Source organism: Oreochromis niloticus, linkage group LG17 (assembly GCF_001858045.2).
Source record: "Oreochromis niloticus isolate F11D_XX linkage group LG17, O_niloticus_UMD_NMBU, whole genome shotgun sequence".
In the NCBI taxonomy this organism is placed as follows: Eukaryota; Metazoa; Chordata; class Actinopteri; order Cichliformes; family Cichlidae; genus Oreochromis; species Oreochromis niloticus.
This window is the reverse complement of record NC_031981.2, coordinates 34,496,898-34,568,986: the sequence shown is the minus strand read 5'-3', so window position 1 is coordinate 34,568,986 and position 72,089 is coordinate 34,496,898. Positions and strand designations below refer to the sequence as shown.

Genomic DNA, 72,089 nt, shown 5'->3' with positions numbered 1-72,089 from the left:
CCTACCTGCACATGTGCCACAAAGGTAAGCTGAAAGCAGGTGTGCTCCAGTTTCATCCCACCGATTGAAGTTAAAGAGAGGCGGGCTGGCAACCTTCTAAACATGAATGTGTTATAATTAAAGCTAGAATATTTAACCTTTATGACCTATTCTGGGTTTAGTAGAACTTTACATATACCTGCGTCTCACTGGAGTCACTGCACCTGATCACCCCTGAGCTAATCACCTCTCAGGCAGCCTTCCATTTTCTTATGCAAGTCCATCGCACACTGCCAAGTGAACAGCTCTCAGTACATTACATTTAGTCTCACCAGTCTCCCACTAAGCCCCCTTCCTGAGACCAGCCCAGATCACTAACACTATTGCTCCCCACCTGCTCCTCCACCCCTCAAGACAATACTTATTAACTTTTCATTTTCCCTCACATTAAACTGGGATTTTCTTGTTCTTCAACCTTACTCACCCCATCCCTACTGCGAGTGTTCTTGGAACGGTTAACCTCCAAGGAGGATCCTTATTACAATATAGACGGGTAGCCTTTTTTCTTATTTGTTATCTTTTCCAAGAAGGAGATCTGACGATCGGTCAAGTTTTATTAAGAAAATAAAGGTCACTGGGTTTTTCATCCTTGGGTTCTTGGTGCGAACAAAAGTTAATGGAGGGATTGGCGGGTTTCAAAAAGTGAGGGGATACCAGGTTATTTCCACTAAGAGAGAAGGGTGCAGCATAAGCTGGGATGGAGGCACTGCAGGAGACAACCTGGAAAGAATTTATGTGCATTTGTTCCCATGGAGCCCCAACAATCTGTAGAATTTTGGCCTTTTTCAGTAGAGATTTTTAATAAAGTAAACTTCATCCTAGATTGCTTTTTCTATAAGTGCTTTTACACATTCGTGTGTGTGAGTGTGCATCTTTTTTTGGTCGATGTTAGGTGCCTTTAGACGTTGATGACACAAAACAGGCCAGTGGCCATCAGACTGAAAGACAAACAAATCACTGAAGAGGAAGTGAGTTATCTTTTGGAAACCTTGTCATGTCGAACAGAGGCATAGTTGATCCTGATCGGACGTGAGGTCTCTGACGGGATCAGGGTCCCTACGTAAACATCCCTTAGCTAAACACGACCTCCTAACACAGTGGGAAAACCTATAAAGTCCAACAACCATTGCGGGAGCCTCTTCACAGTTTGTACTGAGCTCTTGGACATTTGCTTTTAATGCTGCATTCAAGTTTAATTTTACTGACAGGTTCCCAAGCCAAACCAATCCAATCCAATCCAATCCCACTGTTGGCTTAAATATTGCAGAGTGTCACAAGGCATTTAGGGTTGTGCTTTACACATCATATCTGCTTAAAAATGTGGTGAGGGGTTTTTAATATGCCAAATGTTTGACTCCTGCACAAGACACTAAAACTGATGTGGTTTTATCAATAAATTTCCTGCCAAATCCAAAGAAACAGCAAAATCTTGCTCTGTCTTTAGTAAATTCTCACCACTGTTTGGCTCTGGAAACCACTTTAGGCGGGAAATAAAACTTGGCTCCTTTAAATGTCAAAGTATGTGATTACTCAGATGGATACCTGGAAATGTTCTCGGTATGATAGATGATTAATGAGGACAAGGAACTAATACACTGCTTAAACTGGCTTGAGCTCCAAAAACTCAACTCAAAAATCATTTCAAATGCTCAAATAGCCTAAGATAGCAGTAGTGATTGGTGATGCTGTTGTTGCTGCACTACTGACTACTCTCTGCACTCTTTTTCAGGGCAACAATGAATAAAACGTGACAAGAAATCACAATCAGCTAATGGTGTAATTGCATCGTTAGAAAAATACATCAAAAATTAGTTTAAAGTCCAAAATCAGAACCAATTCCCTCTTTGCATAGGCTGCCTAGCTGGTAGCCACACTGAACATCAAGGTAAGGCGCCAAGTTCATTCACAGAGATGAACTCAATCCAGCCCTGTACATGGGTTATTAAATTCATCTTCCCATTGCCCGCTTGTACCGGAGCATCTCTTGATTCGGGAGCATTACCTTAGTAATCCTCTTAGTGGTGGGAAAGTGGTTTAGCGGATGCATTCTTTATGACAGGCGCACAAATGGGGGGATCACGTTAGCCTTAGGGGCCCCGGAGGGGAGGGGAGGGCGCTCGTCTCCCTCACCAAAAAAACTTTCCACCCGAGATGGACCTCCGTCAGCCCTGTGAACCCGCTGACTCCCAGCTCGCCTCCGCTGCCCTGCTGTGGGATGTGTGTTTTATACAGTGACAGGCAGGCAATGAAAGACACAGATAAATGGAGGAGAATTGTTTCAAAGGTCATGCTGCAATTTAACCATCAAACATGTTTTTCCTTACAGGTTTCATCCAGTTAAGATTTCGACACCAAAGAAAACAAAAACAAAACAAAACAAAAAAAACAAAAACAAAAGAAAAATGGAGTCATGTCACAAATGACCACAACAGTGACTGCATTCATTTATTCCTACTGTTTTTCTTCCTCATTCCAGCAGGAACAGGAAGATACTGTCTTCAGGTTTTTATGTTCACAGACTAACCGCCACAGACTGAAGAAAAGGACAAAGCTCTTTAGTCAGAAAGGTTAAGCCAGCACAGAAGCGCCTTATAATTCCTTACACTGGGTGTCATATTGGGGAGGAGTCCTCTGGTCCAATAAAAAAGTAGTGTTGTATAGAAGTCTATTGAAAAATAGCCTTTGCCTCACTTACTGAGATTTAAGTAAACCATTGATGATTATGAGCTCAATTTTTAGTTTGAAGTCTTATTGCATGCAACACGAGGCTCATTTTTTAAAGTGGGTCCACATTTGCATCCACAAGGGCGATAAATCAGCGTTTACTCCAAAGCAGGGCTACCTCTTTGACAAGTCGCTACCCACCCATGGAGAGTGCCTCAACTTCTCAGTCAGATCCATAGATGGTGACTTCACGGTGACTACACTTTTTATATCTAATAACTTGTTGTGTTAAAAAGAGAAGCTAACACAATAGTGCAGTTTCTCAGCTGGCTAGTTGAAGATGGGTCTAAAATTCGAGCTAGTTATCTCAGTTTCACCACTCACACAGCTCCAGCTGCGTGGCTTTGTAAGGCAGTACATGCATCTTTGTACTCTTCTGCATGATAGTGTAGCTTTTAAAACATGAATCCAGTCTTAACGTTTCACACTGCCAGCGGGGAGAAAGAGAAATTGGGAAATATAGAGGTTATTCGGTTCGCAGCCCGGGGGAAAGTAAGGACTCTGCTGTGGCACAGGAATTAGCGGCACTGCAGCAACCGGGAGGATTAGAATAGTAGGGTACAGGACTTACTGAAAGCAAACACATATACATTACTGTGCAAAAGTATTGAGACACCTATTATTTAAGTAAACATTTTGCTTCCAAGGAGACAGACTTTCTAGTAACTTTAAAAAAACAGTGATATTGAACAATAGGCTCTGCAAGCATTCTGGAGGTCTTTCAAAGGTTTTCTTTGGTCACTGGCTGCTTTTTCACTTATTTTCAGTCCAGTCTTTGTACTTGAACATTTAAAAGCAATGTCTTTTTGTTTGTTAAGCTTTTTGACACTGACCTAACTGAAAGTCATGTCCTTAAGAAATAGGAAAAATCCAGCAAAAACTTGACACTGTACCTGAGAGATGTATCTGACTCTTTGGTTGATACATCTTCTAATGGTTTCAGTAGAGGGGTGACCGTCAGAAGCTATTCTTAGGGAAGGGAAATTACAAAATTACATAAAAACAGGACTAAAAATCAGTGGCAACAGGGCAACGGAGGAGATCAGGAGAGATACAACAGTGACACGGTAAAGACTTGGTCATGGTTTGGTGCTGCCTTTCAGCCAGTGGAGTTGCAGTTTAGAGCCATCAGGTTTTGATCCACCGTACAATACCATCTGCAATATGTTTCTTTTGTTTCAGTACAACAGTGACCCTAAATACGCTGCCAATGTATGTCAGGGATCGGCCTGTCAGGTGGCTGGAACGCAACATTATTGAAGCACGATGGCATCATCCTGACTGAGAACGAACAAAAGGGAACCAACATCTAAAGAAGAGCTTTAAATGTCCTTCCTGAAGACTACTTTAAGAAATGACAAGAAAGCATGCCTGCAAGAGTTCAGGATGTGTTGAAGAATAAAAGTAGTCATACCAAATACTGATTTTAAAGCTCATTATCATTATACAAACTGTTTTTACCTTATTTACTGTATTTGAATGAATGCTTGCCCACATATCTATAAATTGCTCCTCCTTGGAAATTATGAAGAAATAAGGGGTGGGTCAAGAGTTTAGCAACGTTTTGTATTATTTGTCAGACATGAGGTACAATGACAGACTTGTGACTGTCACTGTCCGATTTTAGCCTACAGCTGATATTTTAGGGTAGGGTGTAAGCCACATCTCTGCCAGCAATGTTTCACAGGTACACTCATTACAGTACTTGAGTACATTAATAAGGATAGAGCAAAAACCTAAACGTTGAAAATCATTTATTGAAAAAATCTTTATCCACTTTTGAGATAAGATAACTTTTATTGTCATTGCACAGTCATACCTAGTACAATAGTACAACAAAATTAGAAACTGTCACACGTTGGCACTACGCACAATGCAACACAACACAACACAACAAAAACACAGTAACTTAACTTAAAGTGGGTTTTTTTAAGTACAAGAAAGGTATGAGCAAAGAAATGACTTAATAAATAAAGAATGAGTGTATGTTTATTGCACGTTGTTGTTATTATTGTTGTTGTTATTATTATTATTGCCCCTGTCAAAAAGTTCAGGGAGGTAGCCAATCAGGTCAGATGTTAGCATTGATTAGGGCTGTTGCCCTCTTGTAAAAGCTGTCCTTGCACCTGTTTGTCCGTGACCTCAGCAGCCTGAATCTTCTGCCAAATGGCGGCAGCTTAAACACCCGGTGTCCTGGGTGTGTGCAGCCCCGTATGACGCTGTGTGCCCTCTTGAGACAGCGAGTGCTGTACAGCTCCTTCAGGGAGGGAAGATGATGTCCAGTGATTTTTTGGGCCGTATTAATGACCCTCTGAAGTGCCTTTTTGAGTGCCATGGAGATCTGACCAAAATAACATCTCTGATGGACAGAGTCTCCCACCCCATGCATGTAAATGTTGCTGAACTGCAGAGCTCCTTCAGTGAGAGATTGCTGCATCCTAGATGCATGAAGGAGTGTTTCCGCAGGTCCTTCCTCCCTGCAGCTGTCAGACTGTACAATCAGAACTGCTCCCAACAATCATAGATGTTTACATCTGCGCTGTTACTGCAATAAGTTAATCAACCGATTCGCACTACAACCTGGTTTGCCTCTTATCTGTAGTTATTTATATTTAATTTAATAACTGTACAGTACTCTGTTTATAGTAACCATTGTCCATTGTAAATATGTAAGAAAAAATTGTATATGTTTCTGTTCTGTGTCCTGTGTACTGTTTGTTTGTATATGTGTCTTTCTGGCTGCTGTTACAACCAAATTTCCCCTTGTGGGACAATTAAAGGATTATTCTATTCTATTCTATTCTATTCTATGTCAGCACACTTTCACTGGAGCAATGGTAGAAGACGATCAGCAGCTTCTTCTTCAGGTCCATTTTTCTGAGGATTCTCAGAAAACGGAGACCTTGTTGGGCCTCCCTTACAAACGCCGAGGTGTTTGAGCTGCAGTGGAGGTCTGTGTGTATGTGCACACCCAGGAACTTGAAACCTCGACACCCTTTCCACGCGCTCCCTGTTGATGTTGACGGGCTGCAGCTCAGACTTCCTCCTTCTGAAGTCGAGTACAAGCTTTTTTGTCTTGGTGGTACTGAAGTCCAAGCTGTTGTCTGCACACCAATCCGACAGCCTCTTAGCCTCAGCTCTGTGTGCCGTCTCATCACCCCCAGACATGAGCCCCACCACGGTAGTAACATCTGCAAACTTAATGACTGCGTTGTCTCGGTGGGTACTGACACAGTCATGTGTGTAGTACTTTTGCAGTGATCTGACTGTTGTTGTTACTTAGAGATTTTGTGAAAGTGCAGTTTCCTTTTGTCTGAATTTGAGATCAGGTTTTCAAGAGTGCTAAAAAAGCTTGCTGAGAGCGTCTTGTTTCCTCTGTGGTTTGTGAGCCTCAGCTCAAACCAACACAGGAAACTAAAGAAATGCCTTCATCGTGACAGCTTCCTGTTTGAACTGAGGTTAACGGCACACTGTCAGCATCCTGATGCTGGGAAGAGGTGTCTTCTTAAAAACGTCCCTATAATTAACCACAAGTAATGGGATTTTCATTCTGATAGTAAGTTGTGTTACTTAACTTCCACAGGCACGATGATGCAGTTTCACATATTTATTCTGAGCAGCTGTTACAGCATATTGCGAAAGTTTCACAGTGAAGCTCAAGAGGGCTTTCAGTTTTAAATATTGACAGAGCAGTGGGACTGTGCTAACACAATATAGCAAACCAATCAAACAGAGAGAGTTAAAAGGAAAGACCTGCAAAGTAAGAATAAAGGGCTGCTGCAGTCTGCAGTTTAAGTAAAATAAAAAGGCCCCAGACACTATTTGAGGAATCGTCTATCTTACTTGGAAAAAACCTACAACAGCAGCAACTTTCTAAGAACAGGAAGTTATTTCAAGAAAGGTTCTTGTCACAAGAATATAAAAAGAAATAGATGTCTAATCCTTGTCCCTCATCCCTCCCTCACTTTTGCAATAAGTACCACATCCTTAAACATCTACTGCTATGATGAAATATTGCTGAAGAAAGGTCTGGAGAGTTCACGATGAAGCCGTGGAACACTTGAAGAAGTAGAAACAATTTATTTTTGAACCATTGTCTGAGACAGATAAAGATAAAGATAAAGATAAGTTTGGAACAATGACATGACTCTGACAGAGTTGCTTTATATTAAAATATTAAATATATTTAAAGAAACACTCCCTAAAACAGCTAAGGCCTAAGGATAGGCTATGAAGATATAATTCAATGTAACCATAAAACAACTGAATCCATAGAATAAAGTCTAGCACTCATGTATGCCCAGATAGAAAGCTAAAACCAAGCTAGCATAACGTAGCGAAGAAAAAACAAGCAGCTAAAACTGCTGGGCTGGTTTCTGTCCAAATATAGCACAACTAAAATTCACCAATTAAACCTTTACAACTGACTTCTTTAATAAGTTGCACTAACCTTAGCCAGTAAATTAAATGCTAAAAGGTAAAACTAGCATATTTTAGCTATGGGTAAGTCTTAGCTAGCAGCTCAACACCTTGTGTCGCTGCAAGGTTGCCAGTTGATTTTCTGTTCCTTTCTAAAAATTAATTTCCTTTTTATTTAATTCATTTAGTTAGTATTTATTCATTCATGCCAGTTTTTGTATAGAACCAAGCTTTTGTAGTTTTTGTATAGAACCTCTTGCCAAGGTTAAGCTAACCCCCTTTTGGCTCTGTATGGTTAATGTATCTCTTTTTTTATTTGCATTTTGGTGTCACTAAAGTTTAAGCAAACATGAATTGTGCTTTCATTTGAAAACATCATTAATGTTGCAACATACAACAGCGCTATGCCACAAATACCACTTTGGCAAATGGTGTTTATGGCACAAGCACTATTGTTTTAGTCTCATTATTAAAGCCATTTTTGGAAATTAGTAACTGCAGATCTTCACAGTTTGTTGTGCATGTGTGTTACTATGAGTGCAGCTATTTGGCAGAGCAGTGTGACACTACAACTTGCTGACTGATTTCAAGTGTGCATGCTAACCTGCTCTTTTATCTCAAGGCCTGTTGTGTGGACTAGCTGCAGATGTCCTGGTTTAACCAGACACTGGAATTATGTAATGTTTTCCCAAGCAAATATGAAAAGGAGCAGCACTTCAACAGTGAACACAATCATGCACAGCCCATGTTTCTGTGATGTCACAAGAGTTCAGGCATCATTTCTCTTGTTATCTGACCCTGATCCAGCCTGGTGTAAATACACTTTTATCCCGAATAAATGTACATTATACCTTTTGAATACAGAGAGATAATGTGACGAAAGCAAGGGTGAAAAGACCTTTTAAATGAACTGTTACTGTGCCTCACTGAATCAATATGAAGTGTTATTTCTTGCGTGCTATTTATGGATAGAATTGTTAAAATGAGTATGTGTTGTCTTCACTCAGCCTGCGTATCCATGACCCTTGTCAATTTGACCCACGACTTCTTTTTTAATGAAGCCAAAACACACACACACACCTCCCCACAAGTTAAAGGCCAGGACAATGACATGTGATGCAGTACCGAACACAGTGTGATAGTAAACAGAGACAGCAACTTGTCTCTAAGATAACCGCATCTGACTGTCTTGCACAATTGTCAAAATTATTAAATGTTGCTTCTGTAAGTTCTCTCCTCGATTTTCTCTGTGCTTGTCATTTTTTTTCATCCTTCAGTCAGTTACACCAGAGGCCTGCATGTCTATGCGCCTGCTTGTGCTTCACAGAAGCAGTTTTATTTGTAGCTGCCAGATTTAATTTACTCATTGAACCCTTTGACATTTGAAGGATTTGATACATTTCTCTCATAAGTAGTTAGCTACAGCTGTTATTTAGTAGAAAAAACTTGCACAATCCTGATATCAATGAATACATTTGTGTGTGCTAATATTTAGTATTAAATAATTTTTTTACCTGTATTATTTTCAAAAGTGAAATTGTGTGAAATATAATAAATATAGGATAAAATATATGCATAAGCAAAAATAAATAAATAAAATAAAACCGATTTCATATATGAACAGCACTTAGATTACATATAATATATAAATATTAAAATGTTATATAATTATAAGGCTGCAAAATGCAAAGCAGGAAACGACAAAAGTTGTTACTGTGTCGCAAAAAAGAAACCGAAGCGTGGAGTTAATTTAGTTTTGTCCTTCATGCTTGAGTTTACCTGTTGTGCTGTGATTTTCATATTATTACCAAATCATGTGACTTAACAACAGAAATTCCTAAAGTGATCTTCACGCAGACCGTTACCAAACGCTGTGTCCCCTTCTCTGTCCAACCATGACTGGGTTACCACGTGTCTGCCCTGCAGTGATGTTGCAATGGAAAAAAAGGAAGTCGAAAAAAAGACAAACCAAACTGCTCAAACACCTGCTGCAAATCTCACAGGACATTCATGTGTATGTGTTGTCTGCCCTGTCATCATAACACTACACACAATCAGTACAAAGCTCCTTGCAGCTTGATTTGGTTGTGACTGGAAATTTTAACTTTCAAGGTTTGTAAGTGCAGGAGTGGGGCAAAGTCTGGGCCCCGATGATCTGAGTCTCCAAGGGGACTGAGAAAATAAAGCTGGGCTTCCAGGTGCAGAGAAGCTCTGCAGTGTTTTGGTATGGTTATGTAACGCATGGGAGTGCCAGCTTATCACATCTAAATATTCAGCCCTCTGATTTGTGTGTTGGTTAATTTATCACATGTTTTGAAGTCAAAGGAGGAAACTTTTGTTGCAGCCTGTTGGTCTTAAAGGTGACAGAAAGCATTCATTTTCTCTTCTTGCCATTAGAGACGTTAAGTTGTGGTGAAAAAATCTGACTGTTACAAATCTGTTACAAAGCCTCATTAAACAGAAAAGGTCTGAGAAACAATGACTTTAAACCCTTAAACCTGTCTTTTTAACTATGTTGGCTAGAGCATTTAATGACTGGCTTTCTTTCAGCTCTTTTTGTATTATCCTTCAAATCACAAGTGCCTCTCGCCTGCATCAGGGTGGAGTTCAGGTGGTATTTTCCCATTGTCGTTTGAAAAAAGGGCCTGGACTCTGATGAAAGCATGAAATGTTTGTTCAGGGAAAGATTAATAGGGATCCTCTGGTTTTCCCTCTTTCTGGTTTATAATTGTTTGCATTGCTACTGTATAGACTGGATTTTCTCTGATATCGTTTGGCCGTTGTCATGATTTTTGACAAATAAAAAAACAAACAAAAAAACAAAAAACAAAAGTCAGGTATTTCTCTATGACTGTCTGCAAGTCTTAGAGTCCAACAAAACCTTCCATGGAGAAATCTACCTTTGTCCTATAGGGCTTTGTATAGCGAGTTAATCCTGAACACAAACTGATTAAAGCACCATGGCCTTGAACTTGCTGGCCTGAAAAGATTGGCTTGTAATCCTACTTCTCAGTGTGAATTATGTTTTTATTTCTGTTCTTTATTTGCTCCAGAAATTTTGCCTGGTTTGCAGCTGAAAGCATAGCTAAGACTGTCATCCATGCCAACATGCAGTAGGGGAAATAAATAATTATTTGACCCTCTGCTGAATTGGTAGTTTCAACCAAAAATCCAGAAAAAACACATTACATTATAACTTTTTTAGATGTCATTGAGTAAAATAAGTATGTGATTTTCTGCAATTCAGGCAAAAATTGGCTGTGAGCCCACAGATTACAGTCAATCAATGGTGCTGATCTCAACTCATTATGTGTATAAAACACATCTATCCACAGAATCAGTTTCTTCTATTCCAACCTCTCCCCCACCATGAGCACAACCAAAGAGCTGTCAGAATATGTAAGGGGAGAGATTTTAGACCTTCACAAGGCTGGAATGGACTACAAGACCATCAGCAAGAAGTTTGGTGAGAAGGTGAAAAACCACTGGTGTCATTTTTTATAGAAATGGAAGAAATATAAAATGATCATCAGTAACCCTGGTGCTCCATGCAAGGTCTTGTCTCAAGGGGTAAGGATTATCAATAGAAAGGTGGTGGATCAGCTTAAAACTACACGGGAAAAGCTTGTTAATGATCTGAAGGCAACTGGGACCACAATCACCAAGAACACCACACCATAATGGATTGAAAACTGTCATTGCCCGCATGACACCCCTGTTCAAGCCCTGGCTTAAATTTGAGAGTGAACGTATAAATGACTCAGAGAAGTGGTCAGATGAAACCAAAATCAACCCGCCATGTTTGGAGGAAGAGAATTTCAAGTATGAGCCAGTGGACACCATCTCCACAGTCGAGCACAGAGGTGGAAACATTATGCTTCGGTCTGTTTTTCTGCTAAGGGTAGAGGATGACTTCACTGCACCGAGGAGCCATAAAATTCTGTATGCTGAATAACGGCTGTGGACGGATGTTGTAGCATGTCAGCGACCCAAAACTTATTGTAAGGCAACAAAGGACTGGCTTAAAAATTCATGGAGTGGCCCAGCCGGTCGACAGACCTCAATCCTATAGAAAATCTGTGGAGGGAGCTGAAGCTTTGAATTGCTAAGAGGGAGCCAAGAAACCTAAAGGATTTAGACTTTCTGCAAAGAGGGCCAAAGTCCCTCCTGAGACGTGTGCAAACCTGGTGACTGGGTGAACGACATGAAACATCTTACCAGTGTGGTTGTCGACAAGGGTTTCGCACTCGTTCAAATTCATGTTTTGCATGAATAAATTTATAACTTTTATCTGGTTGATATTCTGTTTATCTTCATTAAAATGTAGCTGCCATAAAATTTGAGATGTTGTTTGTCGTTCTTTGTAAGTAAGCAAACTTACAAATTCAAGTTTCCCACTGTATCCATTTAGTGGAATACAATTGAAAATATGAGATGGATGTTCCCTCAATAGTGGGTCAGTACTATTATTAAGCAACATTTTATCACAATATTTTCCTGGTTGCAGAATTAGTGTTTCTTTAATTCTGCATTATATTTACAATTATTATTATTTAACGGGTTGTCAGTGCTTGTGATTAGTAATTCAATGCCAGCACCACCCGTTTTATGAGAACACACTCATAACTAGTATCCTGGTTGGACTTGCCAACTATCGCTCAACCATTAGCATTATTGCATCATCTGGGTTAATGAAAGCAGACAATAGAAAAAATAGCCTTGCTATGCCAAACTTACTTGTGGTACAGGATCAGAGGCTTTGCTGCTGTTCTCATACTTCTCAGTGTACAGACAGTGATCCCAAAGCAGCGGCAGTCACATGCAGCTGCAGCAGTAAAGCTGTCTGCTCTGCGTCTTTTTTTTTTTTTTAATGTAATCCTAAATCATACTGAAACTGAAATTTTCAAAGAAGACATAAGTTTTGACTAAACTCCAAAGTGCCTTCTATTATCTTTCTCTTTGTTACTTTTGACTCACACTACCGAAAGTAATGCTTTGAGCATTTGTTCAATTTACATACATTAGCAATAATATGACAGTCAAATTTCATCTGCATTTGAATGTGTCACAAGCGTCTGCACTTCATCACTTGATAAGAATCCTGTTTTATGAGAACAGTAAGTCTGCATGAAGGGCACAGTTTGTTAAACTGCGCTGTGCGCGCCCAGACTGACTTCCTGGTAAGAATGGTGCAAATACTCAGAGGCTCATAGGTTTAAGCATTCCTTTTCATGCATAACGGCATTTACAGAATAAGTCAGATTCAAGACAGCGGCATTTTAATGAAAGATTTACTTTAAGCCAGATATTTTAACCCTGCTGAGTACGATTTCATTTCATAAGTGACTGCTCAATATGGTCAGTACTTCCTGCAACGTGGAGTAAACACCTCATTCAGCTAACGTGGCATCTTTCACAATAAAAGTGATCACACAGACTACTCACAGGAAGCAGTCAGAGTTACGACGTCTGCTTGCCAGGAAAGAAATTCCATGTGGAAAACTTATTTTTGATTTTGTTTTTGTTAAACAAGTTGTTGCTAGGTTATGTTAGCCAGACAGAGGGTCAGGTCTTCTGTGATTGGTCGTTTTCCTCTCTAGTAGCTGATTAGAAAATGTATGTGGTAACTAAATGAGTCAGTTAATACTGTTTTTTAAATCACTTTGCAGTCAGTGTTTGACGTTCTTTGACTAGCCTGTGTTTATTTGGATAGATGGGATAGATGTTTACCCCAAGCCCACCCATTTCTCTTTCAATCAATTACTAACAGTAAAAAAGGGCAAATGTTGAATATTTGTAAAATAAAGGTCACGGCGTATCCATCTACCTTTCCTTCATCTGCCTTTGAAGACATCTTTGAGCCAAAGATTGGGGTTTTTATGTACAAACAAATATTGTTTCGCTTTCACAAGTCGAAAGATCATGAGATTGTACAATGCAATTTTTCTGCGCTTGACTATGGTGATATCGTTAAATGAATATTTTTACATCCACCTTGAAGCCTCTTGATTCTGTGTATAACAGCACATGACGATTTATCACAGGCGATTCTCTTCTTGCTCATCATCATCATTACTAATTTTATTGGAAAAATGAGGTGGTATTCTCTAATGTGTTCACTAGTAAAAGACAGCAACTTTGTATAGTGTTCATTTCTGCAAAGACTGCCTGCTTACATCTGGTCCTTGATTGATTTTAAACACAGTAGTTACAATGTCAGATCACAGGACACTTTAACATTCGCTGCAGCTCTTGTTCACACTGAACTTGACAAAAGTGGATGTAAATACTTTGCTTCCATACGCAATATGGACCTATACAATGGAATGTGGTTGTCCGGCTCCATTTCTTTTGTATAGGTCTGTCGTGACAAAGAGATCTTAATCTCACTAAGACTACCTGTTTTAAAAAGAGAGAGTGCTGAAAGATATTTTACCTGCAAACATGGTGACCGGGTGAACTACATGAAACATCTTTCCAGTGTGTGTGCCAACAAGGGTTTCAATTCAATCCAATTCAATTTTATTTATATAGCGACAAATCACAACAACAGTCGCCTCAAGGCGCTTAAGACTCAAGACTGCGGTTTCGCAGTCGTTCAAATTCATGTTTTTTATGAATAAATTTTTGTACTGTCAGCGTTAACCTCGTTAAAATGACGTTAACGCCATAACCGCATTAACGTCGCAAATCTCCGTTAGCGAGTTAGTGCAGATCGCCCCGTGCATGGGGCTGCGCAGCGTCAATGCGTTAGCGTGGTTAGCTCGTTAGCGTGGTTAGCTCGTTAATGTGTTAGCGACGTCCAGATAAAAGGTCTTTTATCTAACGTGTTTTTTTTCTGGATTTTTGGTTGACATTCTGTTATTATTTAGAGATTGTTTATTTCTTTGTAAATGAACAAACTTACAAATTCAACAGAAGTTCCCCACTGTATCAATTTAGTGCAATAAAATTAAAAATATGAGATGGATTTATCTTAATAGTGGGTCAGTACTATTATGTCAGATCACAGGGCACTTTAACATTCGCTGTAACTTTTGTTCACACTGAACTTTAAACTTTAAATACTTTGCTACTTACTTATAAAAAGGAATGTGGTTGTCCATCTCCATATCTTTTGTATAGGTTTGTCTTGACAAAGAGATCTTAATCTCAGTAGGACTACCTGTTTTACAAAGAAAGATTGACAAAAGATATTTTTACCTAAAGTTATATTTATTTTATGTAGTAGGTAAAAACAAATAGCTAACAACAAACCACTAAGTGGAGACTTGCCAATTTACAATCTGCATGAAGTGTACTATATTTTTGGCAAGTCGTTTCTAGATGCTTTTAAACAAGAAATATGCGCAGATTTATAAAAATTTTCACCACACAAAACATGATACTTCATACTACAGGGGCTAATAAAGTAAGACAGTGCTGGAGCCATCAAGTAGTTTATTGGAAAGTTGTAGTTTGGCAAAGGTTTGCTACAAATTACATTTGTAGTGTATAATACATCCCCCCAACCCTAACTCTACTGTGGTGGAGGACAAATAAAATATGTTGTCAGTGAACATGTTTATCACTGATGTGTTTGCAAGTTACTATATATTTTCTTTAACATACCACATGAAAAATTAATCTGGCCTCCTTTCATATATGTGATAAAAATGTGGTTATACAGAGGTGTTGCCTTTAAATGTGCATTTCAAGAGACTGAGACCATATCTTTCTGTGTTTTTAAGTGTAGTAGTGTAGTTGCTGTATTTTTTAGCAAAATAACATATATGTTTGTGTGTGTGTGTGTGTGTGTGTGTGCATTCCTCTTTAAAGACACCAGGATAGCTTCAATAGTTTGAGCCAGTCTAACTAGTATTTCTAATTAGTGACAGATTTTACTTTTCATATGTTTTACAAAAAATTTAAATGTGTACTTTTATTCATTTCCATGGTATACTGAGTGATGCAGCCTCATCCAGCTTATTAGTTAAGTTTGAAGCAGGCTTTTAGAAGAAGCTCAGCTTTTTTGAGCCACCTTACGACACACCGCTCAGCAAACTTCCCTCAAAATTCTGACAAATTGTAAGTACCACAGGAAAACTTATTATTCTGCTCAGATCAGAATAATAAGAAAAAATATTTGAATAACACACTTTTTTAAAAGTAAATACTTTTACTTTTAACTACATTTCATGAACCAACAGTGGAGCTAATATCTGGGGTCCATTATTTACAACCTTCAGTCACTAACATAATAGAGGATGAACATTTACCAGTGACTGCTGAAATAACAGCAAATAACAGGCCAACAAATGTCGTAATGGAACACTTCCTGCCCTTACAAGTTCACAAGAAATGCCAGATTGCTCCATTATTAGTCATTTTATTGCTTTAAGGATCTTTAATGTCTGTTTTAAACTAACTTATTAACTCATAAACTAGTTAGTCAGGTGGTGGGCAACTCAGTTGATACAGAAATAAAGTATTGTGCAAAAAACTTAGGTTGTTTATATTTTGCTTCAAGGAGCCAGATTTGGCTCCTGGCAAGTGTGGCAAGTGTGCTTCTGCTAAATAGGTCTGTGTTCAGCAGCACAGACCTGTCAATATGTGTCCTCTTCACTGAAGCCTGATCAGAAATGGTCTCAGGGGAAGGGTGGCTGTCAAGAAGCCATTCATAAGGAAGGGAAACAGGGAGAAAAGACTTAGGTATGAATGGTGTGAATCCACATGGGATTTATTGGATTCATGGAGTGATGCATCCAAATTTAAAACATTAAAGCACTGAACCTGACAGAGAATAGAACAAAAGGCAACCAACACACTACGGGAAGAAGAATGCACATGTTCCAATACATTGTTGCAGCCATTTACCATTTTGCTGAAAAATAAATAAATAAAAACATCAGTTACTCAATAAAAAGTACTGGCTCAGCACTTTTTCTTTTTTCACTCTGCTGCTAACCGCTTTAACTGCTATGTTGTTGCTGCAGTGTAATGCAAGCTCCAATTTCTAATATCTAAAAGGTCAGAATGACATAAGCAGTGGTAGTTAAAAGATGAAGTAGCCTGTGATCAATTATATAAGCACACACCTTAGCACACACACTTTGCAGGTGATGAGGCATGATGACATAGCAAAAATCCACCTTAGGTAAAATGCACAACAGACTCTAATAGAATAAATGCAGTTTGTGGGGTTCGTAGTTTTTGAGAGTCTTCAACTATTAAAAACTAAAGTTATAAGGAAATGTATGTATGTTGTGTTGCATAGACACCAACAACAAAATACTGAATTTAGCATGCTAACTGGCTAATTAGCTGCAAAAAGTTCTCATATCTGCTGGTGAGTTCGTCATTAGACATCAAAATGATAAATTTGACTGGCAAAATAAACACGAGCACAAAGCTTTCACTTTGACATCCAGTGTTTCAGTCCCAGTACTCACTTATCCTTTCCCTCTGTCACAGCCGTCATCACGTGAAAATTGTGCCAAGTCATGCCATGCATACGTGGATTAAATTGCCTGAAGGAAATACAGCACCTGAACAAGAACATCCAAAATCACATGGTGGGTGAGAATAAAATAAACCGCAGCTCAAGCTGAACAAACACAACTCCAGAACACTGTATGATTGTCTCTGCATTTTTTTTTTTTTAAATTTAGTCTTACTTTTATTTTTCCCCCTCTTGCTCTTTATAAAGTGCCATCAGAGGGTCAGTCCCATTGTGGATTTACATTGTGAATTCCATACTGACCCTGTCTGAGCCTCTTGAACCTGCTTGAATAACAACCTGCATATTTCCTTCTGGCTGTGACATGAAAATAACACAACTAGGCCTTTTTTACATGACAACTTCAAAGAGATTGTTTTCACATCAAAAGGGTTTAATATTACGTTCATGGATGCCTGCAAGAGCTTCACAAGACCTTGGTAATACGCTCGGCAGTTGAAGCTTCACGGGATTCTTGGCCACAGGTTAACACATTTATGAAATATTTATTATTCTAAGCCAAACTGAGCGAGAAAACATTTGATATACCCTAAGAGTTATGAGGATATAGAGATACAGAGGCGAACAGAAACACTGCTGCCTTCTGTTGGCCGATAGCACAGACAAGTGTTGACACTGACTCTGGTTCAGATACTATTACCACGTGTGTGCTCGCTGTAACTTTGCCCAGAATGAATGGATATTGCCACATTATAAGAAGAAAGCCCCTGTCTCTTTATGAACCAGAGTGAGCTAAATTGTACCTGTGATTATCAGTATTATCATCTGTTTAAATGTGACCTTTTGTGTGAAATTAGTGAACGTGTAGCTCTGTCCAAAACTCATATTCCATTTCCCAATGTTAAAAAATACATACCTATTTCATCTGGCAATTAATAGAAGCCACATACATATATTTACAGGCTAATGTTAAGAACCTTGTCATTTCCTAAAATAGTTTTGGAGTTGAAGAAATACTAAAAAAACCCTGACCTTTGAACCGTACGATGTGTACAAAGAGAGATTGTTACCAGCACTGCATGCTTTGTCATTGTTTGGCTGTCAGTGTGGAATGCAAAGTTTCTAACAAACACAGTGAGTCACAAATATTTTTACAGTTGGAAATATTCCTGTGGAAATATCCACAGGAAATACTTACAGGACTGATATGATTAACAGAATTCAAACAGTGTTTGAAGTCTGTTTTATGATGTGGCTATTAAGATAAACTCATATATAGATGAGGAGTAATCAGTGTAGGTTGTTTGGATAGTTCAGCTTTGAATCATCATCATCACAAGGTTGTGTTGCAACAAATACATGCTGATCATGGATCCTTCATTTGTTTGTCATTTCTATTTAATAGAGTTATGAAATGCTGCATTAACACAAGTAAATTTAGCAATAGTTGATTTCATAGTTCGCCTAGAGTTTAAGAAAATATACAAAAGTCCAGGAGATCAAAACATAGACTGCAAGAAGAAGTTAAAAATCAAAGAAATCAACAAATTAAAACATAAAACTTGGCAGTGGTACCGAAAAGTTTGTATTCCTGCATGTCTCCACACCTGCTGGCAACTGAGCTGCCAGTATTTAAGACCAGCGCTCACCACTACTCTTTCCCAAGTCTTCAGCTGCAGTTAGTGTAGGACGTCACAGCTATTAAAAGGAGAAGATTGTTTCATAGTAGCATTTACTCTCCTTGTGCTTTCTACCCTCACATCTGTACTCGGCATCTCTTTGCGTCCCAGCTCACATCGGCTTCACTCACCTGCCTGCCCTCCTGTCACACTAATCTTAGGATCATCCTCACCTGGAAACCACACTGGCTCACCTGGACCACTTGCCCCTCCTTTGCCATTTCTCCAGCTGCCCAAGTGAGACGAAATCTGTTCATGATTCCCATCCACCACTTCACAGACGGAGCCACTAAACCTTGTCTCCTCTCATTCTAGTGTTCAGATCCTCCTGTTTGCTTTACCTGATCCAAGACCTTGTACCTACTCCCCTCGTCACAGCTCACAAGTGCCTCTAGTAAATCTAGTATTCCATATAATTTAGTGTCACTTATGATAGTTATTGTTGTTAGGGCCTCATGGCATTCCTCATAGTTCACAGTCAAGTTGCCTTTGTTAATGTGTGTATGCATGTACGGATGCAAATATGTATATATACATATATGTATGTATGTGCGTGTATGTTTGCAGGTGTATGTATAACTTGTACATATCTTTCTTGTGTAAATGTAAATTTGTCTGTTATTGTGTAAATACTTACGCTATTGTGTACTTCACACACATGGAGAGATGCCAAACTGCCTTTCACTGTTCTTGTAACAGTGACAATAAAAAGCTATTCTATTCTATTCTATTCTATTCTAATTTTGTACTCTTAAATAAAAGTTCTGTAAATTATGTTCACCAGGGCCTCTGTGTGTGATCTGCACACTGTGATCTGCAGGTCTATTTGTCTGATTCAGCCTTGGCCGTGACAATTCTGTAATTTTAAAGATTTATTTCTTACAATTTAAGCCAAAAGATTCTTGCTTATCGATTAAACTACTGCAGCATTTCCTTATTATGTAGACAAACTGAGATATACTGTTAAAATCGCACCTCTTTTTCTTGGACTGAGGTATTGCAAGGATCAATATATCTTAAAATGAAAGTGAGCTTTATGTGGATGACAGTGTAAAATGAGTTTGATATCCCAGGTTTAGAATTGATAGATGGACTGACTCTGGATTTTTGTTAAAATGAAGAAAACTACAAAGCTAGAAAGTGTTTTATGGTGGCCAAACAACAAGGATCACAGACAGTTATAATTATAGACAGCAAGAACTTCAAAAAAAGGATATACTTATGATGGTCTATAGCAGCAGAGAAGACTAAAACTGGACAACAGAAGTTTAGGAAAATGTTGCCTGATGAGTCCCAAATTCTGCTACAACATTCAGAATTTCTCACAAACAACCTCAAATAATGGATCCCTCGTGCCTTGTATCGGCAGTCCAGGCTGCTGCTGGTGGTGTAATGGTGTAGAGCAGGGCTTTCAAACAAAAGGACTGGGAAAGACTCCAATCCAGTGCACCAGATTGCTTTGGAACAAGTGAAAGAAAGCATATGTTTTGGACTTTTGAACTGTATTTTCAGTGGTTTTATAGCCTTTTCTGCTGATAAACACCTCCCCCACAAACATTCATACTACACTAAAGTCATCCATCTAATGTAGAAATTTCAGTTTTTCACAATGGGTCCACTGTGAAAAAAGGAAACAATTGAAGCTTTTGAGTAAGTTCAATAAGGAAGATCCATAATCACTCTTCTGCCTGCTTTCCTGGGTGTTAGGCTGCTTTCTATTCTTTACATAACTACCACTTTCCCACGCTATCAATTTCAATACTACTCCAGTCCAATCACCTTCTCACCCACCTTCTTTGAGCCAATCAGCCTCTGCTTTGCATGGTTTAAATCTGTGCACTCCGTCATTCTCCCTTTTAGACTCTCATTCGCCTCATTCATCCACCTTAGGCACCTCAGTCAGAGCTCCGTCCAAGCCTCAGTTTCCATCTTTACTACCACCAGCGTCTAAACTCTGAGAGGGTCCTGTCCTAAATCCTATCACTGCTGGGATTCTGTTCTGCCATGATAGGTCATCAGAGTCTAATTGGAAAATATGTTCATTTCTATATCTTATTAAATCACGTTTAATTCTTCGAGTGATCTCTCGTTCCCGAACTACCAAACTCTCTACAATGAAATGCCTAGCATAGGTACCGTATTTTTTGGACTATAAGGCGCACTTAAAATTCTTTAAATTGCACCTTATGTATGAATTCTGGGTGTGCTTACTGACCTTGAACCGATTTTATGTGGTACACGGCGCTCGAAAATCTGTCAAAAAATATTTTAGTACAACTTTGGTAAGGTACGAAGGAATAGAAGAGCTAGAGAAGCTAGAGAATTCAACATTAATGAATCAATGATACAGAAGTGGAGGAAGCAAGAAGAATGAGTTGAGTAAAGTTTGATTAATCAGACTGTTTTGTTTAGCTTAATGTGCCTTATAATCTGGTGCACCTTATGTATGAAAACAAACCCCTTCATCAACAGTGCGCCTTATAATCAGTGTGCCTTATGGTCCAAAAAGTAGGGTACTTTCTCTGGTCCAGCCCACTCGAGATCAATGTAGGCTGTATGTGTGATGTCACATCCCTGGCGTAGAGGATATTTATTGCACACTTTGAGTCCCCTCAAAGTGAGAAGATCATTCAAACTCAGCAGCCTACCTTTATATTGTTGCTGACTGTATCCATGCACTTTATGGTCACGGATTACCCATCTTCTTATGGCTGCTTCCAGCAGGATCATCTGCCACATCAAAAAAACAACTAATCAACTTAAAATGGTTTCTTAAACATGACAGTGGGCTCACTGTACTACTCAAATGGCCTCCACAGTTGGGATGAATGAGTTCACATCATTCCTGTTGCAGACCCCTTATGCTGATAGTGGTAGGTCATCTGCTAGTTATTATTATTGTAGTATTATTGTAGGTTCTTTACCTAACCTGACTGTTGTTTAGGTGCTATTTAAATAAAACTGAATTAAACTGAACACTTCATGTACATGATATGCCAATTAAACAATACTGATCTTAATGACAAACATTGAGCAACAGCTGGAGTGGATGGCACTGTGCTCCGTGTGAACACACTGAGGAACAGAATATACCCAGAATTGAACTGAACCAACATATAATAGACTGAGGTTGATTCGCACAGACATACGAAACTGCAGAAATGGAGCTCAGTGTTTGCACACGTAGCAAACGTTCATTTTCTTGGAAAGGGTGTGCTGTACTCTCACTGTCCCGACTGTTAGTAAAGCAGATTTATTTTCCATCACAGCAGGTGAAGAACAGAGCTAATGAAACACATGAGTGAAGGCCGTTGGCTAGACCGGCTCCCAGGCAGCTGAGTCTGTAGCAGTATTTTACCTCGTTGTGTGTTTAGGTTAAGTACACACTTTATTCAGTTTGATTTTCAGAAATGTCTAACTGTGCTTGTAAACAATTTCTATCTCTTTCATTTCTCAGGAACAAAGACTTTCATTTCTTTTCAGACATGCGGGGCTAGTATAACCTCCCAGGCAGATTTAACACACCTAGGTTCTGCTCCACCACACCTACAGGGTCACGAAGAGGTCACGATCAATACCACCCTCTTTGCATGCGTAGTGTACTGCATGTCTGTGGTTGGAGGTGGTTATTTCTCACACCTAAACGTAGTTTATGTCACAGGGTTGCCATCTTTGCCACTGTAGGCGTGTCATGCAGCACCTTACAGTCAGACATAAAATCATCCATCTCTGACCTCAGAGACTGAGCCGGCGTAACCCCTGTTCCCTGAGCACATCCTTTAAGTGATTAAAAATAAATAGTGTTTGTGTGTGTGTGGTTTTCCATGTTGTTGTGGCTATGGAAAATGTTTATATGTTGTGTGTGTTGTGCTGATGCTGCTCTCAGATGAGCCATCAGCATATGGTGGGGACCCCGAGCTTGATTACGTCCTCTGATTCTAGTTTTAATGCATTTAAGGTCATTTAGTAAAGTCGATCAGTGGTGATGACATTCACTGACATGTCCTCGATGCACTCAATCAATGAGAGTGGGGCCTTTTCCCGACTCTGCTCAGCTCTTCTAAAATTGAATTTGTATTTCATAAAAGTCTGTTAACCACATCTAGACAGATGCTTGTTCAGAGTGGATACTGGCATCCATTCTGAGGCCACCAAAAGCATCCTTGGTCACACACACATATATATACGTATTGTTGTCATTTTCTCAATGTTATTTCCTTATAGTGCTCAGTATTAATTTAAGTGACCTCTGAATTAAATCTCTGCTTTTACTAATTACCAGCTGTAATAGAACAGATGTTTGTACTGCAAGTCTGTCTATCTATGGAAAATTTTTTTTTTATCAAGACATTAACATCAAAGCTATGCAAGCTGCAGTCATGAAACTTGACACTGAAATGAGAACTCTTTATAAGGTCAGTGTGTTCCGAGAACTCATACAACTGCAACATGTCCCCACACGTCTTCGAGCTCCTGTTAAAGTTTCTCACTTACAAAGAAATGGACAGTCTCTTTTTAGGGTAGTTTCATTTTGATAAAGTAAGACAGAATATCAACCAAATATCAAGCATTAACACATTAAATAAGTTATAAACCGATTTGCATGTTGTTGAGTGAAAGAAATATTTTATCCCAAAACAAAACATGACTTGGAAAAACCTTGTTGGCAAGCATTTCTTGTAGTTGGTCACCAGGTTTGCACACATCTCAGGGCAGAATTTGCATGGTTTAGGTTTGGGTCGATTATTAAAGAATAGTGAAGCAGTAGCAAATAAGGAACAGTACTTTTGCATGAGATGCCCATCCCGAGTATGAAGCAAATGTTATGTAAACCTGGACATACACAGATAGAAACTAACTTAACTGGTTATATAATTCTTGTTTTCATATGGAATTTTGAAAAGAATTGCACATATAGTGATAGACCTACAAATAAACTATGTTATAAGTCTGCAGTCCCTATGCCAGGGTTTTTCCTGGCTCAACAGGCTTCTGGTTGGTGGCTTCTGATTCTCATAGTGAAAGCAATAAGTCCATGTGATCTTATTTGACAGATCTTTAATGCATTCTCCTGTGTATATATATTTTTTCACAAAGAAGTTATAAACTAATTTTTCCCAAGCAAAGGGTCCATTAGAACTTGGTGGAGAACCTCTTTTTGGCAAGTATGTCTTATAGTTGGTCTCAAGGTTTGCACACATCTCGAAAGGAAATTTAGCCCAATCTCAAAATCCTTTAGGTTTCCTAGCTGCCGTCTTCAGACTGGCTAGGCCACATTATTACCTTAATATGCTCCTTAAATAGCCACTCCTTTATTGCCTAAGCAGTATTTTTTGGGTCATTGCCATGCTGGAAGACCGATCTATGACACGTCTTCAGTGTTCTGGCTGAAGGAAGGAGGTACTCGTCCAAGATTTTATGGTATACGGGCCTGTTCATTGGCCCCTCAATGCAGTGAAGTTGCCCTGTACTCTTAGCAGAAAAAGAGCCCAAAGCATAATGTTTTCACCTCCGTGTTTGACTGTGGAGATGGGATTCTTTGTGTAATAGAAATCGAGTGGATGCCAAAGAGCTTAATTTTGGTTTGATCTGACTACAGCACTTTTCTGAATGAATTATAGGTTCACCAGCAAACTTAAGATGGGCCTGTACATGCGGCTTCTTGAACATGGGGACCATGCGGGCACTGCAAGTTTTCTGTCTATTACAGCGCAGTGTGTTACCAATGGTGTTCTTGGAGAGCGTGGTCCCAGCTGTCTTCATATCAATAACAAGCCCCTCTCGTCTAGCTTTGGGCTGATCCACCACTTTTCTATTGATAATCCTTACCCCATGAGACAAGGCATTGCATGGCGCTCCAGACCGAGGTCGACTGATGGTCATTTTATATTTCTTAGATTTCCATAAAATCTCCCCAACAGTCATCATCTTCTGACCATGCTTATTGCTGATGGTCTTGTGGAGGCCTAGAATCTTGTCCCTTACATCCTTCAGAAACTCTTTGATCTTGCCCATTGTGATGGAGAGGTTGAAATAAAAGAAACTGATTCTGTGAATAGTTGTGTTGTATGTTTAGGTTTTTTCTGGTCTTTTGGTTGATATTCCTTCATAGAACTGTCATAAAAAGAGACTGTTCATTTCCTTGTGAGCAGATTCAGTGGGAGATCAAAGACGTATGGAGACATGTTGCAGTTTAAAATGAGTTCTCTGCACACACTGACCGTAATAGATGAGTAATTAGAATGACTCATGTGTCAGACACACCCAGGGGCATGTCCAGAAAGGTGGCATCGGCTCCCCCTGAAATATGATCAGTGTATCATTATAAGCTGCATATAAACCTGAAAATCATGGCATATGTTTTGTACACTTTTTTTTAAGTTGATTTCATGCTGTGCAGTATATGTAAATGAATACTATAGCTTCCATGTACTGCATGTTTGTGTAGCATAGTATAAGGCGTTCTTGGTTATGATAGAAGATAGTAGTATTATTGTTTCTTTAGTTTAAATTTTAGCAGTTTTATTACAAGTAGGTTTCATACACAGGATGAGGAGTCTCCAGACTTCTAGACCTAGATTTGGCCTCTTCAAGGATTATACTACAGACACAAATGTCCAGAATTAGTTTCTGGGCTCACCCTTAAGGCATGTTGGGGGTTTTCAAATATCTGGAAGAATCTTAATGTCAACAGAGCCAAACGGAAGCTCCAAAATGAAATGCTTCTCAGATTCGTCGTGGAGGTTTTCTTGGTAAATCTTTACAAAAAACTTAGCTGTAGACCCAGCTGGGCTAAGACCTTAGTATTGTGATCCTCCAGGAGAATCAGAAGGATGTGGCTAGAAAGAAAACTACTGTGACAACTTTGCCACATGACTCAGATTAGCTGTTGTGGGGATTTTATGCCTCCACATTGGCGACAGCTATAGCCAGGAGGCATTATGTTCTCAGTTGTCGGTCCTTTTGTTCAGTTGTTAACAAAATATCTCAGGAACATCCTGAGGGAATTTCCTCAAATTTGTCACAAACTTTGACTTGAACCGATTGATTTAATGAACTGATTATCTTTTTGGTTCTCAAGTGACAATGTGACCTCACAAAATAGATTGTGAAGGCGATGATCATGCATTTTGAATTATATAATTGCATAGTAATTCAATTATAAAACATTCCAATAGTTTATGCAGCTTCTTTAAAGAAAACCTGAAATACAATAACTTTTCCTTATACTGGAAATACACTACTCCTGCCAAGAGCATGACAGTATTGCACACAGAACAAAAACACTAGTGGTTTGGTGCGGTGTGGTGTGTGGAGTGGTGAGATTAGATGCTAATGCAAGAGAAATGTATAAAGTTGTCAAAAAGTTCTGAAGGCCCAGTACAAATTCTATCAAATAAAGCTAGCATGTCACAAAAAATCTGGAGTGGTTTGGGGTTTATTGTTGCAAATAAGGAACAGTAGTTTTGCATGAGGTACCCATCCCTGGTATGAATCAAGTATTGTGTAAATCTGGACATACATAGATGTAAATTGTAACTTAATTGGTTATAATTCTAGTTTTTATACTGGAATTGTTAAAGGTGTTGCACATTTGTAGTTTTACACCTACAAATGATCCTATAACTTTCCAGTTACCCTCTGCCAGGGTTTTTCCTGGCTCAGAATGCACTTCCTGGGGGGTGGCTATACTTTCATAGTAAAAGCATTGAGAATATGTTACCTCATTAACCAAAATCAGTGCGTTTTCCTGTCATTTTTATATGTTGTGTATATGTCTTTTTTCAGCACATTCAACCACAATTAACATTACTTTTTAACTTCAGTCATGCAAAATTTTTCAGAAGGCGCCAAGAACGACTACGTGCTGAAAAGCGCTGCCTGAGTTATAGCCTGTTTCAGCAGATTGTTTTTGTTTAATGTTATCTAATACTTTAATATTCTCTCAACATTCTCATGAGTGTTATCATGGTTTTAGCCAGCCAGGCACTTTTCAACATAAAAACCCCAAACAAACCAACAAACATAAAAACCCCCATCATGCTACCTGGCTAGCATCAAAAGACTGAGAAAATTAGCTTCTTGCCACAGCTAATTACCTACTAGATGACTCATTTAGCAGCTACTTCCACAAAATATTTGGACACAAAACAGAAACCAAGTAGTCTAGTTCACATATAACACATTTGCGATCAGGCCTAGTACGCCTGTAGTAGTTTGCTAACACACCCAACATACCAGATAAATCACTTTGTGGTTTAGCCTTTATTAGCCGCATTAGGAGAATTTGACGATCAGAAATATACTAAGAATTCTTATTAGATCATGGCGGGAGCTTTTGATCATGGCCAGGTACTTTCTCAGGTCACAAATCTCGATAATGTGACTTCAGTCCTCAGCAGTTTAGTGGTGCTGTGCTGAGCCTCTTTCCCACACAGATAGTAGGTTATTAACGGTGAGTGTATTCCAGGAATTTACAGAACGGTACAGCTAATCCTCATAAAAAGAAGATAGTGGGTGGTTTGGGAGGGGGGCAGGAAGCGAAGAGGGTTTTGGAAAGGGGGGACTATTAGTTCCAAAGTTAAAGAGTTAAGAGGAGGAAGAGAAAAGAATATAGTGAAGAAGAAACGTCTGGTGGAGAATGGTGAATCAGAAAAGAGGAAAAAAGAAGAGAAGAGAACAGCAACAGGAATCACAAGAAGCAGGTCTGTTTTAATTATTTACATGGGAGTGGCACACCTTGATCCAGTTTTATTTGCTCCTTTTTTCAATTACACTTGTGTCTAATTATATTTCAAGCTTTACATTCTTCAGAAACAATAAATAGCAACAGTAAGCTACGGCTTATTGACTGGCTACACAGTTCTAAACTGTATAAATCAAGTTATTCATAAAAAGCTCCATTAACAATGGATTTGGGTGTGTAGAGGGAGTCATTTGTTGTATATCCTGTGTTTACTCAACATATCTAGAAGATAAATGTGTTATTCAGTTCATTACTCATGCATCCTATCCTTTCCCTTTGCCACTGCAGCAAGCTGGACTTCTGGGAAATGGGAGCATTTGAAAGACATTCTTACTATTTTTGTAGTCATTTGGATGCTAATCTATGAATGCACACACTTCATTATTTATGTATGAAGAGAACAAAAATGTTTTAACAGGTATATGAGGCAAAGGAGCAGCACAATGAGGTGAAGGGAGGATACAACAGATTGTCAATCAGAGGTCAAAGCTCACATGTGTGGCATAACCAGATTTACAACTTCCATGTGGTGGAATCTGCATCCTCTTGTAATGGTGCCATGCTCACACATAAAATCTCTGTTGCACAACATATTTTTTTTAAAATAATGAGCCATTTTTAATGGCATCGATGAAAAACTGAAGCATGGGCCACCAGGTCCTTTCATAATTAATGTCTGTTAATGAGTTCTTAATGATTGTTAAAATAATGGTGTAAAAATATTATGGTAAGTACATTACAGTTATTTATAATGAGCTTATAAATGTCAGAAATTGACTTTGTGTTATGTCTTTTGCAAAGTGAAAGAATCTTTATTTTCAGAATAATCTTTGTTTTAGTGAAAGTCAAAATGACACTTAAGTTACAGAAATTTTTAGCATCAAGTCGAAAGTAGAAAGAAAAGCAGCAGTGAGAGTATTCATACAGAAACATATGACACTGGTCAGCACTCTTGCCTCACAGCAACAAGATTCCTGGTTTAAATATCAGCTGTGGCCTTTTCTGTGTGGAGACTGCTGTGCCTCTGTGGGTTTCCTTTGTCCACAATTCAGCAGCATGCATGTTAGGATAATTAGAGATTCTAAAGTGGACACAGTGTGTGATAGATGGTAAAGTGCTTTATCAATGTTTGGCTTGTACTCTAAAAGCCTACATTAAATTAGGATTATTGATTTGTTGATGTGTATAGCCATTTTTAATGCTCCAGCTGGAGCATTAAAGCTGAGTTTAATTATAAACTGTTGAGTAGTTTTTTTTTTTTTAAGTAGTTCTATATTTATTGGCACAGGAAAATGTGCAGTATAAGTGGATTTTTTTAAAACTCTGCTAAACATTTTTAAAATGAATTGCATGGACTGTAAAGTATTTTTTTTAATCCAAACCATAGTGGAATAGATAAAAAGATGTAAAAGTGTACAAGAGTCGGTACATTCAGTCACTCAAAACCATTATTACCATCATTACCGTTTTGTTGGTCGTTTTGTTGGTCACTCCAGTGTTGTGGCAGAGCACATGCCACCCAATGCCCCCCTGTGGACACACCTCTGCTGGACATGACTATGATACATGATATATATGATATATGAGAAAAACTCTTTGGAGAAAGAAAAAAATGGAAAGATTACAACATTCCTCATTTTGACTCTTGGGACATTACAAGCAGGTGTTACATGTCAGCAGCAGATGCTAGGTACCCAGGAAATTGAAGATTTATTTCTATAGGCCTAATACCATCTAATTGTTATGACAGAAATATGGTTCTGGTCACTACCTTCTCAGACAGAAATTAGAAACCCCCCAGCATGTTATATAAAACCTGGAGCGACAAAAGGGATTTTTCCCATATCCACATTTACTAACATTTTATAATATACTGCATTTCTATTATTACCACTTGTTAGTTTGCTTTGGTTTTCTTTAAAGAACTATGATTTTAAAAGTTAAAAAAAATGATAAAAACCACGTTTTTATTTCACATTTTTATTGTTCATCATAATGAAACAGCATCACCGATACAAAAAAAAAAGAAAAAAAATCCCCTTTGTTTAGGTAAAATTACAAATCTGAATGTTCAACCTGATCCATAGGAACACTGTGAACAGCAGAAACATTAAGCCAGTGCTTCTACACGGCTGAGGGTCCATAGAAAAATAAGGCAGGTGGTTTTTCTACACCTTCTTTCGAAACACATTCTGGGGACTTGTCTGTTTTACAAATCCATGAGAAGACTTGTCATTTAAGACCAGCACGGCTTATAACAGCATTGTACAGCTTGGCTCGATCACACAGAAAAAGAAAAGAGATATGATACGAGTCTATCCGAAAGTGAGAAGAAAAGTTCAGCCAGACTGAATACCTGAGATACTAAAGTGGGTTGAAAGAGCTTTCTGATAAAAAACTGCTGTCTCTTCTCTTTATTGGATGAGCCGCTTGAAAAGACAAAACTCATCCTGAGGAACTGAGAAAAACTCTTACATTAGTAACAGACCCAGAGGAGAGAGTGAGGCAGATTTTCAAACACCTATTATTGGATATTGATACTGTACGGGTACTGCACAGGTCAGGTGACCCTTTAGTCGAGAAGCTTGGTGACTCAGGCTGTAAAAATATTCAAGTAATGCCTTGCAAATAAAACCTGACCGAAAACTGGGCTTTTTAAAGATGTCTATGACACCAATGACATGTGTCACAAGCCACTGACATACATCCAGCAACTGTGTATGATTGTCCTGGTAAAGCTTTAAGCTGGTGAACGTGGAAGGTTCTTATTCATAAAGGTATACACTTACAGTACATGTTAGTTTAAGTGTCTACATTGCATTGCACAGTGCAATAGCAAAATAACCACTTGGTCTTGTAACAGATGACTAACGTGTCTCGTAAGAAACTTCCTGTAGTGTGGTCATAAAATGTGGTCTTCCTGATTTTGTTGAGTGTTAAATTACATGTTTAATATCGACACAGCTTAATCGTGGCTTTAACATTCAACCCAGTGATGGTCAGCTAGTGACATAAACCCTGTTGCCTTATTTCTGAGACTCCTGGGAAAACCGTGTTGGGAAGTAGGCTGTTGAGTTAATGCATTGTGACGACAGGTTAATGTTAAAACATGAAAACGGATATATAGCGGACAACTTTTCTACAAATATACAAGCTTCAAATATAGGACCAAAAAAACAGAACAAACTACTGTCTGACAGCAAGAGAAGAAAAGGTCTAATACATACTTAGAAACTAAAACAAACACGGATCGCAGAAGAAGTCAAGTAGAATTCATCCATCAACCCGCTCACAAGCAATGAGTGTCAGTGTACCATAAAATAAAGATTATTTACAGAGCATATACAATTGTTCAAAAAGACCATGTTTGTAGGCCAAAAACATGCACATAATATACTATTTCATTTGAAATATCTATTTGTTTTTATGTACGTAGATCCGCAAAGGATCTATAAATGCTGTCCACTTTGGCTGCGTGTGACTCGCAATGGCACGGGAGAAGCGGTGAAACGGAACAAGTCTGAGGTTGTGATGCCACCATTCGCTGTTACGTTTAAGGCACCTGTTTCAAAAGCCAATTACATACAATACCAAGAATTCAGAAGGCACAATAAAATAATGAATATGATTACCGGCTGTATATTATTTTTTTAAATTAAAAAACCTGTCAAGAATTATATATAAAAAAATATATTGCTAGGGGATATCCAGATGTTTAGCTTTAGATGTTGAGGTAAAACATCTGGAGTTGCAACTTGGGATCTTGCTATTCACCCTTCAAAACATACTTAAAAATGGCTGACACCATTAGCATGGTCATCTAGGTATTGAAGCAAACTCTGTTAGTTATTATTTACCGCGCCCTTACTTCTAAAAATTACTGCTCTTTGATATTTCATGTGTGAAGGGAGCATTTTCACTTAATTGTCAAGACTTACACGCGAAGATTGATAACAATCTCGTTTATATGTCAAGTAAAAACAAAGGAACCTGGAGACTTGTTAGCCCTCGCTAGCATATTGACTGACTAGCTAGCATGGTTTGGCGTAAAGTTCAAATCTGCCTAACACAGCCTCTAAAGTTTAATAACTGAAATATTATATTTCCTTAAATTAATTTCTATATATCCGTAAATGTTTAAGCATTACGTCATACTTTTATGGAGCATTTCAATCCCTACACTAACGGCCTGACAGTGAAAGGTTAGCTTCCTATTTAATGTGCATACGTGAGATTGTTATCAATCTTCGCATCTAAGTCGTAACTTTTACAAAGTGTCAAACAGTTACTTAAAACTGAATAGCATATAATTATGCAAAAAAAAAACAAAGGACGTACATTCGAATAACATTCTGCAGAGGGCAAAGTTCTTCTTGAGCATAATATGGCACGAGTGAAAATAATTGTGTAATATTTAGATCAACCTATTTATATGTATCTTTTTTAGCTGACTTCTTTTTAAAATTGTCTAAAATGCATACTTATTTTTTCCCCATATAATTATTTATTAAAAAAAACAATTCAATGTTTATCTCATGAGTTCTATTGTAAGTGCCTTAATAATGATTCCAGCAGGTATATGTATACTGCTAATTGGAAATGATCATCCAGCTAAATGGGAGACAGCCTTAAGAGGCCAAGTAAGATATTATATACAACAACCATTTTGTCAGTAGATACACTTAATTATGTACATTCGTATCTTGCATATTTAGATCCATCTGTGAACAGTAATACTGAAAGCACCCACTTAATGTGTGCACAGCTGAAATGAAAACGACCGGCAAGGAAGATCCTTGAGTTTTTGGAGCTGTGAATATCTAGCATAACTCTACTAAAGAAAATTGTTTGTGCGTGCCAACTTTGGCAAAGCTTCTGATTGTTAATACGTATCACAGCAGCAAATCGATGTTGAATTTCCCAAATAAAAAATGGAATTAAATTGCTCATCAACCGTCATTTTGAGAAGAGATGAAAGCTTAATTGACCGCAGGAATTTTAGGAAATAGTAATAATAATTATAGTAATGGCTCTGTACACAACTACTACTGAACACAATGCTAGATGTGCTCCTTTTTCCATGAATGATGGCACACTCCAAAAGACACCTTAAAGTTCACAGAGGACTGATGGACCTACATCATCGTTCCAGCCCTTCAATAAATATCACAGTTTACAAATCTGCTTCAAGTACAGGCTGCAGAGTATCTGTTCATTGTTGTTTCTTCATAGCTGGAAAAGAATGACCATCAAGATGACGGTGACGATCTAAGGCTGTCTCGGTGGCATGTTGGCATTTTAAACCAGAGACCGTTACCCCTTGTCTGAGTTGTAATTCTTTCATTTGTGTTGTTTCACATCCAAAAAAAGAACAAAATACCAACTAAGCTAAAAGGATCCCCTCCAGTGAGACTTTCTGGGAGGAAATTGAAGATGTCTTAACCCAGTGCTGCACTATGTCTATAGGCTGAGGTTCTATAACAATTTGATGAAATGAAGGAAACCAGTGGGTACGGAAAACAAGTGATTTGCTGTGGGGCAGTCAAGGTGGTGGCTGCACTTCTAAATGGGAAACTGAAGAAGGTAGAAAAGCGTTTTAATGGTGTCCCCCAGAGCCTGGGGGGTTGTGGATCCAGTCAAGAACGATAAGCGTCAAGCTGCCAATCATGAAGATGACTCCCACGACCAGGAAGATGGCCGCCTGAAGAGAGAGAGGGAGACAGAACAAGAAGGGATTCAGCTTGTTGAGATACACAGAAGGGGTCTGTGGAAATTTCTGGGAGATCACATTAATCCGGCCCTCAGTGGATAAATGGAGAAAGCCGATACAGTGAGAAAGCAGCAGAAAGCATTGTGTGTGTTTCTGCATACTTACCCCAATCTTCTGTGGGGAGCGCAACGGCAGCGACTTTACCAGGCGCAGGTAAAAGGCAGCGGGTAGGATGAAGATGAGCATTGTTGCCGCAGAGGCGCCTGCAATTAAACCGAGAGGAAAACTGAATCAGCCAATCAGGTGACAGCAACTGAAACAAACAGCCAGACCAATCACTATGAGGAGGAATTCTTTAAGACTTGAGAGGTGCTAACGAAGTCTCCTATGATGTGACGTAGCACTCGTGCAACTGTCTCAACCAAAGGTAGAAACAATGTTGAGTGATAGCTGTGTTTTTTAGACTTTTTAATAATTAAGGTGCATAACATAAGTTTTTTAAAATACCTTTAATAAAGCATCAAGTCTCATATATTATAGGCCTGCCATTAACTATTTACTTAAGGTGTTATTACTCAGTTACAAAGTAGTACTCTTTGGTTTCATTTAGGGATTACTTTTGCAAAGCTGCTTTTTCTTTTTTCTTTGAACTTTGTTCAAAGTGATCGTCTTTCCTCCAACAGAACATGTGCACAGGCATCTGCTGGCAACTGTTTATTAAAAAGGGGTGAGTAGGAAAGTGGATAAAGTGTTCTTCCTGACAATCTTAAACCTGAGAATCCTCACCAGGTAAGGATTTAACCCGACATTTTAAGCTTCTCTGTACTTCCAGCGGCTTTATCCAATTAAACGATCCCTCATCTGAAGGTGCCAATCAGGCGTGAACCGGCAAACCTCACTGACTCACTCTGGGTTCATGTGTCTTTTTGAAAGGGCAGAAATGTTGCTCTGTTCACACTCAGTGTCAGGACTCACCGATGAAGCCAAAGATGTCCCTGATGGTGGGGACAAAGATGACCAGCATGTTGTTAAAGGCCAGGATGAAGGCGGCAATGAGCAAGTGGCGAGTCCAGCTGAACTCTCGCCCGCTGAACAGTAACGTTGTGATGGACGAACGGATCTAGGAGAAACAGTGACAGAGTGGTGAATGTGGTGAAACAGTGTTTTCAGCTTTCTTGTGAATAGAGAAATAAAAGTTTGTTTGATAAAGACAATTTATTCCAACACTAAAGTCAGTTGCTCTCTTCTCATCTCAGTCAAAGAACCGAATCATTAACAAATATGCACAGCTGCCAGCCTGCGACTGAAGCCGATTCCCCACACTTGGCCAGTGACTGAAGTGTGTCAAGAGTTATGAACTTGTGTGTGTGTGTGTGAATCAGAGAAAACCAGGAGATCCCTGAGCTACAGGCAACCTGTTAAAGCCTGAACTGGGTGAAAGGTCGCAGGTATCAGGTAAAACCTGAGGCCCCTTTAGCCCGTAAGCCTCTGGGAGAGAGGTCACAAAGAACCCTGCTTACAGCGCCCATTCAAAACGGCTGGGGATTATCTCCCGCAGCGCAATGGAACCATGGGATTGCATCAGCCAGTGCAGAGAGGAGGGCGGGCTCAGCACTGGGGGGAGGCGTGTCCTTACGCCTTTTTTTTTGCTGCCAGCATGTGCTTTCTTCTCTTTGACAAACTAGTGGCTCACAGCACAGATAAAATGAAAGATTCAAACCCAAGTTTCAGAGAAAGCACATTCTTTTCACCTGGACAAGCAACTTTGTTTTACTGCTGGCAGAGTTTCACATGCCCTCTTTTGTAGCCTTTTAAACTTGAGTTAGGCACAAGATTTAGATTTGCGAAGCATGGTACAGTGGAAAACAAAAGGAAAGAAATCAAATTAACTGGATTTGCCAAAGAAGTGTTATGACGCTCTTAGCGTCCCCTCCTAACTGCCCCAACCCATACCTTTACTTTACTCCCACCAGCATGATTAGGACTGCTTGGAAAACTAGAGCCTGGATGCAGCATTTCACTCCAAAGCTTCAAATTATTCAGCACCTGACTGTCACCTGGCACTAAGACTCTTTGGAGTGCACCCTTTGATATCTGCACACTCCTAACCTATCAGTATGGCCAGGCTTCGGTCAGTCCAAAACAAACCACAGATTAAGATCTAAGATCTACAAGGTTAAATATAGGTAGTAAATTAAAAAAAGAACCATCGGTGCTTTGTGTTTCCTTTGTGCAAGCATGTGTGACTTTTTCTGAGCAAAGTTAAATGCGTGACTGTCAAAACCAAGTGTCAACTGAAACTACAAGCAGCACAGTAAGGAAAGCCCCTTCTCAGATATATATATGTCTATATAAAAAAGTGTTGCCTCGCTGTAGAACCACTGAAGCTCTACAAACCATGACTTCTTCACTAGGCAAAAGGCTTTAATGCAGCCAAGCAAACGTGCTCTCTAGCGGTGTCCTGATTCACAACAACTGCACTGTGTGAGGCACAGACTGCCCTGCTTTCCCAGAGGTTTACATACAGAACACGCTTTGTACTTCAGTAAGAACAACATTCGGGTGTTGAGGTTGTGTAATCTCTGTCTGGGTGGTGTTTGTCCCCTCCAGCATGACACCAGTGTCATCCTTTTAGCCTAAATTCAACAGAAGACCCCTCAGGCTCGTTTGCCCTCGGCTCTTTTGGAAGCGTTTCAGCACATCTGGACTGAAATAACACAACTGTTTACAGGAGCACACTTGTTGGCCTATTAAAAAGTAATAATAATAATAATGGATTGCATTTATATTATTATATATATATATATATATATTATAATATATATTATATTATTATTAAAAAGTAAGGCATTCACACGCCTGCATTAATCATCAGAAATGACCACTCATGACACATTAAATATATTTAGCAGGAGTGGCTAACTGCAAATATTCACAGTCACATGTATATTACTAAAGCAGGAGCAGAGGAAGTAAAGAGAAACCAGCTGTAGCATACAAGCCTTTACATACATGTATTTAAGCCAGAGCTACACAAGGAACGTTTTTATGTTGATGATAGTAAGTTATTACTGGCTGGAAGTGTTAATCAGCTCTCTTACAGCCGTCTTTTGTGGTTTCCATCTCCTGCTGGAGCCTGAGAACTGAAGCACGTCTGACTCCACATAAAACCCTTTCATTATATCCTGGATCCTGGCAAAGTCTTATGTGATGTGGCCTCTGTAAGCATCTATCCTTCACGTGACTGCACCGCCCTCTGCATGCACACACAAACACACACACACTTTCAGGCTTGAACGCTTATCTGGACATTTGTCTCCCACACATACAGTCTTGTCTCATCTCTTATAGTCCTCTACAGGAGTCAAAGACAGCTGCGGATAAAGCTAATGTTAATCTCTAGCTGAAGGTCGGCCACATTTTCCTACAAAATGAAGGTCAGGAGCATTCAAGACAAGATTCTCAAATGCCACACAGAAACTTGGCATAAGCATTGCTGTGACCGAGCAGTTTTTTTGATCTGACGCCGTGCATGGATCTAGATCTAGCCAGTCTTCCGGCAGTGTTATGGCAACGGTAATTGCAGGAATAGTTATGGTCAGTTAATTAAAACCTCCCCAACTTTGTGTATTTTAATCAGAACGCTGTTCGCAAATCAACTTTCCCAGTCACTTCATTCACACTGTCACCAGCTAAAACTACACCCAAGACTGACTAATGTTATGTGTCATGTCTTTACATGCAGGCATATTCAATCTAAAACCAGTTTGTAAAGCAGGATAACTAAAAGGAATTTCTTTGTAACAGCTTCAACGGTGATAAAATGGCCACGTGCACATTAGCTTTTTAACTCCAAGCCAAGGCTGCATAGCTGCCTTGCTCTTTTTCCTAATTCATCACAGCATCCAGTTTCAGTCTCATGTTTCTCTGTTGCTATCAGTTTTCTATGTCCTCTGTCAAACTCTCTCTATTTCTCTTGAAGGACTCAGCTGGATATGTTTCACACAGTGACTAGGCATGGATCATAAATACCCAGGATTAAGTTTTTTGATACGATTTGAACATACTTTCAAATATGGCCGCAATATTCAATTCAATTCAATGTATTTTATATAGTGCCAAATTTCAACAATACTTGCCTCAAGGCACTTTATATTGGAAGGTGAAGACCCGACAATAATACGATATGATAACACAACAATGCACAATAAATTCCATTACACTGTCTTCTTCATTACAACTATGTTTAAAAAAAATGAATTAAATGTAAATTGTTTATAAATAATTAAAATGCAGTTTTAAATGTATTATATTTACATTTTAGTACGTAAAGCTAGTAATGCCAAAAAATAGTTGAGTTAAAAGAAACAGTGCTACTTATAAAAGCTAATTGTTAGCTTTAGCAAAAATTTAGCTAGGTTTTTATTTTCTCTCAAGCCTGCGATACTAGCTACACTTCATCTAGTTAATGAAAACAATTCCAGCATAAGGTTTTATTAAAATTGAAAATTTTATTTACAAATTATATAATAGTTTTAAAAAAAGCAAAATGTAAAGTGAGTTTAAGCTATAATTGAAGACTGACAGATTTAAGCTACATTAGCTTAGTTTAGATGATTAGCATACTTGTAGTGATGAAGTGCAGGAGATAACATATGAATATTTTGAAGTTGCTTCCATTGTTTGCAAAACTACAGTATTGTGCTACTGTTTTTATTATTATTATTTCTATTTTTAGTTTCTTGTTTGGGTCAACTTTGTCCTTATAGGAAAATTAGTAAAATTAGTAAGAAACCATCTTACTGGTTTGGAAAATATTATTTTTGGAAAAACCCACAACGTTCTTGTCGCACTGGTGGGTTGATTCTTATGTAGAAAAAAAAGCTGCACAAGAAACAGACTGACTTTTATTTAACGATTAATTACGTCACAGTGGTGGTCATAGCTCCAGTCTGAACCAACTCTTGTCACTTCAATGTCAGAGTGGGTACAGATGCATATTTCTTATCAACAAAACAACACAATTGGAGGACTGTGCGGCACTGGCAGAGGTTTGTGTCTGTTTCTCTCCTCTAGCGCGTCTCACTGGCTCCACCTCTCTATCGCCCGGAAGGCAGCAGTGAGAGTGGGGGTTTTTCCACTGTCCACTCCGAGTCTGTAAACTTCCACTGCAGAGACTGAGGGGGCTGAAGGGATTCCCCTCTAACATAACAAAACACAACAAAGGAACCGAGGGGGAAGTGGCACTGTGCGGGCATAAGCACCATCTATGCGTCTAAAATGTAACAAAATGTGTAGGCTGCATGTAAGAGAGCACCGATGTACAGAAATGCGTCTGTATAAATGTGTGTGTGTGTGAGTGAGTGCAGTGTCGCAGTGTGTTTCCATAACATGCCATCACTTGCTGCATCATTCTCTATCAGCACTTTCTTCTGATTGAATGCTGCTACCCCCTGGTGGCAGGCTGCTGTAACTTCAAGTATTTCCAAGAAGAATTCATGAATGCCCCAGCTGCTCTTCTCTATATTAAACCCAGTTTAGATGTGTGTGTGTGTGCGCGTGTGCATGAGTGCCTGGAAGCCAAAACGGGTCAGGAAACTTCCTCTGTCTAGCAGCCATTCTTGTTCTCCTCAAGTCAGATAAAGGTCAAGCTAAAATTAGTCCTTGACCATGTATGGACAGGCAAGTATGAGGGGAAGCGTAGGTGTGAATGAATGTGAAGTTGTGGTGACTGGAAATCACACACATGCAGACTTTTGACTCCACGCTGAGAGAAAGCAACATACACGGGTGTAAAAAAGAGTCGGGCCTCACTGCTGAAATCTTACAGTGTGTATGCCTGTTTGTGTTGATATGATAAAAAAGTTTTGTTTTTTTAAAGAGCCTTCGTCTGTGCATTTGAGCTTTGAGGTGACGACACAAGCTGGAGCTCCAAACTGAACAGTGTGTTCTGTTTTTACCAACGGCCGGAAAAAGCAGCTGCGTCCAGAAAATGACAAAAAAAACCCCAAAACATTCTGAATGACTGCAGTGAATACAAAACACAGTCTGTAAGCAGACTGACAGAGAGTGGCAGCAATGTTCAACATTTACAGGCGTGGTGTTTGTGCTCGTGTGCTCTGACGTAAATCAAATTAAACTGCTGCCTAAACGAGGCTCCAAATGATGACGGCGAGTGATGAAAGAGGTTAGAAATAAGCTCTAGGCGTGATATTTTACCATAAAGGTAACTTTTTCTGCTTCCAGAAGACAGGACAGAGACAGACTGTGTGTTTATGCAGGTTGTACTTACAGGGAAAAGCACGATGGGGACAGTAAGAGTGACGGCAGTGAGGACAGCCAAACGCACCAGCAGCAACATCGTGTCAAACTTGTACACTTTAGTGAAAGTGTGGAGCAACTCTGCCTCCACATTGTCTGTGATGCAGAGGGATAAAAGAGCAGTCTGTGAGAAATACTGAGACTGAAGAAGTGGAAAAATAGGAATTCTACCAAGACAAAAGACAGAACAAAACAAACAAAAACCAATAGTGCCATTTTTTCTGTTGGTTAAACTGTTGCTTTTACCATAAAAGGTGAGGTAGCCAAAGAGTGCCGACAGCATGTACATGATGAGCATGGCCAGGATGGACAGGTTAGAGACATTCTGCATTTTCTTCCGGCTCCGACTGTAGATGGCAAACACACAGACTTAGAGAGGTAACCTCAAAATCGAAATGTGAAGATTTTCCCTACTTTGTTAGGTGAACACAAAAGGAAGTGTCGAAAACAAACCACTTCCTGCAGAAGTAGCACCATTATCAGGTCACTTCTGCTGGAAGCGGTCTGTTAAAATGGATAACTTTACATGTAATCTGCATTTTTATTGTCAAAGTCAAGTTACATTATACATTAATTACGGTAGTGTCAGCTGTGATGTGGACACTACACTGAAGAAGGCTGAATGAACAGTCGATATTGTCCCTACCCTCACCCTCAGTCATGACCGTTAGGTAGCGACCGACAGAATGAGATTGTAGACACAAGTGGTGGAAATGACTTTTCTCCAAAGGACTGGCCTCTGCCTTAGTGCCAGTTGAGGTTGTTCGGGAAAGTGACGAGGATGCCTCCCGGACACCTCATGGTTGAGGAGTTCCAGGCATTTCCTACCGGAAGGAGGCCCTTATTTCTCTCTAGTGTGTCCTCGGGAGATTATATCTCTTGACTGGCCTGAGAATGTCCTGGTGTTTCCCCGAATAAGGTGGAGGCATTAGCGGGGAGCTAGCTCACAACTAGCACTTTCCAAATGACAGCATTACTGAAAATCCTAATTAGAAATCCATGTTAAAGTCCCTGACAGAAGTGCATGGGGATGTATCTGAAACCAGATGAATGTAAACAATACCAGCTCTGGCAAAGGTCCACTACTATGAGGCATCCACTAATCCATACTGGGAGCAACCCACACAGACATCACAATTTTTGCCATGTCAGAATTATTAATCAACTTTTTTTTGCTTTAAACACATCAAGAATATCAAGAACTAACCATTTCTTCGCTTCCTCTGTCTTGGTAGATGTGATTGCAACGGGTCAGCATATGATGATTTAAATGTATGTATAAGATGTTTGGTGATTTTTCAGGATGTGATGATGTAAATGTAAGTAGCGTACTTACTCTTTAAGCTCACTATAGATAGGCAGCACTTCAGGATGGCAGACGAAAGCAAAGGCCAGGATGGGAACAGTGTACGCAGTCTGAGGAAGGACGAAAAAAGTGGGGAAACAAGCCATTAAAATGATGTAATATATATATATTCAGTTTTCAGTTTTATTTGTCATATGCAAGTTAGCACAGGGTCAACATTGCAATGAAATATATATATCTATATATCAGAAGTATTCATCTACTGGGTAAAGTAGCTGTAAAACAGAAATGCCTGGTGATATGGCCTCAAGAGAAAAGAGAAGAGAGAGAGCACTAAAGAACCTTTTCCTCAGCATTTAAGACTTCTGATGCACCAGACAGTTGGACACAGCAGTGCTGCATTGCGGTGTGCTGTCTGCTCAGGTCATAAAAACTGGTATGCATAAAAAGACAAAGAAAGGAAACATATTCCGTGTCTCCAATCAAAGCATGACATGCAGACAATACAATGACCTTTACTTCTACCAGCTACTGCTTTTGTACGGTCTCATTTTTCTACTTAAAGCATGTTAAAAGTACAACAACAATAACAACAACAACAATCTTTATTTATAGAGTACATTTAAAAACCAACGGTATACCAAAGTGCTTAACAAAGAGCAAGGAAATAACACAAGTATCATTGTGAAATTTTATTTGTAAGAGCTGTTATTACACAAAGTTTCGGGGATTTGGAACAGAGTATCGACTTGCTTTTATGAACATTTAAAATGTGTACCCTGATTTATGATTATAATTGCCCATGGATTAAACAAAACATTTGTCACTCAAAGGCCGAAGACACACCATGAAAGACTCCACCCTAGGCCAAACATGTCTTGGCTTGGCATACTAGTTCTGTTCTATTCGAACGGTGTCTCTTCTATTCACCCCTACAGTCCCATGTTACATTGTGTACATGTTTTTGAGACTTTTCCCCAGCAACAAGATTATCTTCAACTTTACTAAAGTCTTGGAGTGTCTTATTAATTGGAAACTGATCAATGGGGAATATTTGTACATGTAAAATGACAAACCCAACAGTTCTCCATTTCAGAAGCTAGAACCTCTTAAAATAACAAACAAGCAATGGACTGTGAAGGCAAACAAAGGTTCTGCAGCAGTACAACGAACTAACCTGTGAGTTGAAGACAAAGTATTTCGGCGTGCACATCTCCTCATGGTCCGGGTGAGGTTCAGAGTGTATTCCCGTGGAGTGCTGGGTATCGTGGTGGCCAATGATTGCTGGGGAAATGTCAGCATGGGAGAAATCCATCTGCATCGACTTGTTTTGTAAGGCGTAGAGTCCTGGCATATCCGAGCCATTTATGCTGAGATTGGATGAGTGGCCAGAGAGGAAAGGCAGAGGGCAGGGCAGCAGGGTTTTTTTGTATATTATCTGAAAAAGATTGACATGAAGTCTGGCTGTGCTCTTCAAAGTAGAATTGTCACATATTGTATGCTAACGTACTAGCTAACAGTTTTTTTTATTACGACATCCAAAAGATATGGAGCAACATTAGCATCTCAGCAACTTAATGATTTCAACCTCCTTTTAGCTCTTTTCTAGCTTCCTTCAACTCCATAGAAAAAGAAACTGGCAACTTAGTTGCCAAATAATCGACTGAGTTCTCCAGTTAGCAGCTAACATTCTCTGTTTTTTGATGCTGTGGAGGTAGCACATGCTGAGTTTATCAAGACTGTTCACTGAAGCAGGTGCCATTACCAAAGAAGGTGCACATGAGCAGTGACAGTGAATCAAGAGTTTAATATTGTTAAAGACTGTCATCTTTGTAATTTGCATTTAGCGTCATTTTGTCATGCTACCTAGCAAGAAAACGGCAAAACATACCATTATAACGCCAACCATACTGAAGGGTTAAAACAAATAATTTAGGGACGGTTGTTTTACTGCTTAGTTGAGGTGTGAGGCTGTATCTTAGGTTTTAGTTGCACCTTCTTCAAGAATAAGAAATTGCAACTAAAATTTATTAAAACGTGGTAACAAAAAAATTCTTTGACCCTTTTCCCTACCACTTTTATTCTTTTAGGCAACAAGTTAAGTGTTGACCTGGGGAAGGTAAATATGAAAAGAAAAAAAACCCTACTTCCTCTGTTAGTAGTCCTGACACCGGCAAATCGGAAATCTGAGTAACTGGCAATAGGCCGTAACATAGAAACTATTAGCTGAAAGATGCTAACATACCCCAAGTGACAAACACCTACTTACAGATGGTTTATGTTCATACTGATCTCTTCACATACAACTCTTAATCACATTATTTTTTAGCACATATTCTGATTGCGCACACTCAACTTACCACACCTAGGAAGAAAACCATGCAGGAGAGGGAAAAACCACTGGTGTAGCCCAGGTAGCCTAAAAAAGAAACGAGAAAACAACAAGTGAGTGCTTTTCTTACTCTGAACCTAGATAGCTGTTTTTAATGCATTTTGATGCCTTTTCTACTATATGTGTCACTCTTGCTTGTCAGCCTTTTTAAAGAAAAACACCAACCAAGTGTGATCTGAGCAGAAACAAATTTAAATACCAACAGATGCAAAAAACCCACCATCATCATCAACAAACTCAGTTCTAACAAAAAGAATTTATCCCGTCTGCTGCTTTATGTTTTATCGTTCTAATTACATAATGTGGTCACAATCATGGTTGCCATATCTGATCCAGCTGGCTGAGGGGGCTGAGCCGACCACAGGCTTAATATCAGTGTTATATTACGGTAACTCCTAACTCATGGAGCTAACTACGGGCTGGAGTAGTGTTATTTTACTTCTGTTTGGCGAGATCTTTACACAGACAGCTGCAAGAACATGGAGGCACTGAAGAATTTGGCGAGACTTAGCAGGAAGTGAACTTTACAAACCTTAGTGAACTTGGAAGTCAGTGTGTGGTGGGAGCAAGTGGATAAAGTTTACAAAACGTGAAGGAAAAGAAAGTAGGTAAAGGTCAATATGATGATTTTCACTTGTGTTCCTACCCAGATTTTTGAGGAGGGATAAAGGCAGAATGACTCCGACGGACACAAACAGCACCAGGTAATTTCCATTCAGGTACCATTCACTGCAAACACAACACAAGGTTAGACCACAAGAGATGGCACACGAACAATAGTTTGCTTCATCTTTAGAGACGCCCATTCTCACCCGGAGTTTTCTTCTAAGTGCAGGAATGCTCGGATCACTTCTGGTAACTCATACTTCACTATAAAGAGGTAGCTGGACATGGCTGCAAGAGGACAACAAGGGCAACTTCAGGTTCCACGCAAACTACAAATACTTCTTCAGAGGTGCACATTACAGATATTATTGTAGCTCCAGTAATGCAAGAAAAACCCCCACGTATGTTTCATTTAGAGACACTGATTTAGGGCTTACCTCCAATGTTCTGCATGATTATTGATCCAAATGCAGCCATTTTTCCGGGCCAGCCAAATGCCCTCTCTCCAAGCTTCTCATAGATGAGGGATCCTGCCAGAACAGAGAGAGTGACTAAGGATACCGGCCTTAACTAGACAATCAGGTGTATGTTACACAGTTCTTTAGCTATTATTACTTAGCTCCTTCTTTGTAAAAAAAAAAAAAAAAAGTTATCTTTTCCCGGTGCAATAACTACTTCATACTTATTTTTTACAATCACTTGTAAAGCTACTTCTTTCTGGCCCTTCTCCGGGCATTTTCTCATGCGTCATACTCCTCCCTGTGACCTACAGTAACCTCCCAATTAAATACTGTATATAAAATGTTATCATCTGTGGAAACGTACACTTGTAATCCCTTAATCAGCAGTCTGCTTTAACATTTAAAAATGTTTAAAGGTCTGAAGCGCAAATACCAACCTCCTTCTTTAGCAGTCACAAGCAGCAGGTGTACTGAGTATAGGGAGAGGATGGCCACAGCGATGAGGAGCACTCTGTGCAGAGAGAGACAGAGAGGTGTAGAAGTATGAAAAACTGGTACTCTGTAACTGAGTATTTACCCCTTACTGGGGTAAAAAACTTAATGACTTTTTAAGCTGCTCTGGCACATGTGTCACTCAGTTGTTTGTGTGTTCAGGGGGGATTAGGGGACATTCTGTCCTTTTAAAATGACTTTGGCATAGTTGTAGCATGACTAATGTCTGTGTCACGTAAATGCTACACAAATACATCCATAGCTGCATTCTTCAAATACCATACTGTGTGTCAGCAGTGTGATTATGGAGGAAGAAGGACAAAGTTGTACAGCTTCCTGTAGTTATTTCACACCCCGAGCTAGTTCTGATTTTTATGCCCTGGTCACAGAACAAAAAGTGAAAAGAACTTTCTGTCATCACCGCCATCACTTGGCATAAGTTGGTTAGCACACATACTAAACACTCCACCTAGTAACGCAGCAGAAAATGTTTTGGTGACACGTTTTGTCTGTCCTACCCAACCCATAATTCTGTCATCTTAAACTTCCCTACAATTAATTCTATGAAGACATGAATTAATCTGTGGAGAACAATGTAATACTAACCAGTGTTTTTTTTTTAGCCTTCTTTTCAGGACTGTAAGGAGGGGTGACACTGACAGGGAGCTCTAACAAGCTTCAGCTCATAATTGCATTAGTTATTATTAATCCACGTCTTTTGTGCTGTCTCCCTCCCCTCGACTTAACCCTTGTATGGTGTTCGGGTTTGTGAGACCCATGCCATTTAGAGGCTGTTGCCCCTTTAGGCAGTATATACCATCAAAACCTGCAAAATATGGTATAAGGATATGTACACTTGATTAGAACTGATTTTATTTTTTTTATAACATTTTATTGACAAAAAACGAGAAGCACATTAATTCATAAATGTGATCGAACAAAGGTAAAAGGAAAAAATTAACCATGTTTGTTGTTCACATGGCTCGTAATTGGGATAAAGTAAACATCTGTTGAGTAATTTAACATAAAATTGTTTGATAGTGTTAATTGGAAAGCCAAAACTCTAGCGGGTCCACCAGACCCATGAACACTGGCTGAGTAACAAAAATACGAACACCATACAAGGGTTAAACTGGTCCTGGCAGATGGTTGCCCCTCTCTGAGACTGGTTCTGCTGAAGGTTTCTTCCTGTTAAAATGGAGTTTTTTTCTTTCCACTGTTGCCATGTTCTTGCTCATAGGGGGTAGTCTAATTGTTGGGGTTTTTTTTGCTTTATTTTAGGGTCTTTACCTTACAATATAAAGTGCATTGAGGTTATTGTTGTTGTCATTTTGTAATTTGATAACTAAATTGAACTGAAATGGAATAATGGAATAAGTATATCCTGTGGAGCAATCATTTTTTTGGCATTTGAAACCCAAATTAACACCAAATCTCTATCAAAGATGCAATGCAATGCTCTACTACCCGCTAGTCCAAACATGCCCCTGTCACTTCTCTTTCCTCTGCTATGGGGATACTTACGTAAAGAGAATGATGCCAGTGTTGGCCATGGCAAAGGACAGGCCCAGGATGCCGCTGCCCATAATGGCGTTGCTCAAGTTGAAGACAGACATGCCGAATGAGGCGTGGCCAGGATGCTGCCCAAAGTCAAAAGAAAAGACAAGAATTTTGTAAGGGAAAACTATCTTCAGATGAGTGATGAACTATTGATATTTGCTACATGAATCATTAATGTTAGCATCATATGTGCCCTGTTTTAGAAAAAGAAAGCTAAACATTTGGCATAGCAAGCCACCTACAGACAGATGGAAGCTTTAGGAGACAAGCTGCAGTTCTTCTGCACTGTTCTTATGGTTTTGACCTCACTCTCCTACAGCATCTCATAACTGCTAACATCTTAGATACTGTGGTCTGCCATGTGGTCTAATTTAAAATAATGAGCAGGCTGCATATAGCATTTCTACCGACAGTCTAACTGAACACATGAAAAATTCATGTAGAACAGTAAGTGCATTTGTGTGTATAATGAATACTTTTCATTTACTTGAATTATGAAGACAGGAAGATGAATTGTTGACATGTGCATATGCATTATATGATGAGTAAAACGGAATATGAAAATAATATAACAGATTATATTGGGAATCAAAATGAGCTACATGGTTGATGTGACTAAATCCTTACATATTCTTCTTCATATTTCTTCTTCTTTGGTATCCCGTTTGACAGGAACCTGCGGCTCTCTCCGTCGTCATTATCATCTCCATTAAATTGGCTGTCAACATTGAGAAAGATACACGTTAGAACAAACACAGTGAGAGGTTCACTTCAAATGTGTATCAACTTTCAGTGCTATATTTTATGATGTAACCACTTGTCATCAAATGTAGTCTTTGTGCGTAAGTGCAAGCGTGAGTGCAAGCAAAAAGATGCTCAACTGTCTATACTGGTTATACCAATCTACACTTTTTGCTCTCTACCCAGACTTCCTCTGAAGTAGAACCAAGTTCAAATGACTGATGAAATATGTAGATTTCTTTTGCAAATCATTAGTGTTAGCATTCAGTGTACCTTGATTTGGCAATGTGCAGGAAACAAATAGACATTGGTGCCACTTATAAAAGATTTGTTAGACACAAGAAAAAAAAAATCTACCAACCCATAGTCCTCCATCCAGGACTATGGTCATCCATAAACTGACTGTGAAAAAGATATACATTAGCACATGCAGTCTCTGAACAGCAGTTAATTTCAAATGTATCAAAATGTATCAACTTTCTGTGCTATACTTCACTGTTAACCACCTAAATCTATAGCCGTAGTCTTTACGTTTAAGTGCGAGTGTAAATGCAAGCAAACAGAAAAGAAGCTGGACTGGTTATGCTGGTTATCTGACGACATTTGTGTGTGTCAGGGTTTTAAATATAAACGTGAAAAATGTAACCACACCTCTTTACACCAATCTATGCCTTTCTTCATTTGTTCTTGGAAACACATCAACTCTAACAGCTCAGTTTTTTTTAAAATTAGCTACCCACTGTGGCAAGGGAGCAGCTGAAAGCAGCTAGCTGGACTGAAACACCTTCCCAATTCAATAACCACCAGTGTGCCTCACCCCGATAAACACATTATTTACATGCAATTAATCTGCCGTCTTAAAGCCAAAAGACAGACATGCCAAATGAGGAATAACTTTGCAAGTGCAAGCATAAGTGCAGGGAGCAGAAAAGGTACTGGACTATATTTGTCATGAATCTAAACCTTCTGTAAAAGATTTGTCAGACACAAGGAAAAATCCACCCTCCCATAGTCCTGTGCTACTTTTATAAAGTTCTTATTATCACCTTTGTCCTTCTCCGTCTTCATTATCATCCATTAATTGACTGTGAGGATTGAGAAAGATATACATTAGCACATGCAAACAGAGCTAATGGTTAATGTCAAATATATATCAACTTTCTGTGCCACAATTTGCTTTTAACCACCAGCGATCAGCTGTAGTCTTTATGTTAAAATGCAAGTGTCAGTGGAAGCAACAGAAAAGAAGTTGGACACCAACCTATGCCCAGAAAGAAAAGAATGGACAAGAATCTGTAATCATCATCAACCAGCCTAAAATGAGTAATAAAATATGTTTATGTTTATTTTATGACTCGTTAGTGTTTGCCAAGTCCACTAGTCTGAGTGGATGCTATGTGCAAGCAAACCAAAGAGTTATATATATATATATATATATGTTATATTGACTGGCAGAATAGAGAAAGCTATACGTCAGGACATGCAAACGTCGCTAATGGTTCACTTCAAATATACGTCAACTGTGGTACATCTTTTTTGTAACCAGCTGCCATTAGCTGTACGGTTTATGTTTGAATGCAAGTCTTAAGTGCAAGCAACAGAAAAGAAAGTAGACCCCAGTCTATACCTTTTGTCAAGAGGTTGTCCTCAAACACACCAACCTTCACCAATCTATGCCCAGACAAAGACTTATATCTATTTCATTAGTGTTAGCTTCAAGTGCACACTGATTTGTCAACGTGCAGCAAACCAAAGGCTTTGTTGCTGGAGCTGAAAGATTTGTCAGACAGAAGGGAAAATCCAGCTTCCCATAGACATGTGTTAGTAATATAGAGTATTTATTATCATACTTCTGCTGCTTTGGTATCCCATTTGTCAGGAACACATTGCTTTCTCCATCGTCATTATCATCCACATTATATTGACTGATAGGATTGAAAAAGATATACATTAGGACACAAACACAGCTAGTGGTTTAATTCAAATGTATATCAACTTTCTGTGCTATGTTTAGCTTTTTTTTAGCAACCTGCTAACAGATGTAATCTTTATGTCTAAATGGAAGTGCCAGCACAAGCAACAGCAAAGAAGCTGAACTGGTTATGCCACTTGTCTGAGGTCATTTGTGTGTCCACGTCTCAACTGTACATGGAAGCTATGTGTAAAAAGATTCACTGTGCTGCTTCAGACTACAACGTATGTAATTTATTCTTAGAAACAGACCTAACATTGCAATTTATTACTCAGCAGGTGTCCTGAAGTGATGCAAACACAGAGAGTCATTCATTGAAAACATTAACCATGTTACAATTTATGATTTAATCACCTTTATGTGCAACGAGCAGAGAAGAAGCTGGACTGTCTACACTGATTATTTGACACCAATTTACAACTTCTGTCATTTATTCTTACAGACGCACCAACGCACACCAATTTATACCCAATCATGGTAAAGCAGGAGTTCAGAAATCAGCTTGTGATCAGATTACCATAACCAGAGGCTTGCCCACAAAAATCCAGCCTTCTCTATTCTACTGATTTTAAGAAAGACATCATGGTCGCTGACCTGCTCATGGTGGCCTTCTCGCAGTCGGTGGGCTCTGTGAGTTGTTCATCAAGGCTGTCGTCGTCAGCCACTGTGGAGACTTTCCTCAGTTCCATGCGTTCCACAATTCCCGGCATAGTGGTACAGAGAGCAGGACCAGAGGCAGAGAAATGTAGCTTTCTAGGATTTGCAGGGTTTAGACTTCACCGGCACAGGATACAAGAACCTTGTCAATGACCTCAGCTATATCTTGTTACCGTTGAGAAAAGTCCTGAAACAATAAAGGAAAAACAAGAAAAAGTTTCAGTAACAGAATTGGCTTTGAACATGTCTGTTTATATGTTGCTCTCCTTTTTTGCTGCTCTTAAACTATTCCGAGAACTGGAATATGCAACTGATTACAGGGGCTGTCAGTGGTTTTATTATCTGCCCTTATCAGGTTTTTGGCCTTGATGAGGAAGGCACACAGAAAGCCTTTTTGGCAGAAAGCCCTGAAGGCAAACTTAAACATGGTAAACCATGATCTTTAACCTTTAACTATCCAAGTACTTTATGGCAGAAAGAGTTTCCTGTAGAAAGCCCCAGGGGCAGACCACTCCCACTAGAATAAAAAAATCCTTTAAGGTAAAAATTGAGCCCTCTACTCTGGAAACCATTTCCTGGAACTGAGGGGCTTTCTACCAGATCATATGTTCCTTGGCACTTGTTACACAGCTTCACCTGTACCAGGAAGGCTGCCCTTGAGTTAATTTTATTGCCTTTTACATTTCACACAGGCTGAATTAGTTGTGTTAATGACTAAAGTTATTTGTATCTCTTGTCTCTTTAGGAGGATATCACAACCAAGTGCTGACGTACATAATGATTGCTGAGCGGAGCCGAGTCAGCTCCAGTGACCTGAAACTAGGTCATGGATATAGCATGTCCGTGGGGTCGTTGGACCACCATCAGCTGCCCCCTTGATAGTGCATGAGCTGGTTTACACAATTTCGCCCTTTAACATTAAAGAAGAGAAATGACAAACCACTTAGGGGCACCACCTTCAATTTCTGTAGTGTTCAAGTTATGTAAGAAGGAGGTCAACACACTGAAAGAAGACAACGTGATTATAAACGAAAATAGCAGCAACGTGATTTACAGTGCTGTTTTTCCCCCTCACACAAAGAGCTCTTTGACTGAGTTGGAAGAAAGATCCTAAGGGCGACTCACTAATGAAAAACTACAAGGAAAACACAAACTAATGCAACGTGTACACGACCAGCCAGAGCTGTGACACCGATGAACCCATGAGAAAGGACACTCCTGACATCCTCTTTTGTTTCACGGCATTCACAGCAGTAATGATGAGGTGAAATGCTTTGACCAGAACAAATATGTTAATGTGAAGTTAAAGGAACAGCTCGGCAAACCACATTTACCCAATCACACAGCTCTTTCTTCTGCCATGAACTTAACATACACTCATGGATTAATTGATGTGCAACTGTGGCAGTGTGCATGAGTCAACATGCAGACTGATAGAGCTGGAATAAGCTGAACCACCAACCTTCTGATTAGGGAATGAGTCACACTACCATCTAATGCACACACAGTAAAATAAATGCAACTCTCATGCCTCTATCCCAAATACGCAGCTACAAAATAGACAAAGATAAGCAGATATTAATGGTACAATAGGAGACTTCTGTATCACTGCAACCCCGATAGAAAAATTTGCATTCCTTTGGACTTATGTTTTCACTTGTTCATTAAAAGTGTTGTATTTGGTTCATTTGTAAAGCCCGTTTGGTCATCTTGGGCCCATTTTCAAGTTAAGCTTTTTTTCCTCAGTCTTCCTTGTTGGGTTTTGTGCAAACATTTCATACACCACTGGACCAGGTAAACTGTAACACTGCAGACTTTCACCGCTCTTCTAAAGCCCATCCAACAGCTTGCAGCAACAACTGGTGAAATAACCACTTGCGACACAAAGTAGGTGGATCCCAAGTTAAACTTGACTCAATTTTGAGGTGAATGACTGAAGTGACTGCCAGTGTTTGACTTACATCAGGGTAGTAAATACAATCGAACATTACATTCACAACCAAGACCTGAAGTGTCTGTAGTGCCCCACCGTCAGTTACAAAGCAAAACCTAATGGGCAAATATGTACATATGGACAGGTCCTTATTCTACCTCGATTACCTTTATGCATAATGATAGTTTTGCTTGTTTGCACTGAATCAAACAGTGTTTCTCTCTGTTTTAAAAGGCCCTATGTTTTAAACCAATCATTGGGTTTTTCATGCAAATTTCTGATAATGCCACAACATGACAACAACTGTAACATCAACGATGAACAAAAACCTTCCCACAACCACCTGATGACGATCAAGTGGAGCAGTAAAAACATAGTTGAGCTACCATCCATCCACAAGTGGTCAGTCTTAAAGACAGCCGATAGAACTACAAGGACCTGCAACTTAAGCAACAGCTTTTAAAGAGGGAAGTGGTTGAGCCACTTCAAAGTGTAAACAAGTGTTTGCAGTCAAAACTTGAGCTCTTTTGCATACACTACCAGGGGTGTTCAATGTCCTGGCCAATGCAGTTGAGACCTTCTTTCACAAAAACTTATTGTTACTGACAGGTTGTTGTACTTTCTGTGAAGTAAAGCCATAACAGTTTTGAGCCAACAGAGATTAGGTGGCTGTGTCATCATTAAAAGCCACATCACACACGCCGCTACACCTAATCTCTCAAAGTCCTTGTCTGCCGTGCTGTTAGAGGGAAATGGAGAATGGGGTTCGCTCTCTGCAGCCAAGAGGATTAACCTGTCAAGCTGGGTTAAAATGATGTGTTGATACAACCATTACTTATAGAAGCCCACATTAAGTACTTCCCACCATCTGTAAAATTAATCTTTATAGGTTGCTGGAATTTGTTCATCTTTTTTCCAAACCCGAACCATCTATCTCACTCCTGAGGCCATGCTAGGTAAAGCCACATACAGAAACTTCAAACTGCTACCAAAACATTTTTAAAGACTCCAGAGACAACACACAGTTCATACAATATGCATTTAAAGATGTTGGCGTTAATGGCCAATCTGCTCACTAATACAAGCAGAGTCCTTGAGTTTTAGATAGCAGAGAGGCACCAGATGGCCAACTGTGCAGTCATGAGATCTGCTGCAGAAACGAGCATGCAAATGTCTGGATCTTCTGAAACACAGGAGGCTGTAACCTATCAGTAATCACCCTTCCTGTTGTTAATAGCTAAAAACATAAACAAGCACCGACTTTGTTCTTTCAACACATTTCGAGGCAAATGATCACATGGCAGCAGTCATTTTAAGTTTCTTTTGATTTATGCTATAGTGCTATAGACTGTATGCAGTCATGGTAAGATAAGACATTGGTTGTCAAAAATCTAAAGTGTTTGGCAAAAAAGGAAAAGAAGCCAGGTGTAAAAAATACAGTAATTTGTAATTTTAGAATGAAAGCACTTTACCCATTTAGTCTGAAACCAATCGTCTTCAGTGTACACACAAACTCTTGCATCAGCCACAGTCTACAAGTCTTGGCACGAGCAAACACACCCCTTAATAGCTAAGTGAGTGAAGTCAATGCTCTAAACTGCTACGTGTTACACAGAAAATTCCTTGAAAGCAAACATTACACATGTTTCTGTTTTATCCCCCACTCAACATTTGCACAACAGAGGTCCTACCTGCTGTGCATGGCATGGCTCACTTTTTCAAGAAAAAAAATCTCCCTAAACAAACAAGCTCACTTACTGAAAGGTTTCTTAAAGCAGTTCTAGGAAGGTTCCTTTTTTGTCCTCCCTTTTTGAATGAGTAGATTTGAAGAAAAACAGACAGAAGACAGACGAGTGGATGGGTGAGGCGCCGTGGCCCTTTTGTGACAACTCAGGTAAGACGGGAGGCTTTTAAAAGAGAGGAAGGAGGGCCTCTGTCAGCCAATCAGGATGTGCACAGTTGGCTCAGGCTCCTCCTTTTTTGATCAGTCATAAGCAGGGTCGTAACCCTGATAGCTCACCCCCATCTCCACCAACACCACCCACTCGGTATGCATACATGTATATACACATCCGCCTGAACAAATATAATTGAGGAGAGCACACGGAGTATAAACTATGTACACTGAAGGACAGATAGAGCTACACTGTAACGTGGCCAATTTGATCATCAGCATCGGACTGAAGATACTAGCGTGCACCAACTCTTAAATACCCTCAGCAGCTTCAAGACACGACCACATGATGGGCCACATGACCACTTGTAAATGGACCTAAGTCATACAGATCAAACACAGGTGGTCTGTATGATTTAGGTCACAGAAAGCTGCCGGCTGGACTGGTCTTTGACACACACACACACACACACACACACACGTGCACAAAATTGCTTGCACATGCAGCAGGCACACAGATGCCCAGACATAGACATACTGTGGGCGACTGTCAGTGTTTTCAGTAGTAGGCCGTGCCACAGGCTGACCAATCAGACGGCTCACAGTCTGGATGTCGGCGTGCCCAAGGTCATGTTTGTGTCAGAGATGGGATTTTTTTTTCTTTTTTAACTTTGTAATACAGTTCAAATAGAAGAAAACAGACACACGCACAAATCACTTAAGGTACAAAGACACTAGTTTCTTCCTCAGATTATCGGGCATTGAGCTTGTAAGTGCTGAGCCATTAGCATGAACCCAGTCAATGTTTTGGGAACACTTTGTCATTTAACTGGCAGAGCCCACCTACTGGTGGTGTTTGTCACCACACTCTGGCTATTCTTTGTCTAATTCTCCATTATAAAGTTTGCTAAAGTGATTGCCCAAATAAGAGATTAGGTAACCATGTAGTTCTTCCAGAGAGTACACGTTGTTACTCTCCCGCTTTAGCTCCATGTCTCTAGCAGGAGAATAACAAAGTATGTTGAAATCAGGTGGCTGACAAGACGCCATGAGGGACGTTTCCATAATGGATCGAGGGTTTATTAACCTCCAATTCTGACTAAAACATCGTTGGCACCATCAACTTTAACTTCTCTCTGTATCTTTGTTGTGAAGTGAAGCCCAAACCTCTCAACTCCATGTGACTGGGTGCAAATACCAAACAACTTGCAAGTAAATCATTAGTTAGATGACACTCAATCTAGATGGTCAAATAGGACCAAACCCAGGCCAAAAAACATGCATATTGTAGTATTACAAACATGTGAACTGTGGAAGATGACTAAAAGGGGCCTCTAAGTATTTCATGTCCAGAGTGAGAGTTAGTTCTATCCTCTAGGTGCAAAGTCTGTCAGCACGTGTTTGTAAGTAAGTGCTATGTACATCATATGATACTTAGCAATTATATTTGTGGAGATCCCTTCAAGATAATCTCAAAAATATTCAATAATACATACATTAAAAATATAAGCTTAATTCAAATGACTAAAGTTACTTTAAACATTGTTTTGCAAACATTCTAAAAGTTAGAGGAAAGTTGTCCTGGCGTGCTTGCGTCAAACTAAGTCTGTTACACAAATTCACACACGTCACAGTAGCTGTAAATTGCAACCACATTCCTCCACCTGAAACCACAAATTCAACGTAATGAGGCAGTTTGGATGTACAACGGTAGCTGTTAAAGAGAAGCTGAACCAGCTGGTTCATACCTGACACCAGTAACCTGCCAGCCTCTCTTGGGCTTTAAACGATTGAAATGAACAAAAAGTTATCATTCAGCAGGAATGACCGTTAGTTGTTAGCAGGTCAACAAAATGAGTCATTAAGAATCAAACTGCTCTTCTTATGATGCACTTTGCTTTAAAAATTAAGCTACAACCAGCCGCAAAACTTACTGTTAAAAAGCAATTGGGTACCCTGCCACTAGGTGAAGGTAAAACAATATTCTGGGTAACAGATTAAATAACAAACTGTATGGTGATTTTCAATACAGGAGTTCATGTCTATGCTACAGCATTGTTTAGTCCAGGGGTGTCCAAACGTTTTTCACTGAGGGCCACATACATAAAAATATAGGAGGTGCTGGGCCACTTACTAGAAATTAGGTATATAACCTTAACTTTAGTGTATTAAAGTTAGAAAAATCACTTAAAAGTGGTTGAATATGTTATATTGCTGAATATAATTAAAGACAAAACTGCCTTCATCACAGCTTTTCATACATGGATCTTTATTGATTATTCAGAAAAAGCGTTGGTAGCTCATTCTCAGAGCAGCAGCCTCAGATTTCTTCTTAGACAGAAGATTTACAGCACAGAGAAAAAAACAATAAAGGGGAAAATGGGACGGGGACATTTCAAGCTTGTTATTTAAGTTATTAGGCTTAGCAACACACCTATTAACGTTCGTTTGAAACCGTTATCAACATTAACAGACTGAACTGGACTTAATAACAGGAGTGCAAATAATTTTAGTAAATTATTCTGGTGAGTATCAGCTGCGCTGGGTATGTAAATCGGGCCATCCAGCTGCGGTGCTGATCCGACGCCACTCGTGCCAAAACTCCGGATCTGCATCAGATGAGATCAGCTGACTTTGCGTGTGCTGTGCACAGCAGTGCGTACTCTGTGTGTTAACAAGAAAAACGCATATAAGAAAGTGGTGCGCAAAAGCAGGGTAGTGACAGAATTGATGCGCATTATTGATATTTGAAGCACGTGTACCTGCACATTAACACACGGGTACTGTGGAATATATTTTTACTCACCTAAAGCGCTCGTGCTCTCATCCGCTCCCTGCAAAAAATTAGCAGCTGTGCGGTGTCTGTGGCATCGGTGCTCGGATCGCATGCGATGGAGTAAAAATCAAAAGCACAGCTTTATCAGACAGTTGCAGTTTAATGTTGGCTGACGAGTCTTCAATGCATCGCACAACTGGATTTCTGGACATGCTGATGTTGTTGAAGTCCTGCACTGTTTCCGGGCACATTATTTCGGTGACTTTAACGAGGCCGTGTTTTATGAGGTCTCCATTTGAAAAAGGCTCGCCATGTCTTGCGATGAGTTGGGCGACCTCATAGCTGCTATTGGAGCCTTTTCCTGGACAATTTGAGCACGAAAAAAATACTGTTGCTGACCCCGCAGGACAGGTAGCCTTTGCTTTAATTTCTGCTCTCGCTCAGCACCAGTGTAGGATGCATAGGCCTGATGTTTGGTTTCATAATGACGTCGTACATTATACTCTTTCATAACTGCCACAGTTTCAGTGCAGATCAAACAGACACACGTCCCCTTGAATTCTTTGAAGAAATATTTACTCTCCCACCGTGTCTGAAATTTTCTGCACTCACTTTCTACCTTTCGCTTCTTTGGTTCTGCCATGTTTAGTAACTTGGGGTAAATTTCTTCTGTGATTGTCCTTTTTGGTGGAGCAACTGCCTTGATCAACAGTAGCTCCCCCTGGTGTTAAAACTAAGAAGTGCAATACACTCAAGCAAAAGTTGACGTGCGGGCCATTTCTATTCGGGCCAATTAAAAATGGACACTCCTGGTTTAGTCTGTTGGCAAATTGATATATTTAATCACATTTAGAAAAAGTAAAAAAAAAAAAAAAAAAAAATAGGGGTGGTAGACATTGTTTATAGAAATTGACATAAATATGGGCCTCATTGTATGTTTACATGCAGCAAACTCTACTTACCTGCATGCATGCATCAATGGCCAACTACTACACTCAGTCTGACACTGACCACCTCCATTGAGTGCATAATAAAAAATTAGAATGCGAGGAGATTTTCATACCTTAACTTTCATTTAGTTATGGTTTCATTATGGTTTGCCTGCACATCAGCAACATGCACCAGACAAAAATGCATATAATGCTGAAACAAAGGTGAATTTGTAAGCTGGACTAGATCGCAGAGCCTAAAATACATGTATACAGTTATCTTACAACCTTTTGCTATGGTTGCTAAATACAGTCAACTTGACTTTAAGTTAAGTTACCGTGTGAAAGGATGTAATACTAACACTGGACTAATACGTCACACTCTGGAGATGTCAAAAATGAGTATACTCAATATTTGCTAAATTAGATGTTACTGTTATGAAATCAGTATAATATGAAGCTTTTATAAAGTGTTACTATGCATAAATGCTAGAAATTAGTGATTTTAACCTGTTGGTCGGAGGTTGCTAAGGAACACGATGACACCCGATGAACAAACGCCACATTCCAACCAGAAATACCATCAAGAGCTAGAAGAACAGTGTGTTACTACCTCAGCCAATCCCTGCTTTCTTAAACTCGTGAAACTTTTGAAGCACAAAACAGGTTTGCTAACCTTAGGTTTGCTAATACTTTCCAGTCATTTCACAACTGCCAAAAAAAATGAAATCCTATGATAGATGGATGAACAATAAAGTGTTATCTCTAAAGTCTTATCTGTCAAGAGAAAAGGCCATACAGCCAAGACTGGAATCCACAATGAGTGATCTCGCTCATTTTGTAAACAGTCCGACTATGTACTGATAACAGATAACGACAGCTGAAGCTCAGGGAGCTAAAAGTTCTTTTTCATGAGCGCAAAAAATACCAAACTGTCCCTTAAACCAATGAAGTCCATCTGCCTCTGCTGCCTAAGAACAGTGACAAAAACCACAGCATTCTGCATCCGCAAAGAGTGATGACAACCTAACCATAGCTACTGGTGAGGCGTGTCATCTGTGGATGGTTTAACATTCACTTGTGTCCCTGCAGCAAGAACTATAACCACATATGAGAGAGTGTGAGAGAGGCACGCATGCTCCTTCAGATCATCCAGTTTGTCAGTGTTTGCACTTGGGACGAATTCATCATGTGTGACATGTGGAAGACAACTCCCTCCTCCCTTCTGTAAATTTCCCTTGCTGTTGCGCTGGAATCGAATATCACATTTTCACATGTTGAGTGCATATGAACAGACTATCCTGGAAGGCTGCGTTCATGCTATTGACATCTAGTTTGAAACTGAGCCGTCATTTTCATATTTTCTGCTACAATTAGGAATGGTTAGGAATCTATTCCTTGATTTTGATGTTCCATAGAGAAGTTTGATTTTTAATGTTCTTCTTCTGCAGGATAAAGTAAGCACAGAGGACTGAGTGTTCCCAGAAAAGGTGTGGTGGCTGGTAACTTTTTTTTTCAACCTCAGTCCTGAGGTATTCCCTCTAGTCTGGAACAAATAATCATGTAGAACGACTCTCTGGAATAAGGGCAACTTTATACTACATCCAAAGTGCTAGGTTAGCTGGTTAGACAATTCCTTTCAACTGTTTTCCAGCATGTTCTGTTCATTTCCCGTTATTGTTTCACAGTGACAGGCTAGACGTGTGGAGGTAAAGAAGAAGACGGGATTTGAATGCACCTCTGTCATTTCATGTGATCACAGTGACGTATGTGGCCACTGAAAACAACTACAAACACTTTTTGACGTAGCCAAACAGCACATGGTCTGACCTATTTCTAACATAATATGGAACGGCCCTTATTGCCTGTGACATTTAAGATACCAGTTTGCGTCCACTGTTGGGCGACAGCAGTGTGTGAAGTGAAGGAACGAATAGTTTCATTTATTCAAAAGAAACTGTTACATAAAGATGGAGATTTCTATGGCGAATGTCAAACAAGTAACACACAAAAAACAACCAAAAAAAAGCCCATATTGACAAAGACTTTGACCTTAGACCCAAAGTAAACACCATATTGATCTTTTGGACATAAACCTGGTGTGTCCAAACCTGTTTGTGAACCCTGGAGACTCTCTCTCTGTCCATCTTATCAGTTAATATCGATCTGCCAGCTCATGTCTGCTAATAGTGACGACAGCATTTTGTTTTGTAACAATGTGTAATTCTTCGCAAGCTCAAGGTTTCGCCCTTGACTCTAGCTGGAGGGGTGGACGATGACTTCAGAAAGGGTTAATAGGCCAGAGAAGGGATTTTGTTTCCTGTTACGTCAAAGGCTCCGTTCTCGATGTCTTCAGTTTCAGTTTGACTAAAATTAAGCTAAAAGACTAAAACCAATTCCATCTGTGGTCTTTTCCACCATGAAAAATAACCCGTGGGTGTAATTTGAGAGCTTGGAGCTAGTAACTTTTGTTAGGTCACCTGTATAAAGACGTCACTACCCGATGCACAGAGGAGACAGACTGTTCTCTCAGTAGGAAAACACATTTACGAAATAACCTGCTTCTTTTCACGTTTCTCTAGTTGGCACCATTTTGAACTCTGGATATCTTCATCACGCCATAGTAAGAACTTTGCACATAACAGTCTGCATTTTAAGTTCACTTTAACACAGAACTACACTGGCTGCTTATGTAAAGCTGACACCTTCGTCCCTAGCAGCTTTATAAAATGTAATTGAAGCATGCAGTAGGGCTGCACGATTTTGCATAAAATGAGAATCACGATTTTTTTTGCTTAGAATTGAGATCACGATTCTCTCACGATTCTCTCACGATTTTCTTTTCCAGTATAAATATTTATTGCACTTATTAACTGCACATCAACTTCATAACAGTTGAGACTGAACATAAAAACAATAAATGTCTCACATTTTGTCGTTGCCGCAAAATGTTGTATTGCTTGTAATCCCATTTCCACCGTTGCTCGACACTGCGTGTATAGAGCAGGTAGTGCAACATTTGAAAAATAGTTGCGGGACGGCACTGTGTAGCGTTTGTCTAGGGTGTTGATCATTTTCCTAAATCCCTCGTTTTGCACAGTGTTGATGGGAGCCATATCTTTAGCCAGGTGATAAGTGATAGCCTCCGTAATTTCTTTGTGCCTGCGGGAGTACGGAGTTCGACGGGTATGGGGAAGTGCTGTATAAGGTTCCCGTTATTGATGTGGTTGACCGGGACGGATTTTCTCCTGTCACTTTCTTGGCCTTTACAGCTTCGTCATCTCTCACGTGCTCTCCGTTGTTTTTTCCCTGCCAGCTGGCTTCGGTATTACGTGGTATAAGGCTCCGCCCTTGTCATTTGTTGAGCAGGAAGAGTGAGCGCTTGTTTTCATGCAGATTATGTCCCGGATCAAAATGCGGTACAATCGTCATCATTTTTTTTTTTTTTTTTTTTTTTTAAATCGTTGTCATTTGGAAATGAGATCGCATATAAGTATGAATTGAGATCGCGATATTCTAACGATTAATTGTGCAGCCCTAGCATGCAGTATTGAATTACGAGAAACAGAGAAAAGAGTCTTTTACACTACACAAGCATGAATTCAGGTCACTTTAATTACATTAACTGGGTCTAAGGAAGGAATTGCAGAAGAAAACTGGAGAATATTTTAGTGACCATGAACCTGGTGTGCTCTGATTATTCAGAGGCACTATGTGGGATATTTAGAACTACAATCATATCAAGTCCTCTGCACTAATCTCTTGCTAAAGCACTGACTCATAGTTCCAATTCCTGGCAGAGAGATAAATATATATATATATATATATATTCTCTTTTTCATGCACAGTGTGGCCTACATGGAACTCATGTTTACCTTTGCAGGGACTTGCTAACATTAGCTAAACTCTGGGTTACTCTGGGTAAATTAGAAATGCTACATTTTTAGGAAAGGCAGAAGTATCTTAGGAAGTCTGTATATTGTCCTTGCTGCAGAGGTTTTAGATGAGAATATTCTAAAACTCTCAAGTCTGCAGGACAAATATGAATGCAGAGTTAGCATGGGGAGACAGTTAGCCTAGCTAAGGCCCCAGTCACAGAGGCCTATAACCAGGTTGTTAACTGCAGAGAAACCACTGATCATGAGGGGAAAACGTACATTCCCCAACAAGTTGCAAGTGGTTGAGAGCAGTCAATGTGATACCACTTGCTAAAGCCCCATTCACACAGGTGTGTTCCGCGAATGCTTGGCAAGTGGTTGCAGTGTCACTAGCATGAAATTGCGTTGCAAAGAGGTGTACAACTATGGATAACAGCAGCGATCTGCTAACAACTAAGGAGGTTTTTGAAGCAGTACTCTTTTTTATGACCAGTTTCACCTGGTGAAAGCCAGCAAACTACAGCAATCACTTGTTAATTGGTTGAAAATTCACGGGTCGACAGGTCTCCGGCGCTATGTGACTGACACCTAATATGCTTGCAAGCTGAAAAAAAAAAAAAGCTTATGAGTTTCTATCACTCCCTCTCTTTGCCTTTTGTGGTTTTCTCCTTGACATTTACCCCATTTGTTCCACAATCAGTCAACTGAGGAATGCCATCTAAAACTACAAAAAAACTAAACAAAAAAAAACCTAATCAGGAACCACACCTTATTCCCTCCACAGGAGTTTTTAAAGTGCTCAAGCAGCTGTTTTGGCAAACATCCCACAGTGCTTAGAGGACACTGAACCCCTGCAGCTTGACCCCTGACCACCTCGTTGGCGAGAAAAAGAAAAGGGGGAAATTCCCTCCAGGGTTCTGCTAAGTTTCACATTAGAAAAAAGCTGGATTACTGTATACAGGCAGGTGGTTACCTCAGTGAACAGCCCAGGTTTGTAAATTATGCAATCATTCAGTTCACACATTATACAGTGTATTACCATTCCCATTGAATGTGCCGACAGCATTCTGGAAAACTGCCAGTTGCTTCTGTGCTTTGTGGCAATGGCTCAATGCATCTTTGTATGATATCCATTCCTTTGAAACTGACACGGCATCTGGCTTGTGGCTCATTTGCTCATACTCCAAGTTAGATCAGCCAGTGCAGGCAATATTTCAGCTCCCAGCTGCGCAGCGGGATCTGACCTACATGTGTCATTCAGGTATCCATGGAGTCAGTGAGGAGTAAGGCTTCACGAGCTCCAAGCTCTAACATGTGCAGGAATTTCCTTCCCACCTTTACCTTGGAAAAGCAGTTAAAATAACTGTAATGGCTGCTTTCAGAGACCTTTACAGTCAGCTGGTGTAAGACTGAAAGGCACTGCACTGATATTAAACATGGAGGTTGGTTTAACCAGCAATAGTTGGAAACTGCTCAGTTGGTACGCGAGCCGCAAAACCTTTTCCAAGCTTGCAACATGGAAACACGCTTATGTTATGCTTCTACAATCCTTTGACTCTGACCATACTCTTTAAAAAAAGTTTACAGTTTAGGAAGTTGTCAAACTTCATTAAAGCGCACTTCTGCTCAAGAGCTGGAATGACCCACTGCCATTGAGGCAATGGGTCATTCCAAATTTCTTATAAACTTAGGTTACACATTTACTCTGTAGTAATTATTAGAGCTGCAGCCAGGTAATAACTTCGCTTCAATAACTCATAGCCATTACGTCTCCACACAGTCTTTACACCATGAGTGTGTACCACCACCACCACATTCCTCGACAAAAACACGCCCCCATCTAGAAACTTAAATATCCATGTAGGTGGAGTCATACTCAGATCTCTATTATGCAAGTAGGGAGAAAAGAAAAATCTAGGCCTTGGATTGAAAGTGTACAGTCACTGTGTAGCAACTGGGTATTTTTAGCTTTCAGAATGGCAGTGACAGAACCTTAAGTCACCACTTAAATACGCCCAAGCCTGCAGATTCTCCAGGCTCAATCTAGTCTTTGTTTTCAGTCCTGTGCTGTCACCTGGCTGTCTGCCACTAAGACCAGTGTTCTCCTCCAATTTCAAACCAAAAAACGCCCAAGAGAGGAAAGTGGAAAGTGAAAAGCATCCCATTTAAAATCCTCACTCTTGATAATCTGTAATCTATTATGATGCCAAAGTCAAAAAAAGGATCTTCTAGGTGGAAACTGAGGCGCACACCATGACAGACAAAGAAAAAAACAAACAAACAAAAAAATTCTGGACATGAAACCTCGTCAAAATAAAGTGAGATTAACTATATAAGCCTCTCCATCAAAGCGTGGGGACAGTATGAGCTCGTGATTGCAGTCATAACAGATCTATTAGTCCTCAGAGGGCTTCCTTAAGCCACGCTCAGCGTGCCTCGCTCCGCTGTTACATAAACCACGATCCTTTCTTTCTTTAAGCATCTTCTCCAGCTGCTCACCGCTTCAAAAATCATTACTGGAATTGTACTATATACAGCGAGACTTTATGAGTCACATAAACTATGGAAAGTGACAAAAAGCAGGGAAATGTTAAATAAAAAAGCGAGATGCAAATTAGAAACGTTATTAGCCGCCTTTGTGTAGCTTTTTTACTGGGGTTTCAGTGAACGCGGAAACGCATGCCAAACACACACAAGCTCCACGCAAAACCCACTTTTGCTGCATGTGATCAACTGGTGGCTCGAGAAACCATCTTGTTAAGACAATAAATGCTCACACCAAAAAAAAAAGAAAGAAAAAAAGCGCAAATTTCTCTTATAAATAAAGACACGTTTGGCGCTGTTTATTGACTTCAGGCACCACCCTTCGGGAAGCCTCCGCACACAGACGCTCCTTACCTAAAGACACGCTTTACTGTAGAAAGAAACCCGATAATTTTTTTTTTTTTTTTTTTTAAAGGAATAAGCATGCATGCAAACCCAAATAAACCCGCGCACAAGTGAGCTCTCTGTCATAATTATTATTTATCATTTGACTTACATGTTCTAATTTTGGTCATTAAACCTCACCACACTGCTTACCAGGCGGGGGGAAGCCCTCCGAGTCAAACTGCCCGCTTGCAGAGTATCAGAAAGGGAGGGTAACGATTAGGCAGCTAATCACAAGAAGGATGAAATTTACAAAAAAAACAAACAAAAAAACCCTTAAAGTAAAGAGCAGATGTTAATGGAAATGTCGGGTCTTACCTACTGTGTAAGAGCGGCGCAGGAGAAAGCGGACTACTGGAAACGAGCGCTTCAGACCCTTCCCATTTAACAAGCAAGGACACTGAATGGAAATTTCCATCTACCATGTGATGATGGCAACTCTTTAAGCGTCGTGTTACACCAGCGGCGCTGCTGGGGGCTCCTTCTTCTCCCAATTACCTCATTTGATTTTCTCTAGTTTGAGAAGACACTTAAACAGCCCAGAGCACAGAAAGTGACAGACTGAGTGGAGTCGCTCAGTCAGTGTCTTACTAGTTTTTCCACCTGAAACAGGCGTTGTAGTCTTAACCATTTTATAATCAGTGTCCAATTTTATAGCGGGTCAAGTATGTTTGGGCAGTGTTTAGGATAAATACAGGTTTAATGACAGGGAGTCGTTGTTTACATTCTGGCTGACCACGTTGTTGGAGAAAAAACAGCTTCACGCTGCCAGTTCAGTGCAAGTCAGTGCTTTTAAAGCGAGCACGGCCAGGAACGGACTTATCATTTGGGCGTTCCTGCGGTGGTGGCCAAGTTAGAGGAAGCTGCAGTTTACTGTCGCCTCTATTTGCCATGCATTTATGATCCATTATATTATTTTACTGCCTTGCATTAACTACTTTCCCCCCACAAGGAATAAATATTACACAAATGCACATTAGATCTTTGTGTCGTGAGTTTTAACAGCAGGCAAAGAAATCAAAGCCTTCGTGGGATGGATTCAGCAAGGTGTTGGAAATATTTCTGGCAGATTTTGGTGTGACAGCATTACAGAGTTGCTGCAGATTTATCAGTTACACATTCATCATGTGACTGTGTAACATCCCAAAAATCCTCTATTAAATTGGGATCTGCTGACTGTGACACTGGTTAGTGCACGTTAGAACAAAACTTCAGTTGGCAAAGTGTGCCGAACAAAGTATCTCCCACGCCGTTACACATTACACCAGCAGCAGGAGACAGATTCATGTTGTTTATGGCAAACTCTGACCCTGCCATCTGAATGTCACAGCAGAAATTAAGACTCAGCCCATCAGGCAGCATTTTTCCAGTCTTTTATTGTCCAACTTGTGAACCTGTGCAAACTGTTTCCTGGTCTTTGCTATGGTAATTTGTGGTAATCTGCAAGCCTTGGGTGTAACTGTTGCCTTCCTATCAGCTTGAATGAGTCTGTCCATTCTCCTCTGACCTCAGACATCTTCCAGACATTTTCACCAAGAGAAGTGCCGCTCACCGCCGCTCATTTTCTGTTTTTCAGACCATTCTCTAGAAAAAACACAGATGGTTGTGTTGAAAACTCCCAGCAGATCAGCAGTTTTTGAAAGACTCAGATCAGCCTGTCTGGCATAAACAATCACGCCACATTCAAAGTCACTTAAATCACCTTTCTTCCCCATTTTGGTGCTCTGTTTGAGCACCTTTTGTTTCATGAAAATAAATTAGGAACCACTTGTCAAAGAATTTCTTGATGCGACGTGTCTGTTGCTGAAAACCTTCTTTGCTTTCTTTTCCTCATCACTGGGCCAAACACTGTTTCACTATTCATCTAAAGGAGATATTATTGGGTAAGTCCATTGAGACTGGGTGTGTTCACAATATGGTGTGTTTGTATGTAATACATATACTGAACCAGTTAAATCTTTGCTATGACACGGGGAGTATGCCCAGCATTAAAAACAATGATAAAAACTGAACTTAATGCAAACATTTTAGAACAATATGAAACGGTTTTTCTTACATTTTGTAGACTTTTAATATTTTGGACATTTTCCTTCCAGTATTCGTGGTACTCTCTGTCTGTCTTTCATTACAAACAATTATCTGCAAGATAACTTAGCTATATATACATCATTTCTATGTCCGCTCCACCTAACAGTCATGGAAGGTGTTCTCAATCTTTACTTGAAAAATTAAAAAACAAACACACACACACACACACACACACACATATATATATATATGTATATAGATAGATAGATAGATAGATACCTCAAAAGGGTGGGGATTCCAATCCCGACCAGGATGTCCATCTGGCTAGGCCCCCCATGCTACCTAAACCGTACAGGCTTGAACATCTCCTAGATTAACAAGTTCCACATCAGGTGTTAAGGAATCAGGGCACATTGATGAGAAGTGGGCTACTGGAACAAGAACATAGACAAGGGATGGGAATAGGGAGCTGATGGAATGCTACTACACAAGTAATTCCAGCAGAAGGGGTTACATGAACCTATAGCTTGTTCGACACCCACTCGGCGAGTGGCTCCAGCAGATACTAGGAATTATATTTGAGCTCTCCGTCCAGAAGCACACAGTCCTAGGAAGTGCAAAGATACTGTGCAGCACCCTCAAGCTCCCGGGCTTACGGTAGAGGACGCGAGCACGAAGGAAGACTGCTTACAGTAGTGAGTGGTGATTTTTATGTAGATAGGCCCTTTTCCTTCATTTAACTCATCAGCTGTTGCTTCAAGTTTGTTGCTGTGCACCTTTGTGCATGTTTTGGTTTTACATTTGAAAGCTCATTATCGTCAAACATCATCTAAACGACACACTGAACACGTCTGTTTATGAAAACATTCCAAGTGTGCTTTGTTGACCTGCTGTTCTCTGCTACATCCTTGCCCCGTATTTACAGGATGGAAAGAGGAAGCTGATGTTGGTTCAACTTTATCCACCTCCAGGTTTCACCTCTCAGCAGGCATTCATCTGAGAAAGAAACCATTTCCTAGGGGCTCTGCATTGACACAAGTGATGGTTTTCTTTATTATATGAACAGTACAGCTGATAACAGTGGGCAGGAAAATATTTTGTAATAGCGTGGGTCATTGATTGCATTAAAAAACAAGCTTCTTATTATTCTTATTCTTATTATGTCTTCTTATTATTAGCCAATGTGCCCACTGAGGTCAGAAATAGTTGTGTGTGGTGGTACAGGCCAGCTCGACATGCTTTCCCCCCTTTTTGGTGCTACGTGTCATGTGTTGTCTCATGTTTTGAATAACAGCACAGAAATGCTATAAATCATCTCACGAGAGTCGGCTCATTTCAGCTGACAGTGATTATGAATACTTGAACCACACTGGCAGTAATTAGATCGAGCTTCTGTCAGCAGGTAAGTAGGTCCCAGAGTTATGGTCCCATGAAGAACTCTCTAATACCTCAATGAGTTAACCATCCAGAAGTTGGCATCTTTGTCTGCTTGTATATCACTTTGGCTTTTTCTGTCAGGTAACGAGTTCATGTGAACTATTGTCACACGATAGCTGGTCCATGGAGCAGCTATATCTGAGACCAGAGGATTTGCAGGCAGATATTCTGAACTGCACGTCCCAACAGTGCAACACGTGCACGAACATGAAGCCAGATGACCTACTTTTTTCGAGTTCCTTTTCAGGCACAGAACATTGCTGGGTTCTCCATGCTGTTAAAGCGCAGGTAAAAACACGTGCGGGTGACTTTTAGGGTCACTGTTCGCAAAGATCAAAGATCACAGATTCACAAAGTTTAATGAAAAAAGCCAAGATGGTGTCACAACAGCAACAGAAGTTAACCATGGAGCTTTATTAAAGCTGGGTGTTCAACTGTGAGAATTTTACCACAAAGAAACAGGTGATACTCCTGGGATGTCTCAGAAACGTGAATAAGCCACTCAGGTAGGCTTCTCGTTAGAAAATCAGACAGGTTTCTGCAATCACCTCTAAAACGAATGTTTTATTCAGGTAAGTAACTCGTCACTGAATCAGAAGTGTCCTTCCTTTCTTGCACTGCTTTCTGTCCTCTATCCTTTATACATGGTCGTCTCCTAGTCTGGGATGATAGTGGGTCAGGCAGGAATGTAGATGTGTATGCTATTCCAAGAGGAGGAGGAGGGAAGCAGGTAAGTGCAAGCACAGATTAACAGCAGGTAAGTAGATCATAAGTCTGAATTGCAAGCGCCCTGCACTTCACAGCCACATGAAGTAGGTTAACAATCTGGCGAAATGTGGAGATGAAAGCTGGGTTTAAATATTGCCAGTGACTACAGATGGAAAACAGGTGCGCCTGGGCCAATTCCTGGAAGACACACGCTCATGCTCACTGAGAGGGGAGACGAGGAGAGAGCAAACGAGGAAGACATAGATAGAAGTCAGATCTTAATGAAACTTTGCATAAATATTGCCTACCTACCTTACAACTGCATTCACCGTGTGCATTTCTGGACGTATGGTGTTCAAATGCTACGTTTGTTTAGTTTGTGCATGTTGTGCATGTTGGTTACGCTATGCATCTTTATGGTCATTGCAAAATTGCCATCTTTGCAGTGCCGATGAGTGGCCGCTAAGTTACTGATATTAGCCAATAAAAGCACAAGGTAGGAACATAACACAGCAGAGCAGATGTCAACAACATCGGGATAAGAGGTAGAAGTTTGGGTGAGCATCCTCATATGATAAGGAAACCAGCTCTACAACTACAACTATCTACAACTCATCATTAATGCTTCAATACTTAGTACAGTGTAATAGTAACATTTTATACCCTTAACCACTTAAAGCAGATGGCTGCTTCAACATAAACCTGGTTGTGTCATAGGTTTCTTCCTGTTAAAAGGGAGTTTTTCCTTCCAACTGTCACCAAGTGCTTGTTCATAGACAATCATTTGATTGTTGTTGTTTTCTCTGTAAAATTGTAGGGTCTTGAACGTACAATATAAAGTTTTGGTACCATATATTTAAAGGGTTTTATTGTAAATGTAATGTATATTACATAAATATATTTGCAATGTTGACCATCATTAGGTGATAACAGTTCAAGTAAGACTGTTAAACTCAAAGTATGTGCCACATTTTCAGCGATCAAACAAGCACTGCAGGCCAGGCAGAATCCACCTGTATGAAACTCAGAGAATTTACACTTACTAAAATTACTCACGCATAGCACAGAGATTTGATAGTTTATGTTTATGCTCCTCATGCTTTCATTCAAACACACCTACAACACTGATGGACTAAGCCAAGTTACCATTATGGGATTTTAGAATGTCTGTGTGTGCTGGACTGTTGCACTTTTATGTTTATGAAACAATGCTGCTGCCAAAATGTGGAAAAAAAGGCCCAATGCCCCATGTTCAGACCTTGTCGTGGGCAGTGCAATTCTTCAACACTTATATGTTAATATTTGCTTTTTAAAAAAAATATTAGTCTCCCTTTAAACTAGTTTGAGCAGAGGACACCTGCAGTTGTAATCCTATTAATGTGACGTGTGCTGTGCTGACAGTGATACATAAATGTTGCTATAGTCTTACTGTGCCAGATCAACCTTGCAAGATTGTAGTCGCTAATTTTATAGAAGAGTGACAAGTGTGCACATTCGGACATGAAGCTGACCCGATCAAATGCTCTCAGATTAATGGAAAGGAGTGCAAGTCTGGGACTTGACCTAAAAATGGCTTTCAATAGCAGAGCTGCAACTATTTGAGAGCCTTTGAGCTGCGGGTTACATTCTGTATCTGAAAACAAAACCAGTACACGTGAGCAACGTGCTAATTGCAACATGCCGTTTATAAATAGATATGGTGCAAAAGTTGACACGAATATGTTTAATTAAAAACTTTCATGTTTAATGTACAGGATCATAATGGTTGAATGAGATTTATTCAATTTTATAGATGACTGCTTCCTGTAATAATGTGGCTAATTGTAGACCCAGAGAGCAGACTCAAAGAACAGCTGGGAAGTTTAAGATTTATTTTATTGACAACGACTGAATGAAGATGTAGTGGATAGATGGTCGGGAGGTTCTGCAGTTCATTAGTGAGCTCTGCCTTTAAATAGGGAGCTAAAAGCAGTCCAGTAGTGGGACACTGTTGACAGAGGTGAAAACTGTCAGTCTTACTTGTTTTGCAGGTGAATGGGGTCATGGAGGGGGTCTATAGGTGGCTAGTGGGAAACCAAAAGTTAGCAAGAGCAACAGGCAGAGAGTGAACTTGTGAGGAGGTGGGCAAGCCTGGCTGGAGGTTTGTATTTCCAAAGAGCCAAAGTTTCCACAAGAGCTCAGTTACCACAGGTAACTGGGAGGAAACAAACAAACAGATCATTACAAAAACCGGTAATGAAGGTGGCTCAATGGGGGCCATGATGGTGATGACAAACTTGCAAAGAACCAGCGAATCCACCAGCCTAGATATACCCAGGACTTGATCGCCAAATATGAAGCAGGTGTAGGAAGGAGGGAACTATAGGGAAATGCTGCCCAGAGGCGGACCCAGTGAGAGAAGCCAGCCCAGCAATTCCACCTGAGACTGATAGCAAACAGTTTAGAGAAACAAAGAAAATCAGGCTTCAAAGGCCATCCAGCCACTCCCATCATAACACTCCCATCATGTGCTTCTTTTGTTTTCAAAAGAGGAACAGAACCTACAAGTGCCTTCTATGTTAAGATGCAGTTCCCACAGAGGAAAATTAGTCCTTTATAAATAGCAGTCAGTGGATCTAAAGAACTTTTATTTTAGCTTTTGTAATTACAAAATTAATTACATAGAATCTTAGAAGTGAACTGTAATGACCTTTGTTCTTTCCTACCTGAAAAGGAATGAATGCTGATGGTTAGGTTACTGTTTACAGCAGATTGTGACAGGATCTTCTCCTTTGAAGAAAAGCTAGGCCTTGTGGTTCATTCATACTTACAGGATGGTATTTTATTGTCAAAAAATAACTCTTAAAATATAAAATATTCCTTCCAAAATTCTTCATAGAACATTGAGGCCCAATCACACAAGCCTAAAGACTGGCTGGGACCTCCTGCCAACCACTGCTGACAAGGGGTAAAATGTCTATTCCCTGATGTCAACTGCCTAGCTTCTGAATTTACTAGTCATTTAAACGGGAGAATAAAATCAGAGTCTAAAAAGCAGGAAACAAACAAACAAAAAACCCCCCCATAAAATCTTTATAATGGACGATGTTGAACAATAGCAGTACAGATACTGCATGTATTTAAGAGCAAGGTGAAACAGATAATCACATTACTCTATACTAAAATTGTGTCATATGTTGCTGAAATGTGCTGCTCTTTGTGCCTTGCATAATGTTGAAAACACACATAATGTCAGTTTGCAGTGTGGCAAACTCCATATAAGCAATCTCACAGGCATCGACATGAACATAATATAACCAAAAACCTCATTGTGACGGATTTGGTTGCTAGAAGATTGCCACAGTTGCCCATACTTTCAATGGAAGATGGCAATTTATAGCATAGCATATCACTAGGTTTGTTTGACTTATGACTCTTTTCCTTGATTTGACTCAAATCGACTCTACTTGGTTTTGCTTGGTTTCCATTACAATTGAGCATCAGCTCAATGTGCAATTTGTTGTGGTTTTGATTTTTGTGAAGCAGTCGCTCTCAAGACTTATTGAGTGACGTCATTGACTGGCCAATCAGTGGCCTGCTGTCTGTTGACGTCACATTCTTCCTCACTTGAAAAACTGGCTGAGCAGATACTTTTTAGTACCTGGTACTACCACCTAATGGAAGACACTAAAAACTTAAATTGAATCAAGCTGAGTCAGGCACTAGTGGAAAAGTAGCATTAGGCTTTATCAATAGATGTATTGTAGCCCAGTGAAACTGAGCTTCCCATTTTATTTTTTTCTTCCCCTTTCTGCTTAACCTATTTGTCGTATAATTCATTACAATTTATTTGTATTATTTCGCCAAACATTTTCTATATTACCCCATTTATATGTCTATCAAGGTTATTTTGCTATCTTTTCACTTCATTGGTTAAAACTATAGACATAAGCGCCTTGAGGCAACTTTTGTTGTGATTTGGCGCTATATAAATAAAATTGAATTGAATTGAATTGAATGTGCATCTGATTGACTGTGGGAAGTAGATCCCTCCTCCTCATGCTGACTGGAGGAAATTTTTAGGGTCATGTAAAGAGGCTACAGACCATGAGTGAGATGATAGCACAACTACAGGCTGGTAAGTAAGAGTGACCTAAAAGTAATAAAAATAATTTTTGTTGTGGAAAAAATAGCAGCTTGCAAAGCTGCATTTTGGCTTGCTGTCTGGTGTGGCAGTTTCTTTTCCATGTAGAAAAGCTAACTATTTATTATCAAATGACAGATGAACAGTTAGCTGCAAAGTTAGCTGAGGAAAAAACCCCAAACCAAAATATT

At 39.7% G+C, this 72,089-nt stretch overlaps 1 protein-coding gene and 3 long non-coding RNA genes across 9 annotated transcripts in view; 2 read left to right on the top strand and 2 right to left on the bottom strand.

Annotated features, from left to right (window-relative positions):
- Positions 1-14,262: 14,262 nt before the first annotated feature.
- Positions 14,263-16,680, bottom strand: LOC109195098 (uncharacterized). Its single transcript, XR_002056774.2, has 3 exons — positions 16,614-16,680; positions 15,765-15,824; positions 14,263-14,347 (listed from the first exon to the last, which is right to left on the bottom strand). It is a non-coding gene; the product is annotated as an uncharacterized LOC109195098 (long non-coding RNA).
- A 12,571-nt stretch (positions 16,681-29,251) lies between these two features.
- slc38a4 (solute carrier family 38 member 4) lies at positions 29,252-64,053 on the bottom strand. 6 transcript variants are annotated; one of them, XM_005460432.4, is made up of 18 exons: positions 63,925-64,053; positions 49,202-49,451; positions 48,486-48,560; positions 47,682-47,720; positions 46,522-46,612; positions 45,859-45,974; positions 44,280-44,353; positions 43,819-43,911; positions 43,588-43,669; positions 43,422-43,504; positions 42,744-42,802; positions 41,561-41,821; positions 40,414-40,493; positions 39,324-39,424; positions 39,049-39,173; positions 33,732-33,876; positions 32,922-33,019; positions 29,252-32,747 (listed from the first exon to the last, which is right to left on the bottom strand). In XM_005460432.4, the coding sequence occupies exons 2-18, from the start codon at positions 49,315-49,317 to the stop codon at positions 32,643-32,645; spliced, it is 1,743 nt and encodes a 580-aa protein (XP_005460489.1). In that variant the 5' UTR covers positions 49,318-49,451; positions 63,925-64,053; the 3' UTR covers positions 29,252-32,642. The 6 variants fall into 6 exon arrangements, with proteins under 6 accessions (XP_005460489.1, XP_005460487.1, XP_005460490.1 ...); XM_005460430.4 differs by having other exon boundaries at positions 63,921-64,035; XM_005460433.4 differs by lacking the exon at positions 63,925-64,053 and adding an exon at positions 63,756-63,886.
- LOC112842585 (uncharacterized) lies at positions 33,026-33,713 on the top strand. Its single transcript, XR_003214411.1, has 2 exons — positions 33,026-33,183; positions 33,440-33,713. It is a non-coding gene; the product is annotated as an uncharacterized LOC112842585 (long non-coding RNA).
- A 7,757-nt stretch (positions 64,054-71,810) lies between the features above and the next one.
- The window catches only part of LOC109195000 (uncharacterized), a 20,296-nt gene continuing 20,017 nt past the window's right edge, over positions 71,811-72,089 (top strand). The window contains exon 1 of the long non-coding RNA XR_002056688.2: positions 71,811-71,892. This is a non-coding gene — a long non-coding RNA (uncharacterized LOC109195000). The remainder of the gene's footprint in view (positions 71,893-72,089) is intronic.

Excerpts from the sequence above, each read along its gene's own strand:
- slc38a4 (XM_005460432.4), bottom strand. The coding sequence starts at position 49,317 with ATGCCGGGAATTGTGGAACGCATGGAACTGAGGAAAGTCTCCACAGTG. Across the intron at positions 46,613-47,681 it reads GAAGACGGAGAAGGACAAAG|CCAATTTAATGGAGATGATA; the intron begins GTGATAATAAGA and ends CAATGTTGACAG. Across the intron at positions 43,670-43,818 it reads AATCATGCAGAACATTGGAG|CCATGTCCAGCTACCTCTTT; the intron begins GTAAGCCCTAAA and ends GTCCTCTTGCAG.